General features: G+C 34.4%; 3 protein-coding genes, 1 long non-coding RNA gene and 3 pseudogenes across 8 annotated transcripts in view; 3 read left to right on the top strand and 4 right to left on the bottom strand.

The window, feature by feature from the left end:
- The window catches only part of LOC120216905 (VQ motif-containing protein 9-like), a 1,391-nt gene extending 514 nt beyond the window's left edge, over positions 1-877 (top strand). Inside the window, exon 1 of the mRNA XM_039214189.1 lies at positions 1-877. This exon is cut by the window's left edge and continues 514 nt beyond it. Coding sequence (XP_039070120.1) covers positions 1-679 — 679 coding nt within the window. The 3' untranslated portion in view covers positions 680-877.
- Positions 878-2,851: 1,974 nt separating this feature from the next.
- Positions 2,852-11,322, top strand: LOC120216904 (cytochrome c oxidase subunit 6b-1-like). 3 transcript variants are annotated; one of them, XM_039214186.1, is made up of 5 exons: positions 2,852-3,037; positions 9,016-9,324; positions 9,432-9,532; positions 9,641-9,722; positions 11,018-11,322. In XM_039214186.1, exons 1-5 carry the CDS (start codon positions 2,996-2,998, stop codon positions 11,069-11,071), a joined length of 588 nt encoding a protein of 195 aa, XP_039070117.1. In that variant the 5' UTR covers positions 2,852-2,995; the 3' UTR covers positions 11,072-11,322. The 3 variants fall into 3 exon arrangements, with proteins under 3 accessions (XP_039070117.1, XP_039070118.1, XP_039070119.1); XM_039214187.1 differs by having other exon boundaries at positions 2,855-3,037; positions 9,450-9,532; XM_039214188.1 differs by lacking the exon at positions 2,852-3,037 and adding an exon at positions 3,336-3,368.
- Positions 11,323-30,456: 19,134 nt separating this feature from the next.
- Positions 30,457-33,724, top strand: LOC120216903 (serine--tRNA ligase, chloroplastic/mitochondrial-like). 3 transcript variants are annotated; one of them, XM_039214183.1, is made up of 10 exons: positions 30,457-30,791; positions 30,865-31,013; positions 31,131-31,224; positions 31,329-31,477; positions 31,577-31,669; positions 32,088-32,267; positions 32,581-32,747; positions 32,838-32,972; positions 33,052-33,145; positions 33,348-33,724. In XM_039214183.1, exons 1-10 carry the CDS (start codon positions 30,557-30,559, stop codon positions 33,618-33,620), a joined length of 1,569 nt encoding a protein of 522 aa, XP_039070114.1. In that variant the 5' UTR covers positions 30,457-30,556; the 3' UTR covers positions 33,621-33,724. The 3 variants fall into 3 exon arrangements, with proteins under 3 accessions (XP_039070114.1, XP_039070115.1, XP_039070116.1); XM_039214184.1 differs by lacking the exon at positions 30,457-30,791 and having other exon boundaries at positions 30,872-31,013; positions 31,124-31,224; XM_039214185.1 differs by lacking the exon at positions 30,457-30,791 and having other exon boundaries at positions 30,873-31,013; positions 31,118-31,224.
- A 16,943-nt stretch (positions 33,725-50,667) lies between these two features.
- Positions 50,668-56,449, bottom strand: LOC120216967 (annotated as a pseudogene).
- LOC120216968 lies at positions 53,187-54,073 on the bottom strand. The gene is made up of 3 exons (XR_005525114.1): positions 53,891-54,073; positions 53,367-53,438; positions 53,187-53,242 (listed from the first exon to the last, which is right to left on the bottom strand). It is a non-coding gene; the product is annotated as an uncharacterized LOC120216968 (long non-coding RNA).
- A 1,636-nt stretch (positions 56,450-58,085) lies between the features above and the next one.
- LOC120217003 lies at positions 58,086-59,921 on the bottom strand (annotated as a pseudogene).
- A 138-nt stretch (positions 59,922-60,059) lies between these two features.
- Positions 60,060-62,182, bottom strand: LOC120217002 (annotated as a pseudogene).
- Between the last annotated feature and the right edge of the window lie 9,907 nt (positions 62,183-72,089).

Genomic DNA, 72,089 nt, shown 5'->3' with positions numbered 1-72,089 from the left:
TTCACCGGCTCACGAGCGGTTCTCTGCTCCTCCACCAATCCACCAACCAAAGCCACAAAGCTCTCGGCTCCAGAGGATCCGACCACCTCCATTGGCGCACGTTACCAATCGCCCTGCGCCTCCCATGATTAATTGCGCCGTCCCCAACATGAACCCTCTCGGTTGCTCTCAGCGTACCCTTCCTATCAGTGGTCCCGTTGGTCATAGCTTTGTTCAAAGGCCGCCGGTTGGGGCGCCTCTTTCGCCGCTCCCTCCATTTCCGGCTGTGCACGCGGCTGCCGAATCGCCGGTCTCCGCCTATTTGCGATACTTCCAAAGCTCCGAGTCCTCCACTGTTGATTCCATTCCAAAGCAATTCTCGGGATTCCCACCATTGGCCGAACTCATCTCTCCCCGTTGGAACAACTTAATAGTTCCACAACAGCAACAGCAGCAGCAACCGCCGCCGCCGCCTCAACAGCCACATCATCATCAACAACAACCGCCACAGGTATCATCAACTGGGATAAGCCAGTCACAGCTATCGTCGTCACCACTACCATTCGGGTTCCTGAATTCTCCTCGGTCACCATATCCATTACTTTCCCCAAGTTTTATATTTTCTCCAAATTCGGGTCAATTAGGATTCCCACTGTCACCAACGGTGCCAGTGCCGAGTCCAAAAGGGGGAGGCCTTTGATAAATTTTAAGTTCAGGTATGCCTTCAAAGATGGAAAAATTGCGGCTTTAGGGATTTTTTGTACATGGTTAGGTTGGTGGGGAATTTTATTCAATTACCAGTGGTTGGATGAAGAAAGAAAATTTTCTCGCCCTGGTCAGAATTTAAAAGTTTTTTCCTCTTCATTTACAAAGTTCAAATTATGTTCTTTTGTTTTTGTTAAAATATTGGGTTAAGAACAAAAGTAAAATGTTAGGTATTTATTAAACATTTTAGTAATATGAATTACTTTTATCTGTAAGTTTTTTTTTTAAAAAAATTTATCTGTAAGTTTTGTTGCTATATCTGTGCTGTTCATGATTTTACCTGTTAATCTTAAGTTTAGCCATTTATGGATGTAAAAGTATTCCTTCTTTTTGGCCAATATAACACACAATGTAAGCTGTTGTTTCCGTGTTTAATTGTCAGACATGGATTTATCATAGATTTTAAGTTGGTTTGATTTTTTTTTAAGAATTTCAAGGATTTTTACAATTGCTCATGATCCATCATATGAAATCCTGCATGTTATGTTAAGTGTTTTATTTGATCACCACTAGGTTTTTATTTTATGACATGACATCTATCCAGTCTGATCTTCTTAGGAAGTATAGTAAAACTTAGAAACATTGTCATTAAACAACTAATAAGATCTGTAGCAGGACTTTGGTGTTGTAACCGAAGATTTTTTGCAATGCCTAACATGCCCTCCTCAGAATTCAGCTGTGTAGATCATAGATGTCAGACGGCTGCTGAAAAATTACAATTTGTATAATCTAAAATCTGTTTTATTTTCATTTGACCAGATTGTCCAGTTACTAGTCCTGGAGCAGTAATTGGCTTGTTCCAAACTGACTATTTAATCTGAACGTAATTCAGTTGGCTTATATAGTCGATGGCGCATCCCTTTTAGGAGGGCGTTTCTGTAAAGAAAAAAGGGGGGGGAATTAAGAGTATGAAAAAATAATAGTAATGAGTCCATTAGAGCTAGGTTTATTTTTGGAAATGAATATTTGCAATGTTGAGGAAGTTGTAGGAGAGGAATTAATACTGGTTTTATTGGCGTCGAGTCATAAGAATCTTCAACACGAGTTTGGATTCTTTTGGCTGTGTATTCAAAGACGCATGTGACTTTTAGGATTGATACGTGATAAGTAGTCATGATTCCGTGTATTAATAATGGATGGCTGTACTGTTGGTAGTTTTCTATGACCCAAATGCTTCACATGTATTTTAGAGGATAGCGACTGGCATGTATTATACCTTCAGCATCACAAATTTGGTCTTTGATTTTAACAAGTTGGGAGGTAAAAAAGCCTCCTCTGTATCAACTTTGACCGTATATGAGGGGGTAGAAAAGTTGAGATCTGTATAGGAATATGGAGCAATTGGTATGATTTCCCATCAGGCTGAAGACTTTTCTTGCTACTGTGGGTTACATTGATCACTTCTCACAACCATGGGGTCGGCTCTGGTTTTAACATAGCAACCGCCTTTGTTTGATGGTATGCATTTCGATAGTTTCAACCGTTGTGGAAAGTTCGGCAAAGATTGATCAAACAAAAATGTTGTATTCGGTTAGACAATGAATTGTTGAATAAAAAACAATATGAAACACAAAAAGAAAAATGATGGGTTGTGGGGGAGTGAGTATTGGCAAAATCCTCCCAATGGGATCCATCTAAATACTGTGGTCTACTTATTTTAAAATTTTGATCATCTTCATGCGTATAATTGAAAGCAAAGCAAATACATGCAGGGTAAATCCTATCCTATCCTATCCCACCCATTTCCTCTTTCTTCTTCCATACCGGTAATTGGAATTGTATATCTAATAGATTTTGCTTTATTGATATTCTAATGTTTTTTATTTTATTAAACTTTGATGTTTCAATTTTGAAAAAAAATCAATTCTTTTAAGTAAATTTCAATTTTGAGTTTTCTTCGTATATTTATTATGTAATTGAAGAAGGGAAAGAAAGGAACTTTGTAGGCTAACAAGTTAGAAAAGTCGGGCCAGGAATAGGATAGGATATAGGAGCCAACAGCCCAACGGGTGAATCAGTCAAAAGAGAAATCAGTCAAGTTCTAGTAATTTCCTTCATGCCTGCTAAAAGTTTAGCTCTTTGAAATCGTAAACTATTTATCTATTTTTCTAAAATTTTACTGTTGCACTAAAAGGCTGAAATCCTAACCTACCTGCCAATCTCTCTTTGTATTGCCTTATTATCTTGTATTGGCTGCACCAAACGTAGGACTCCCATCTGAAAGAAAAGCCGATCTCTTCCTCTTCCGGAAATGGCGGATGTTCAAACTGAAAAACCCCCTTCTCTTTCTGAGGTACGTTTATGCTCTCTCTGATTTCATTTTTGTAGAAAATAAATAATTTTAGTAGTTTATTTTTAATCCTTGTGGCTATTGAGAATTTCGATCTATATTGCTTTTCCTTTTCTTGCAATTGTTGCGACTGTTGTTGGATCTTCAATTTTGGTTTCTAGATTTCAGTTTAATTGGATTGGAATGAAATGGATCTGACTGAAGACTGCTGATGGAATTATTATCATTTCATTGATAAAGCATTTCAGCCTTTTTGAAGTTTTTGAGATGATGGCTTTGATTAAACTTTGGTTCTCTATGTTGGAAAAGTCATAAAATGAGGCCATCGAAAGTGGTAAGGGAGGTCACCGAAAGTGGCATTTATTTTTGTTGAAAAAATGGTAAACGGCATAAGTATATTTTAGTCATTGTATTTTAGGGTATATATAAGATTAGTCCTCAAGCTTCAACTATAAATATCCTAGTTCATTTAGTTTCAAAATCATCCCAAAATCATTTCTTTCTCCCAATACTAGAGAGCTTTCTTGTGAGTAGTGAGTGTTGTAAATACCTGTAATTTTTCTCTCTTACTAAAAGATCTGTAGCAGTCCGGAGACGTAGGCACAATTGGCTGAACTCCGTTATCAATTTTCCGAGTATTATTTTTTCGTTTTTATTTCGTATTCTCACTAATCTGATTATAGGGAAATTACTCGTTACTCGGTTTATTTCCTAACAACTGGTAATCAGAGTTTTTGGTTGTGAATTTTGTCAATTTTTTGCATGTTACTATTCATTACTATTCACGTGAATAGTAAATTTCGTGAATAGTAAAAATTTTGTCTGCGATATAAATTTGTCGACGGATGTGTTCTAATACACGGTGGTTCGCAAGAATTGTCGGAAACGATCCAAACGAAGCCAAATTCGAGTGGGAGGGATGCCTGCAGACGAAGGGAAGATGAAAATTGAGAAGTTCGATGGTGCGGACTTTGGCTTTTGGAATATGCAGATTGAAGATTTTCTGTACCAGAAAAATTTATATCAACCTCTCTCAGGAAAGCAATCAGAGGGCATGAAAAATGAAGACTGAGCTCTTCTCGACAGACAAGCTCTCGGAGTTATCCGACTGACATTATCCCGCAATGTTGCTTTCAACATAGCAAAGGAAAAGACCACGGCGGGTCTTATGGCGGCTCTCTCCAGTATGTATGAGAAGCCATCGGCCTCAAACAAAGTTCATTTGATGAGGCGATTATTCAATTTACGGATGGCGGAAGGGGCATCAGTGGCTCAACACCTAAATGAACTCAACACAATCACAACCCAGTTGAGTTCAGTAGAAATTGAATTCGATGATGAAGTTCGACTTTAATTCTCTTATCATCTCTACCAGACAGTTGAAATGTTATTGTTACAGTAGTCAGCAGTTCGTCGGGAAACAACAAATTAAAATTCGACGATGTACAGGATCTGGTATTGAGTGAAGATATTAGACGGAGAGAATCGGGTGAAGCATCAACCTCCTCAGCCTTGCACACGGAGTCCAGAGGGAGAACTTCAGAAAAAAATTCAAATTGTGGCAGATTCAAATCCAGAAAGGGAAAATCAAAAACAGGAAAAAAGATTTTATATGTTATAATTGTGGCAAGAAATGTCACTTTAAAAGAGACTGCCGAGCACTGAAAAAAGATACCGACGCACAGGAATCTTCCAACATGACAGAGGAGATAGGTGATGCCATGATTCTAAGCGTTAACAGTCCGATTGAATCATAGATCTTGGATTCAGGGGTATCTTTTCACTCCACCTCATACCAAGAAATCATAGAGAATTATGTCAGTGGTGATTTTGGGAAAGTTTATCTAGCTGATGATGAAACCTTAAAGATCACTGAAAAAGGAGACATCCGACTAAAAATGCCAAACCAGACCACCTAGAAGCTTAAAGGAATGAGACATCTTCCTGGCCTCAAAAGAAATTTGATTTCTGTAGGACAGTTTGATGGAGAAGGTTATAGTACAACCTTTTCAGGCTGTGAATGGAAAATTACCAAAGGAGCACTCGTCATTGCTCGGGGTAAGAAAACTGGTACTCTCTATGTAACCTCAAATTTAGAGAATATCATTGCAACAACAGATGTTGATGTAAAATCAAACCTATGGCACCAAAGACTTTGTCATATGAGCGAGAAAGGGATGAAAATACTTTTGTCAAAAGGGAAGCTGTCGGATCTAAAAAGTGTAGTTATCGGACTATGTGAGGATTGCATATTTGGCAAACAAAAGAAAGTGAGTTTTGCAAAGATTGGTAAGACACCCAAGGCAGAAAAGTTAGAGTTGGTTTATACTGATGTATGGGAACCATCTCCAGTTCCATCTCTTGCAGGCTCATTATATTATGTCACATTCATCGATGATTCAACAAGGAAGGTGTGAGTTTATTTTCTAAAGAAAAAATCAAAAGTCTTTGATACCTTCAGAAAATGGAAGGCCATGGTGGAAAATGAGACTGATTTGAAAGTCAAGCGGCTGAGGTATGACAATGGAGGAAAGTACAAAAACAGAAGATTCAAAGATTTCTGCGCAAACAATAAGATCAAGATGGAGACAACAGTTCCCATGACTCCGCAGTAGAATGGCGTAGCAGAGCGCATGAACAGAACTCTGAATGAACGTGCCAGAAGCACGAGGATACATGCTGGATTGCCCAAATTTCTATGGGCAGAAGCTATCAACACTGCAGCTTACCTGATCAACCGTGGACCCTCAATTCCTTTGGATGGCAGAATACCAAAGGAAGTTTGGAGCAAGAAAGAAATAAACCTTTCACACTTAAAAGTGTTTAGTTGTATTTCTTATGTACACATAGATTCTGCTGAAAGGAGTAAACTTAATGTTAAGTCCAACAAATGTGCCTTTGTTGGTTATGGCGGTGATGAGTTCGGTTACCGGTTTTGGGATTATGAAAATCAAAAGATCATCAGAAGCAGAGATGTCATTTTCAATGAGAATGTGATGTACAAAGACAGGTCAACCGTAGAATCAAATAGCTCCAATGTCGAAGCTGAAACAAAGGAATTTGCTGAGTTCGAGGAGATTTCTGGAAATGATATTCAGATCAATCCTGAAGCAGTTCAAGAAGAACCAAGCACACCAGAACTGAGACGCTCCTCCAAAATTCCTAAACCAACCCAATGGTATTCTCCTTTTTTTGCACTATTTGTTGCTGACTGACAATGGTGAACCAGAGTGCTATGATGAAGCAATGCAAGTGGAGGATTCAGTCAAGTGGGAGTCTTCCATGAAAGATGAGATGGACTCGCTTATGTCAAATCAGACGTGGAATTAGCTGAATTACCACCAAACAAGAAAGCGCTCCACAACAAGTGGATTTACAGGATCAAAGTAGAGCACGATGGGAGCAAACGCTATAAAGCAAGATTGGTTGTCAAAGGTTTTCAGCAAAAAGAAGGTATTGACTACAATGAAATTTTCTCTCCAGTCGTAAAACTATCTACAATCAGACTGGTGTTGAAAATTGTAGCTGCATAGAATTTACATCTTGAGCAGTTAGATGTAAAGACAACTTTCCTTCATGGTGAGTTGGAGGAAGAAATCTATATGAGGCAGCCAGAAGGCTTCATAGAGGCAAGTAAGAAAAACTTGTTATGCAGGTTGAAGAAGAGCTTGTATGATTTAAAACAAACTCCTAGACAGTGGTACAAGAAGTTCGATAGCTTTATGAGTAGCAGTGGTTTTATCAGATGCCAAACAGATCATTGTTGCTACATCAAGAGGTTCGACAACAGCTTCATTATTTTATTATTGTACGTTGATGACATGCTCGTTGCAGGCTCTGACATGCTCGTTGTAGGCTCTGACATGCAAGAGATTATAAACTTGAAGCAAAAATTGTCGAAGCAGTTTGCTATGAAGGATCTGGGCGCTGCAAAACAGATTCTTGGGATGAGGATCAAGAGAGACACAAAGTCGGGGACTTTGATGTTATCACAGGCTGAGTACATCAACAAAGTATTTTTCAGGTTCAACATGTAAGATGTTAAACCAGTAAGTACACCTTTAGGTGTTCATTTCAGACTCTTCAAAGAACAGTCACCAAAGACGGAGGGAGAACGTGCACACATGGTAAAGGTGTCGTACGCCTCAGCAATTGGAAGTTTGATGTATGCCATGGTTTATAACAGACCATATATTGCTCATGCAGTGAGTGTTGTTAGCAGGTACATGAATAATCCGGGCAAAGTACACTGGGAAACAGTCAAATGGATCATCATATATCTGTAGGGTACTACAAACAAAGCACTTTGTTTCAAAGATGGAGATATGATACGGACAGGCTATGTAGATGCTGACTTAGCTGGAAATGTTGACATCAGAAGAAGTACTACAGGGTATGTCTATACTCTAGGAGGAACTGCAGTGAGTTGGGTTTCTCAACTACAGAAGATAGTTTCTCTCTCCACAACTGAAGCAGAATATGTCGCTATTATAGAAGCCAGCAAGGAGATGGTCTGGCTCCAAAGTTTCTTTGAAGAGTTAGGCAAGAAACAAGAAAACAATGTCTTGTATTGCGACAGTCAAAGTGCTATCCATCTAGCAAAGAATCCGTCTTTTCATTCCAGGACGAAGCACATACAATTGCGATATCATTTTATCCGGTCTCTTCTGGAAGATGGGATTTTGAAACTGAAAAAAATTAGTGGAGCTCAAAATCCGGCAGACATGTTGACAGAGACGGTGACCACGGACAAACTGAAGTTGTGTTCAGCTTCAGTTGGCATGCTAGAATAACAAGACTATAAATACTGCTGCATTGATCGAGGTGTGAAGACAGATTAAAATCAGTCTTTAAGTGGGAGATTGTTGGAAAAGTCATAAAATGAGGCCACCGAAAGTGGCATTTATTTTTGTTGAAAAAAATGGTAAATGGCATAAGTGCATTTTAGTCATTGTACTTTAGGATATTTACAAGATTAGTTCTCAAGCTTCAACTATAAATACCCTAGCTCATTTAGCTTCAAAATCATCCCAAAATCCCAAAATCATTTCTTTTTCCCAATACTAGAGAGTTTTCTTGTGAGTAGTGAGTGTTTTGTAAACACTTGTAATTTTTCTCTCTTAGTAAAAGATCTGCAGCAGTCCGGAGACGTAGACACAATTGATTGAACTTCGTTATCAATTTTCTGGGTATTATTTTTCCGCTTTTATTTCGTATTCTCACTAATCTGGTTATAGGAAAATTACTCGTTACTCGGTTTATTTCCCAACACTCTATGCTCCGTTATCGAATGTAATTAACGTCTGATTTTGTTGAACATCGTCATGAGTGTGATCAACTTCACTTTTCTTTTTGCCAAGTTTTTGACTAAATAAACCCAATGAAGTTTACTCTGTTTTTTCCTCTTAAGATTCTACCAATTTTTACTCCTCAAATGTGTTGGTTTGTTGAGGAGCTTCATACGTGGTGTTCATTGAAATTTAACATTTTGAGCCAAAGCTTATTGGGTCTTTTAATAGTAATGGTGCGTAAGCAAGCAATAACACAATGAAATTTTTGACTAGAAGTTTCGGTGGCTTAAGCATCCGAAGAGGATGTTATAGTTTAAAAATGATCTGCGGTTTATCAATTCTCATGGTAGCACAGCATCCTCAATGTTACCATTTAGGAACTACATGCAAATTCATATATGAGCATGTAGTGTGAACAATAAGGTTTTTAATTGTTTTAGAATAATTGATTAGTGTTTTTATTATCTCTTTCAAGCTTGTTGTGCTTACATTTAAGTTTAGCTAGGATGCAACATTTTTTCCAATTTATTATATTGATAACTTAAATTAAATTCTCATGCTTGTAAAACCTTTTGCGTAGTTGAGCTGATACTAATTTCTCAGATTCTGTGTTTGTGCATGTATGGTGGGGGTAGTTATTTGACCTATTTATGTGTTAAACTTATTTATCTGGAATGTTTGGAAATGCAGCAATATGTACTGGAGGAGAAAGAAGAGAAATCGTCGCATGTGGCACCAAAACCAGTGGAACCAAAAGAGGCTGAAAATCCAGTAAATGCTGCCTCTGGCTCTGGGGATTATGTAACAGAGAAATTGGAAGAGACTCCTGCTCCAGTTGAGGGAAGCACTGAGGCTTCTCCTCCTGCTGCTGAAGAAAGCACTGAAGCCAATCTTGCTGCTGGGGACAGTGCTGAAGGTGCTGCAGCTGATGCAGAGGAAAGTAATGAACCTGCTGCAGAGGAAAACTCGGGTGATGCTGAGGCAACCCCCGAGATAAAGGTTGCCCCGCTGAACATCTTTATTACGGAATAATTATCTTCTGTTTTCAGTTCTTTATGTGTATTGGAAACTCACTTTTCACGTGTTATGTTGCTTCACTAACATAGTGTGGTGGTGCTATCCAGCTTGAGACTGCTCCGGCAGATTTTCGCTTCCCCACTACAAATCAAACAAGGCATTGCTTCACACGATATATTGAGTACCATCGGTGAGTTAAGCTATGCTTATTATTTATTTTGTATCTTATAAAGGTAGAAAGGTTTTGTTTTTTCTAGTAATCCTTCTTGGCATGTCTTTATCTTCTTGTCTTATACAGTTGTGTAGCTGCAAAAGGAGAAGGTGCCCCAGATTGTGATAAGTTTGCCAAGTATTATCGTGCACTGTGTCCTGGAGAATGGGTGTGTATTTTCTCCTAAGAACCATAATACACACTTCATCATAATCAATTGCATAACTGCTTTAACTTTTATTGCATGGTTTCTTCGGTTGCTCTTATTACTTGCATAAATCAAGAAATGCTTTATGAACCCCATCTTTTTGATAGAGGTGGCTAAGTTGGCTAAAATGTGAATATTAGTTACAGATGATCTGATGTTGGACTGTTGAAGACAAGTTGGGTAAATTAGTTCGATTACTTTTACTATGTGAAAGTTAAAAGCTACCACAATCAATGAACTCCAAGTTCAACTTTATTTAAACCAAAAATAGACCAAAGTTGTATATTGTAGTAATTGGTGGGTTTCTCCATGCATCCACAATTTCCTAGATTTCAAAGTTTAGGCGACATGGGAAAAGAGAAGTATGCTCTTTCATGGCTTCAATTAGTCTTAAAATATGACCAATCTTTTAGCTCGTTTTTGAACTAAATATTAAGGTTGACTTCGGGTACTAAAATTAATAAACTAGAGAAGACTGAATCAACTGTTCCAATATTAGTACTAGGGTCTAAATGACTCATCTACTCAAGCTACCTGTGAGTTACATGTGCTCAATTTGGTGAATGCTTGAGTTTGACTTCTTCAGTATCCAGCCGTGTTCAAACATTTCATCTACTTGAGTAACGAGACAAGCTGAGTTCAAGTATTTTAATACCTGATTGCAGTATCTCATGTGCATGGTTAAGCCTTTTTTTAATATATTTTGTTATATATCTGTTTAGTTAAGCTCCAGCTGCTGAGTAAATTATGAGCTGAGCCCTATTGTGAAAATCAATCTTCATTCAAGTTTAAGTTGAGCAGCTTGAGCTTTGAGCCTCAAGTTCTTTAATCTGGCGCAAACTTGTCTCTAGCATTAGATCAACTCGATTGTTCTCAATTACAAAGTAGGTCACTGTCCATGGACTGTCCATGGACAATTGGTCCAGATATTTTTGTTAGAACCTAACTAGAAGAATAAAAATATAACCTAACACTGGAGATTGTGACCGTGCAAGATTCAGTAATGAGATATTCGCTTTGCTACTGCCAATTTATTTTGCGGAAAAGGTATATTCTAGCATGGGGAAAAGAGATTATGATCTGATTAATCCATTCTTCTAGCCCCTGTTTAAAATTTTTGAACGAGTATAATATGCTCCAGATTCTGAGGTTTGTGTAAGTATATTCTGTCTTCATATGTGCAATGTTGTTTGATTGGTTTATTTACCATTTGTGGACTCTTTTAAGCTAACTACTATTTTTGTTTGGTTCCTCAGATAGATCGATGGAACGAGCAAAGGGAGAATGGTACTTTTCCAGGTCCTCTGTAGGTGCTAACGAATGGCCATCAGAAAAACCTTGTGGTGGCTTTTCTTCTGCAGTATCAACTGCTCACCAAAGATGGATATCTTGGTTGAAGACATAATTTTTTCTAAAAATATCTCATCTAAAAGGATATGAGTTGATAAGAAAATTTGGCGTGTATCCTAGCTAGACTAGATCAACGGATGATACAATTGTGTTGCTCATAAAAGGAATTTACCGCAGACGTTTTCCCATGCTGGAACCCTGTTCTATTTCATTTTATATTACTGGTGCTGCTATCATCAGTTTCAGGTTATTGGGGTAAAACCGTACTGATATAAAGAAATTAAACTGGGAGTGTGACGGTTTAGATTTCTACTATCCTTCAATGGTTATGAACTCTTCACTGATTTGGCTCTGGTTCAAAACCTGTTACTCGTGTCCTTGGTTTGATCACACCAACGTTTCAGCAGTAGAAAGAGTTGGGTATTCAATTGAACAATTATTGCTTTATATTTATTTTTCCCAAAGAAAAGAAAAAGAAAATCTCCCTAGAGAGTGTCTTCCAGGTACCGGTTATTCGAGAGGTGGGACTGTTGTTTATATAAAAGTTACTGTAACAGCTGGGCGGCATCGATTAACTAATAGATGAACAACTTTTCTGGAGTCTCGAACAGTGCCCGTGATGTAGATCAAACCAAAGGGAGAGTTGAAGATAAAAATAAGATACAAAGAGAGCAGAAGGAAATCAAGAGTAATAAAGCAGATTTAGGGGAGGACAACGAACAATACTTGTTTCATATATTCCGGCGATTTTATCGAAAAATCACCTAAAAATTTTTAAAAAAACACATTACACAGATGTTTTCCCAAATTTTACAGGACTAGCATCCTTTCTGACTGGGAAGAGGGGGGCGCGTTTCATGAAACACACTATGTATATTTGGAGGGAAGGCTCGTTACAGAGAACACACCTATTGCTGAATTGGCGGCCGCGCTTCGTAGGGGACGACATGCCTTTCCCGCCTAACTTCCCCCCCCCCCCTTCCCGCTCCCTCTTCCTGCCATTCCCCCAACCCCTCTGTATAAATCCCTCTCCACCCCTTAACAAATCACACCTAAAACCTCATTTTCTCATCTTACTTATTCTTCTTAAGGTATAATTTATTATATATTTATTATTTTTTAGTCATTGAATTCTTATTATTTTATTATTTGTAAAAAATTATTTTTTATATTATTATCTATGGTTAAAAAAATGAAAGGCGAGATGTTGCCATTGGATGTTAAGTATATTTCGAGTCATTTTGCCAATATGGTAAGAATATGAAATTATATTATTTTTTATTTTTTGAATATTTTATTTATTTAAATAATTTTTGAAATTTTATTTTAAATTTTAATTGTTAGAATTTATTTATTAGGAAATTGATCGTATATTAGAAGTTTTTATTCGTAACAACAAGATGAACACACCGCTTCGTATTTGGAGTTATTTATCTATGGCTGGATTTGGTACGTAGCCAAAATTGTTGGAGGTTATAAACTTGAACCTACCCTTATTTCTACACTAATCCAGAGGTAGAGGCCAGAGACACGCATGCTTCATCTGTCATGTGGGGAGTGCACCATTGTCTTGGAGGATGTTTCAATGCAATGGGGGCTCCCGATATATGTAACTGTTATTTGTGGTGTGGAAAATGATAATTGGCATACGTTGTACACGGATTATCTTGGAACTTTTTCGACGGATTTCAACGGTGGTCAAATATAATTAACGTGGCAGTAAACTAATTTTAAAGAGTTGAATGAATTATTCTAAGAACGAGGTAAAAGCATTTTCCCGGGCATACATATTACAAAATCATTAGAGGGACATTGATGCCTCACAAATCTTACAACCAAGTTTATTGTATGTGGATGTGGCATCTCATTGATTTTGAAGTAATCGACATGTTGAGTTAAGAGTCTACAGTTTTGAGATTTTGTTTAGAGGAATGTGTTGGGCAACGAGATATAGTAAAACTGCTACTGGAGGTTGTCTCCTTCTTTTCCAATCGTGGGCATGGTATGGTATACCTTTTTTATGTTCGATTGTGAATCAACCATTTGTCTTTCCGTTACTATTAATGTAATTTTTGATAAAAAAAAATATTTTTATTTTATTGAATTTATATTTAAATAATTTTTTGATTATTATAGAATGAAATATATTTTTAAATTAAATAGGTTGTCATCAAATAGAAAAAAATAGCATGATATCCCTGATGAATTACAAGTTATCCGATTGCCAACATCATATCTTCACATAATTGACTAAGACATGTAGAAAAAAACCTGACAAAAAGGAAAGGCTTGTTTTACAAGAAATATTTCCCCCCTTTTTTAGAGAATCTATGTCATGTCATAGTGTATCATCCCATCAAACATAATTAGGGATTTAAAAAGCTAACCAGACCTGCAAAACTGAATGAAATCGACTTGAGTCAAAACTTTTTGTGACCCGAGGTGGTGGTGATCCAAAACCGATTTGAGTTTGAACTGGTGTTGACCTAAACCCGAGTTGGACCTGGAAATTGTGGACCTGAACTTGACCTGCACCCGATCCGGGAATAACCAGAACCCAAATTGAATCGATAATATGATAATCCAACCTGACCTGCATTCAACTGAAATGAACCCAACCTGAGATTAACTTGGTAAATAACTGGTATTACCCGACCTGTTATCGACCTAATTTAATATGAACATGACCTATAATTGACTTAACTTGTAAATAATCCGACTTGTTATTGAATTGGTTTGATATTTACCTGACTTGATACTTACCTTACTTATAAGTTACAATTGATGAAGTTGTGAGATTCTGAATTTATAATAAACTATATTACTTATAAGTTACAATTGATATAGTTGTAAAATATTGACGAAGTTGTGAGATTTTGAATTTATAATAAATTATGATAATTAGTATGATTACTTTTTAAAATTTAAAACAAGTAGTTAGTTATGATAATGTTTTGACAATTAAATAAACTATGATAATAATATGATTACTCTTTAAAAATTATAACAAATTATTAGTAATGATAATTAATTTAATAAATTTACTTTCTATATTAATTATAATCCTTGTATTACAAATCTTAATTATAATAATTAAATTAATTTCATTAAATAATTTATTTATTGAACTATATTTTATTAGATTATGTAAAATTAATTTGAATATTTATAAGTTTAATTTATTTTTATATAAATAATAAATTAATAATTTAAATATAATTTAATTTAAAATTTTAAAAAATATGTAAAAGATAAATTTATTTGAGATTAAAAATTAAAAAAAATTCCAAAAATTTAGAAGAGGAAAAATTGATTTTTTTAGAATTTGGAAGAGGGAAAAAATTGAACTTTTGCAAATGTTGGAGCTTGTCGGGCTTGTTTTAACGTCCAATAGCTTTCTTTGGGTTAATTAGGGCTTCACTCCTATAATAATTAGTTTTTTTAATTTAGTTTTTAATTTCTTTCATTTCAGTCATGGTTTAATTATACATCTCTTCTTGAATTTTCAATTCAATGCAATTTAGTACTGTATACATTCTAATTACTTTTAATTTTCCCTTCTTTCTTTAATGTTCACAATTATTAAATGTAAATATTAATTTTGGAATATTTTATTTTAGTCACTTATGTTTAATGCTATACTTTCATATATGTGTGTGTGCGCGCGCATACATTATACATATATATTTATATACATATACTTATATATTATACTTTATACTTATAAAGTTTTTAAATTCGTTCAATTTAGTCCAAATGTATAATAATTTAAGCTTTACATTTTAATTCTTTCAATTTGATCCCTATATATATTCTAATTTATTTCAAATCAGGTTTAAAAATTCATATGTATTTAATTTAGTCCTAAATTATATTATTTTTATAAAATAAATTATTGCATTGACATATATATATATACACACACATACATACATCATACACATGTACATACATCATTGATCGATGAAAAGTATATTATATATATATATATATATTAAACTTATATTCATACTTATATACATACATCATACATCATACATATGTACATACATCATATATATTTTTTTATTATAATGATTTCAATTTGATCTCTTTGAGTTGTTTATTTTTTTTTAATTTTAATTTTTTTCATATTTATTCAATTTAGTCCTTAAATTTATATTTATATATGAAATTGACTCATACTTATTTATATTTTTGTAATTTACTTCAAACCCTATAAATCACATAATAAACTTCATTTCAAATTTTATAAATTATATTATAATCTCCAAACTCTATAAACTTTTGTTCACCGAATTTTTAAATGGATGCAATTTAGTCCATTTTTATATTAATTTTAACTTCACATTTTAAAATTATTTCAATTTGATCCCTCATGAATCTGTGTTGTTCAATTTATTTAGATTTTTGTTTGTAATTTCATGTTTGTTCAGTCTAGTCCTTAAAATTATATTTTTATCAAAATTGATCCGTAATTATTTATACTTTTTGTAATAAGTCAATCCGTATCCGGTAAGATCCAACTTGAATTTTGTCTGTTAATGATGTGACCTGATCTGAACGCGATCCGACTAAATTCCATTCGAACATGAATTAACCTGATATTTAACTACTTCAGACTTGAACCGTTTTAACTTGAATTGACATCGATCCGAACTGAAATTAACATGATTTGAACCAAAACCGAACCATATGTCAAATTAACTTGAAAATGACCTGAATTGATTTGACCCGAAACCGACCTGATCCGAGTTGAACCATCGAATTAACCTAACATGACATGTATTCGATTTGACCTGACATGACAAGATCCGATTGAAATCTGAACAATTACCTGATTTCACATCCTTAAACATAATTGACGAGAATAGTTCCCCGACTGTGAACATCATATATTCTTTTTAATTCTTAACACTAAAATTATCAAACTCTGCATCTCTTAAACTCTCAAATTCTCAAACTTTCAAACTCTCAATATCTGAAACTCTCAAACTCTCAATATCTCAAAGTGGCTCGTATTTCGGTTGTTGTTTATTTAGATGGAGAAATTCAGTAAGATGAAGACGAAGTTATTTTTCAATCAGATCATTATATCCTCTTAACCTTCAAGAGAAATATCACTCTTGAGGAGTTAATCACAAAAATTTCAAAGAAAGCTCGTGTTGGAAGTACTAGAAGATTGTCTTCACTTCAGTACAAATTTTCGACTGAAATTTTTCCTTTAACATATACAATGTTCAATCTCTCTAACGATAACGATGTTGCTATGATGTTTGATGATCAAAATCAAAATTCAGAATCTATTACAGAAACGTATGCCACATCTATTGAAGTGTTTTTTGTTCGCAGTATGTGTTGAAAACATTTCGATATTTCGATATAACAAATTAAGTTAAATGAATTTTAAGATTTTCCAAATGATTTTCTAAGTATATTCGATATAACTATTCGAATATCAAAACATTACTACAAATCTTTCAAAAATCATTTTTAATCCTTACTCAAGTGTAAAATTAAGTTTAATCTTAAAACAATTTCAAAATAATTTTACAAAGTATTTCGAACTATTTCAAAGCCAAAAATTCCAGATTGCTCAGAGGGAACCGATTCCCCCCTGAATGGTTTGGCTCTGAGAATTCCAGTATGCTTGGAGGGAACCGATTCCCCCCAAGGGGGTACCGATTCCCTCCTTGTATAACGGTCGAAATATTTGAATTTTACACTTAGGGAACCGATTCCCTATAAGGGGTACCGATTCCCCCCACGCTCCAAGCTGCTTTATTAATTGTTTTCACACTAAAACGGCTATATGATCTTCACTAATCATCCCCAACGTTCAGAAGTGATTCAAGGTGTATTTAAACAAGTTCTGAAGCCTTTGATCAATAAGAAATCATATAGAAACAAGAGAGAAAGCATCAAACACCAAGTTTGTGCAAATCAAGCCAATTTTTCTTTCAATATTCATTTTGCTTTCAAAGAACACCATTTGTTCTCATTTGTAATTATTTGTGAGTGTTCTTTTCTTGTTCTAGAATTGTGCAAACATCTTACCTTGTGAGGTTTTCCTTGTAAGTTTGCAAATTTGTGTATTTCTCTTTGAAAAAGAGTGTGCTCAAGAATTTGGGGTATAATTCTTGAGGGAGCTGTAAGGTTACTCTTTGTCCTCAAAAGAAAGAACAAATTAGTGAATTTGTTGGAAAATCCTTAGTGTGGATAGCTAAGGTAGTGGACGTAGACTTTGGTTGATAAAGTCGAACCACTCTAAATCGCTGTGCAATTACTTTCAATTTTCTGCAAAAGCTTCCACCAAAATTTTAATTGCCAATTCACTCCCTCTTGGCTGATTCCGTCAATCGATTAACTCAACAATTGGCATCAGAGCCTAACTCATTTGAAGGTTTAATCGCCTCTTGAGGCGATTCGGGAATAGTTATATCTATAATCAAAGTCATCAATGGCCTCCGCTTCAAACTTCGACTCCGGTCTCGATTCGATGCCCGTCAACAAGCCTTCTTTCTTCAATGGAGCTAACTATGCCTATTGAAAGAATAGAATGATGTACTTCATTCAAGCAAGTGACATGGGAGCATGAAATGTCGTAGTAGAAGGATACATCAAGCCTCTCACTCATCCAAGATTGTGGAGTGAAGGAGAGACAAAAATGTTCCAACTCAACTCCAAAGCCATCCATATCATTTTTTGTGCTCTTGGACCAGATGAATACGGAAGAGTTTCATCGTGTACAACCGCCAAAGAAATATGGGATAAACTTCAAGTCACTCATGAAGGTACCGATGAGGTAAAGAAATCTAAAATTAGTATTCTAACGCATAGCTATGAAAATTTCAGGATGAAACCAAATGAAGATATCAAAGCTATGACAGATAGATTTTCAACGATTGTCAATGGTCTCAAGTCATATGGAGAGATCATTTCAAATGAAAAACTTGTGAGGAAGTTAGTCTACTCCCTCCCAAAATCGTGGTAATCAAAGAAGATGGCAATCATCGAGTCTAAGGACTTAACGTCCTTAACTCTTGAAGAGCTAATTGGGTCACTCCTCACTCATGAAATGATGCTTGAAGATGAGGTGGACCTTGATAAGATTGAAGAGACACCAAAGGAGAAGGAGAAGGAGAAGGAAGAAAAACATTGGAGTTGCTCTCAAATCCACAAAAGATGAGAGTGATTCAGATGAAGATGACGATGACGAGGAAATGGCATTGTTTTCCAAACGGTTCAGAAAAATGATGAGATCTTACCGAGGAAGAAAATTCAAACGAAATGAAGGCCTAAAAAATGAACCAAAAGAGAAGGACCCAATCATTTGCTATGAATGCAAAAAACCGGGGCATGTCAAATATGATTGCCCACAATTGAAGAGAAAGGGTCAATCAAAGAATAAACACAAGGCTCATGTGGCTACATGGAGCGACGAAGAAGGTTCCGATGAAGAGGAACAAGAAGTAGCAAACTTGAGCTTGATGGCATTCGGGGAATATTCTAAGGTAACCTCTAACTTATCTGATTTTGATGATTTATCCTATGATGAGCTATTAAAGGAATATAATGGGTTGGCTTCAGATTATGAGAAATTGTTTTTAAAATATAAAAATGATGTTTCAAAATTGAAAAATGAAAATAAACTCATATCCAAAACCAACAACGATCTTGAAAGTAAGATCAAAGATTTGCAAATCAAACTAGAAGAGTTTGAAAAGAAAAATTTAGATTTGCAAAATTTACTTTTAAAGGTCAATGATGATCATCAAAAGAAAATTGATGATCTTAAAGCTTCTTTTGATAAGGTTGGAACAAAATGTTTTGAAAGTGGAGAAAATTCTAAATCCAACTTTGTTAGAAAAAGTTTTTAAAAACTACAATCATAGAGGTCCCCAAAAAACCTCTAATGGAAAAATCGTTAGAAGTATATGGGTTTCTAAAGAGCTCATTACTACTAAAGATAAGGATATCCTACACAAATGGATACCTAAGGGGACTAGAATTTTGGAAACTAATGAATATGGACCCAAAAGAATTTGGGTACCAAAAATTAGAAATTAATCTTTGTTTGTAGGAAAAGGAGCATTGCTACAAGACACGGGAAACAAATTCAAACTCATGGTACCTTGATAGTGGATGCTCAAGACACTGACCGGAGAAAAAGCCGGTTCATTAAGCTTAACGCCAAAAATGGAGGAGAAGTGACTTTTGGTGATTATTCAAAAGGTCACATTGAAGGTATTGGTACTATTGGTAATACCTCTTCATACAAATTAAGAATGTTTTATATGTGAATGGATTAAAGCATAATCTATTAAGTATTAGTCAATTTTGTGATAAGGGATTCAATGTCATGTTTGATATTAATGGTTGTAAAGTCATTGACATTGCATCTAATCAGATTATGCTTGTTGGTCATAGAATAGGAAACATATACATGGTGCATTTAGATTCTATTGATATGACTAATTTGTGCCTAGTTTCTAAGGATGAACATGATAGTTGGTTATGGCATAGGAGACTAGGACATGCTAGTATGAGTGTTTTGCAACGACTAATTCAAGGTGATTTAGTTCGAGGGTTGCCTAAGCTTAAATTTGATAATGATAAAATATGATGCTTGTGCTAAAAAAACAAAAGCGAATTTCTTTTAAATCCATTAATGACGTATCAACTAGTAGATATTACAATTGATCCATATAGATCTTTTTGGGCCAACTAGGACTACTAGCTTGGGTGGAAAACAATATGCATTTGTCTTGGTAGATGACTATTCTAGATATACTTGAGTTCTATTTTTAAGTACTAAAAATGAAGCATTAGAACAATTCATCACGTTTTCAAAAGTAATCCAAAATGAAAAAGGTTACTCTATAACTAGTGTTAGGAGTGATCATGGAACTGAATTTGAAAATCTTGGATTTACTGAATTTTGTAACTCTAACGGTATTAGCCATAATTTTTCAGCACCTAGAACCCCTCAACAAAATGGAGTTGTTGAGAGGAAAAATCGAACTTTAGAAGAAATGGCTAGAACCATGCTTTGTGAAAATAATTTGCCAAAATATTTTTAGGCGGAAGCCACAAATACCACTTGTTATGTTATAAATCGAGTAATGATTAGGCCAATTTTAAAGAAAACTCCATATGAAATTTTCAAAAATAAAAAGCCTAACATTAGCTATTTTCATCCTTTTGGATGTAAATGTTTTGTTTTAAACAACGGTAAAGAGAACCTTGGCAATTTTGATGCTAAAAGTGATGAAGGAATTTTTTTGGGTTATTCCTTAAATTCTAAAGCTTATCGAGTATTTAATAAAAGAACTTTAGTTGTAGAAGAGTCTATACATGTTATTTTCGATGATAATCCCATTCTGAGAAAGGATTCTTGTGTGAATGATGATGTAGGTGTTATAAATACAAATGACGTTAGACATGACGTTGGAGAACCATCATCAAAGGAAGAAACAAAAAATGAGGAAACTCATGATCCTTTTGAGAATCCAACCATTGAAGAAAGGGAAGTATCTTATCCAAGAGAGTACAACTATGTCAATGATGGTGAAATTATAGGTGATTCATCCAAAGGGATAACAACTCGATCTTCTCTTAGAAATATTTGTAATTATGTTGCATTTATCTCATGCATAGAGCCTAAGAATATTAAAGAAGCATTAAATGATGAACATTGTATTATGGCTATGCAAGAAGAGTTAAATCAATTTGAGAGAAGTAAAGTATGGACATTAGTTGAAAGGCCTAGTAATAAATCTATTGTAGGTACTAGATGGGTATTTAGGAATAAGCTTGATGAGAGTGGTAATATAGTGAGAAACAAGGCTAGACTTGTTGCTCAAGGGTATACTCAAGAAGAGGGCATAGACTATGATGAAATATACGCTCCCGTAGCTAGGATGGAAGCAATTAGAATATTATTAGCATTGCATGTTTTCATGAATTTAAATTATATCAAATGGATGTTAAAAGTGCATTTTTAAATGGTTTTATAAAGGAAGAAGTGTATGTGGAACAACCTCCAGGTTTTGAAGATTCAAAATTTTCGGACCATGTTCTTAAATTGACAAAAGCTCTTTATGGTTTAAAACAAGCTCCTAGAGCTTGGTATGAAAGATTGTCAAATTTTTTAATTGAAAAAGGTTTTTCAAAATGGAAGGTTGACACTACATTGTTTTTAAAGCATAAAGGTAAAGATTTATTAGTAGTTCAAATTTATGTTGATGATATAATATTTGGTTATACTAATGATGTTCTTTGCCAAGAATTTTCTAAGCTAATGCAAAGTGAGTTTGAGATGAGCATGATGGGGGAGCTCTCATTTTTCTTGGGACTCCAAATCAAGCAAAGAAAAGATGGCATCTTCATCAATCAAGCTAAGTACGTCAAAGATATACTCAAGAAGTTTGGATTGGAAAATGGGAAACCTCATGACACTCCAATGAGCTCTTCAACAAAGATTGACTTAGATGAAGAAGGTAAATGTGTATATATTAAATTATATAGGTCAATGATTGGATCTCTACTTTATCTAACTGCAAGTTGACCGGACATTATGTTTAGTGTTTGCTTATGTGCTAGATTTCAATCATGCCCTAAGGAATTACATTTACTAGCTGTTAAGAGAATCTTTAGATAACTTAAAGACACTCATAGTTTAGGACTTTGGTATCCTAGAGACTCTAGCTTTATCTTCCATGCTTTTTCTGATGCGGATTATGGAGGATGCAAATTAGATAGAAAAAGCACCTCCAGTACTTGCCAATTCCTTGGAAATATGCTGATTTCTTGGTTTTCAAAGAAACAAAATTGTGTTGCATTATCTACTACTGAAGCAAAATACATTTCAGCTGGTAGTTGTTGTGCACAAGTTTTATGGATGAAACAACAACGTTTTGATTATGGAATTGAAGTTGGTACCATTCCTATCAAGTGTGACAATACTAGTTCTATTTGTCTCACTAAAAATCCCATCCAACACTCTAGAACTAAGCACATTGAAATAAGACATCACTTCATTAGAGACCATGTCACTAAGGAAGATGTAGTTCTAGAATTTGTTGATATTTTGCACCAATTAGCGGATATCTTTACAAAACCTTTAGACAAGGAAAGATTTTGGACACTTAGGAGAGAATTAGGTTTGACCAACCTATCTTCACTTAGTGTTTAAAATAATTTTAGCACTTTTAAGAATAAATGAAAAATGATTATAATAGTAATTTTTGATTGCATTCATTGCTATTAGTTTGGGGGAGTTTATGATTCTTGATGAAAAATTAATTTTATGTTCAAATATCGTTTAAAGATTAATTTAATTGTTTGAACATGATTAATTTTCAATATATGAGTTGCCAATACCACCAGAGGAAATTAATTTAGCATTTTGGGTGTTTAAAATTAGATTTTAACATTTTGGTGCAGAGGGAATTGATCCCCCCATGAGGGAACCGATTCCCCCTTTGAAGGGGAACCGATTCCCCCCACAGGGGAATCAATACCCCCCATGGGGTACTGGTTATAACACGGGCAAAACCTCAAAAATCCTCAAAACCCTCTTCTTTTCTCTTTGCCTCCTATCACCCTCTACACTCTCAAATCTCCATCTTTGCCTCAAATCAATGTTTTTAATCAGAATTCACTTCAAATATCATCTTCTAAACCTGTTGGAATCATCAAAAACGTGCAAACTTCTTCTAATCTCACTCAAATCCGAAATCATTCAAGGTATTTTTCAAAAACTTCTATTTCATCAATTTATGAACATATAACTAGTTTTAATTAGTTCTAGGATGAGCTTTAGATCGGACATTGATTTTTTAGTGATTAGAAACTAGATATTACAACTAATTTAATCAAAAACACAAGAATTTTCCACAAAAAAAAAATTAAATTTTCGAAATAATTTTTTTTTTGATTTTCAAATTATTGTGTTTTGATTGAATTATGTTGTTGTTATGAAAACTATACATATATTGTTTCTCAAAACCATATTTTTCAAAAACAATTGAAAACACTTTGCCCATTAGGATTGATTTAGAGAACCTTGAAATATTAAGGACTCAATTGAGTTTTGGGATTGATTGATTTGCATACATGTGTTTTCTAAATTGCAGGTTATTCATTCTATTTCGATTTCCTAAACCATGTCCAATCCTAAACGTGCTAGGTCATCATCTAGTCGCTCACACCGTCAACCAAATCTACCTCAAAATCCTCAAAATCCAATTCCTAATCCTAATCCCATTGATCTTAATTTGACTATCCAAAATTCGTGCTTCAATCATCCTGGTCCTAGTCGTTTTTTGCTATTATCAATATTTCGACTCTTACAAAATCCGGGAAGAACGTATTCCTTCTCGTCAAGCTATGTTAGATATTAATTTTAAATATCTTCCTCTTTTACAAGAGTGGAAATTTGATAAACTTTTTGATCTTGAACCCATTGTCTACCATCAACTTGTTCGTATTTTCTATTCTAATGCCGTTTGTGTTAAAAACCAAACTGAAACCGAAACCATAGGAATTCGTTCCTACCTCCTAGGACAATTCTTATATATTGACTCGGCTTACATAGCCAATACATTCGGATTAGATAACGATGGTATTTCAAATGAAAAACAAATCTTAGGATCTCGTTATAAAAGAAGGGATAGTGCAAGTGTCTTAGACCTTCATGAACGTTTTCTTCATCTAATGATTTCTTGGTGGTTTCGACCATCCGGAGGTCGTTATTCTACTCTTAGAGCCTTAGATCTTTGGTGGTTACATTGTTTCGAAAACAATATTAAAATAAACCTACCTCAGATTATTTTTGCTGAAATTGTTGAAACCGTAAATCTTGTTCCTAACAAGAAACTATGTTCATATCTAGTTTACGGTTGCATTTTGAGTAATCTGTTTTCCAAAGCTGGGCTTAGAGTCGGTCTAGATGCCGTTTTTCCACTTAAGAAACAAATTAATCTTCTTTCCTTAACGAGAGCGGGATGGATAAAGGATAAAGAAACCGGTGAATGGGTTCGATCTTCTGCGAATACTCTGGGAGCTAGTTCTTCACGAACTCCCCAGAAGCTGATGACGATCCCGAGCTTGAGCAATTAATGCGAGACATCGATGAAGCCGAAGATGAGCCTGAGCAGCCCGAGGAGCAAGCACAACAAACGCATCAAATGCCTCCATATTTTCAATCCTTTATGGAGACATTCGATTTTCGATATGCTACCATGGATTCGCGCTTTACTTCTATAGAGTCTCATTTATCCACAATGGGAGCTCAACAATTAGAAATTCTTTGGGAGATGCGTGCAAACAACGAAGCAACCAACGAGCGTATTAATGAACTCACTCACGAGATGGCCGCTATGCGAGCTCGTTTTCCTCCTCCTGATCCGGATATGTGATTCTGTGCTTAGCTTTAAAACTTTGAACTAAACGATTATTGCTTCAACTTTTTGGATTGTTTGATTTTGTGACTTTCGATTTGTTTGGATGTTTGAATTTGTGGATTGATTGATTTTGAATTTGTTTGGATTTATGGATGATGTGAACTTATATATATTTGGTGTGATTTATTCATTATTGCATCATTTACATAATTTTAGCAATATGCCCAATTTTGCCATGTCACATTAATTATGAATATTGATTATGGAACTAATGGCTAACGTTTCTCTTGCTTGTGATCTTAGCAGCTTAAACTATATATAATTAATTGGCTAAATAATTTCAAAACCTTGTTTAAATTCTTTAAAATGTCTTTTTGATTTAACAAAAAGGGGGAGAAGTGTTAAATGTGTTTTAAATGATAAATGGGAGAAGTGTTAGAGTAAGGGGGAGTAATTTCAAAACTTGATTTCAAAATCTTAAAATTACTAAAATGTTTTGTTATATCAAAAAGGGGGATATTGTTGAAAACATTTTGATATTTCGATATAATAAATTAAGTTAAATGAATTTTAAGATTTTCCAAATGATTTTCTAAGTATATTCGATATAACTATTCGAATATCAAAACATTACTCCAAATCTTTCAAAAATCATTTTTAATCCTTACTCAAGTGTAAAATTAAGTTTTAATCTTAAAACAATTTCAAAATAATTTTACAAAGTATTTCGAACTATTTCAAAGCAAAAAAATCCAGATTGCTCAGAGGGAACCGATTCCCCCCAAGGGGGTACTGATTCCCCCCTGAATGGTTTGGCTCCGAGAATTCCAGTATGCTCGGAGTGAACCGATTCCCCCCAGGGGGTACCGATTCCCCCTTGTATATATAACGGTCGAAATATTTTAATTTTACACTTAGGGAACCGATTCCCCATAGGGGGTACCGATTCCCCCCACGCTCCAAGCTGTTTTATTAATTTTTTTCACACGAAAACGGCTATATGATCTTCACTAATCATCCCCAACTTTCAGAAGTGATTCAAGGTGTATTTAAACAAGTTCTGAAGCCTTTGATCAATAAGAAATCATAGAGAAACAAGAGAGAAAGCATCAAACACCAAGTTTGTGCAAATCAAGCCAATTTTCCTTTCAATATTCATTTTCCTTTCAAAGAACACCATTTGTTCTCATTTGTAATTATTTGTGAGTGTTCTTTTCTTGTTCTAGAATTGTGCAAACATCTTACCTTGTGAGGTTTTCCTTGTAAGTTTGCAAATTTGTGTATTTCTCTTTGAAAAAGAGTGTGCTCAAGAATTTGGGGTATAATTCTTGAGGGAGCTGTAAGGTTACTCTTTGTCCTCAAAAGAAAGAACAAATTAGTGAATTTGTTGGAAAATCCTTAGTGTGGATAGCTAAGGTAGTGGACGTAGACTTTGGTTGATAAAGTCGAACCACTTTAAATCGCTGTGCAATTACTTTCAATTTTCTGCAAAAGCTTCCACCAAAATTTTAATTGCCAATTCACCCCCTCTTGGCCGATTCCGTCAATCGATTAACTCAACAGTATGTCATTATACTCTCACTACGGGTTGACTAATCTAGTTGATCAAGTTGACATCCCAACTCAAACAATATGTAATGATTTCACATCATTAATAATAAAAATCTACCTCATAGTAGCATTCCATCAAGTTCAATAGAGAGATATTCATTAGCAACTAGTTATGATCTCTGGCGATGTAGCTCTACGAACAATCCATCTAGTGACATCCCTTCAAGTTCTAGGGGAAGACATTCATCTATTAACTTTTTTGACCATAATATGGAGATGCATTCGATATTGTAATATGTTCAATATTCATATCACATTATGCTTTCGATTTCAAGGGAGAGGCATTCATTTTCCAACTTCTTCGACCTTAATATAGAGATGCCTTCGATACAATAGTCATCTGCGAACTTGTTTGACCTGAACATCGGAATCACATAAGATCCCTTATAACCACCAGATGAACCTCTTCGTGAGCCAGGAGAAAATAGTGTTGAGACTGGATTATTCGTTGAACCCAAATCACCGCAATTCAACATGGATCCTGATGATGATGTAGAAGAATTTCCCATTAATATTATACAATATGAACCTCCAGCACACATGTATGAAGTTAACTATGACACAATGTACGAGCCAGAATTTCCAGATATATCTAATGTTGGGGACTACGAATTTAACTCATCAGTCAATGACGGTGAGTTATATATCGGAATGAAGTTCCCATCCAAAGTAAAAGCAATGTTTGTAATTAAGAATTACTATATTCATAATTCAGTTCACTCTAAAGTTAATCGATCCACCACCCAAAAGTATATATGCCACCGTGTCCAACGTGATAACAGATGAAACTAGATGGTTTGTTTTAAGAGGAAAATGAAGAACAACATATATGAACTAACAAGATACAATGGTCCTCATACATGTTGTTCAAGAGGGATCAACCAGGATCATCCAAACTTGAACAACAATATTATTTTCCAAGCAATCATGCCCATAGCCAAAACAAGCTCTCACATAGCTATTGTAGTGCTCATTTTTTCTATACAATCTCAATTTGGGTACACCATGTTCTACAGAAAAGCAAGTAAGGCAAAACATAATGTCATTATAAAACTACATAACGAGTGGGATTTATGTTACAACTATACAATGAGTGGGATTTATCTTACAACGAGCTACACAGTTGGTTTAAAGTAATAAAAAGACTTAATCCTGATTGAGTTCGAAACTTGTCATGCATACCAGAATGATCGAGTGCTTAAGATTGATGCCAACTCTATCGTGTTTTTTTGGACTTAGCCACAATGTATTAATACAGTGAAATACTAGAAACCCGTTGTCCAAATTGATGGTACATTCTTGTATGAAAATACAAGAAAATTTTATTATTAGCAATTGTCTAAGACAGTAATCGTAACATTCTACTTGTTGATTTTCTCCTTGATGAATGAGATACAAAGTCGAGTTTTTTCCAAAAAATTCTACGATTACATGTTATCACCAAGGAACACATTTGCATTATTTCAGACCGAGGAGTTGGGATCAAAGCAACAATGGACTCTTTGGGTCTAATATGAAAACCCCCACATGTCCAATATCGTCTATGTATCTGACATATTGTTGTAAATTATCATGAAAAATATAAGAAGAATGATGAACTCCAATTAATTATACGCATGGTTATATTATTTTTTTCAATTTCGTTTCTCAATCATTTTTATTTTATATATTTCTAGATCACACTAACTAGTACATATGACTTAGGTTACGAACTCTTGCCTCAAAGGTTTGAGTTTATGCTTCAAGAGTTGCAAGAAAAAAATGAGGATGAATACAATTATGTCAGATCCATCAACAAAGAAATGTTGACAAATATATACGATGGTGGATATCAATATTGGCATATAACAACCAACTTAGTTGAGGCTATAAATTTAACCTTAACGGGGGCGCGTCATTTACCAGTAACTACTTTTGTTAAAACGACATATTTTTGTTTGGGTAAGCTTTTTGCCAAGCTCGTTGGACAAACTCTTACTTGGATGCAAAACGACCATGTTTATTACCCAAGATTAGTAGTAGATCTACAGGAAAAAGTTACAGCATCAAATAGAATGTTGGTAACAAGTTTTTCTTGCAATCGTGAATTATTTTGTGTAACAGAAATACAACGACTTCTTCAAGGGATTGAATCTAACTCTTTCAAAGTTAATCTACAAGAAAGGCGGTGTGACTGTGGGCTTTTTCAAGCTCTGAAGTATCCATACTCCCATATCATAACAGCTTGCTCACATTCCCATTTGGACTATAAACGTTATGTGGATCTTGTAGACCAACTTTCACAAGTATTCAAGATATATGAATTTGAGTTTCCCCCATAAGTAATGAAAAAGACCTAAATGAGATTCATACTTGGCTTACAATTATACTAAATATGTTCTTATTAATGGAGCCAGGTCATCAAAAATCCACTCGAATTCATTGTGATATGGATATTCGAGATATGTCAAAAGAAAACAAAAGATGTGGGCATTGCAGAAATCTAGGCCACAATAGGAAAAATGTCAATATCTTTTTTATCATCACTTAATCGTTGACCACCACTCATGCAATTATATTTTCTAATATTTCAATTTATGTAATTTCATTTCCTTTTAATTTCAATTAATGTGATTTGAGCTTGTTTATTTTACAGGATGTCGTTTTCTTTTATATATATATATATATATTGCAATCTAATGTTTAAGATTCATTATTTTTAGTTTAAAGTTTTACAATCAATAATTTAATTTTAATCTAACTCTAAACCATTTAAACAAATAACCTTAAACCACTTTAAGACCCCTAAACCTTTATAACATAAAAACCATAACCCTAAACTATTCTAACATAAAAATCCTAACCCTAAATCACTCTAACCCAAAAAACCCTAAACGAGAAATCTTAAACTTGTTTCTGGAATTAAAAGTCGTGTGCCACGAAATGCGCCTTCAAAGGCGTGTTTTCTGCTTCCACTGTGGTGTCAACGGAGCAAAAACCCATGGAAGGCTCATTCTGCAACACATAATCTCGACAAGTATGGATGGTGCGTTTCATAAAAAGCACCTCTCCCCCTCTCCTTGTTAGAAAGGTGTTAGTTTGGTAAAATTTGAGAAAACGATACATGTTTGATATTTTTTTATTTTTTGGGTGATTTTATTCGCCATTCCATTTTTAATTTGTCACGATACTCAGAACCTAGTTACAATGGGTTTCCTTTCAACAATAAATCAGAGTAGTTTCGTTAAGTGCACTTATCAGCGCACAAGTTCAGTTCATTGTTAACCAAACAAATCCGAAACAAGTTAATCCCTGAGACCAATGCTTTTCTCCAAACATTGTGCCTAACAATAACTAAAGACTTGAATCTCATTTCCTTCGCGAGAAAAACTATTATTTTCACTATTTTCTCCTTTCACAATGTCATAAACAAAGAAACCATATTTCTTATAAACATGTAGTTTTCTATGGATTTACTCATAAAAATAAAAAGAAAAAGAAGAAGAAGAAAGGATCCTCACGGGATAAGATTGAACCCCAATTCCTTCACTTTCTCCACGTCATTTTAACACCGGTCCAAGGATGTTGTAGACAGTGAATGTAGGGGTTTGACCATGTTGGATTCAGGCACTCCATAATTCAGCAGTAGATCAATATTGGGTATGTGATCTTCATATGTCATGACCCACGGGGTGTGTTTCTTAAACGGGAAAGAAATTGAAATTGTAGACTTATGTTTAAATGTATCATTGTCTCTTAAAATATGTTCGAGTTATCTCTTAAATTACTTTTTGATATGTTTTGCTATCTAAAATAAAATCATAAAGATAATTGAATTATTAAATATATAATTTACCTTTGATATTTTTAATGGAATTGAATATTTAAACAAATACGATAATATTTTAAATTTTTAGAATAAATCATCTCAAAAAACATTTTAGAGAACAAATCGGTACAAACAAAGTACTTTAAAAAACAATAATATATTTAAGCCTTATTTATACGAAATGGATGCGAAAAAAAACATGACAAACTCGAAATCTGACGGTTAAAAGTTATATGTGCTGTTTCTTTGAGTCTCCTTGAACGGCCTACATCCCCATCTAAGGATCAGCGAGGAGAGATACTCGTTTCCTTTTCGTCCAACCTGCCGGCTTTTCTCTACAACTTCCGCTTGGCCGCGCCGACATCCTCCTTGGCACGACGCCGTTTTGCGCCGCTAACTGGAAAGACAAAAGGAAAAATGGCAAGTGGAAACTGCGCAGTTGATCTCTGTTTATTAGGATGCATTCTCGCGGGACAGCTGAACACGTGTTCAGATCTGACTGGTTAGTTTATTTTTTTCTATTTTTTCCGCGAGTAAAGATGATAACTTTCACTGATAAAAAAAATAAAAATCGGCCGTCTCATATTATAGAAGCTTGAGGGACTGAGGCGAAAGGTATGGCGTTACAGTGTCGTTTAAGCGGGGCGACAATCCAATCCCTAAAAATGGCGACGATTCCAATCTCACCTTCGTCCTCACGCTTTATCTTCCGAACAACTCCACAAACCCTAAACCTCGCTTTATTTTCCCGCCACACCCCTCCTAAAGCACCTCCCTTTTCTGTTCTCATTAGAGCCCTTTCAGCTCAGGCCGTGGCTGCTGCTCCAGCGGCTGAAATCTCTGATAATAAAGGTATTTATGTTACATTACAATTATTATTTTTAAAATGTTACTACTGTTGATATTTTCATATTTTTCTTTGTAGTTGTAAAGCCGCAATGGAAGGCGGCGATAGATTTCAAGTGGATAAGGGATAATAAGGAAGCGGTTGCTAATAATATTAAGAATAGGAATTCAAATGCAAAGTTGGAGCTTGTGCTTGAACTTTATGATAAAATGTTGAATATCCAAAAGGTTATTTCCTTTTTCGTTTTCTGCTTCACGAATATTCAAAATTAGTCCTATAAATTGAAAGGGAGGTCCTTTCTTTAAATTCAAATCGGTTAGTTAATTGGCAGTGACAGATTGCAGGAAGTTGAGCGGCTTCGAGGGGAAAGGAATAATGTTGCGAACAAGATGAAAGGCAAATTGGAACCTTCTGAGCGTCAAAAGCTCGTTGAAGAAGGTATTTACTCAAATGTTTTGCTGTTACTTGCTGTCATTTTTGTGGTCTCGTTGCCTTTTTCTTTTATGTTGATTTTCTTTTTCTTTTGTGGTTTTGTGAGTCAGGAAAGAATCTGAAGGAAGGACTAACGACTTTGGAAGAAGATCTTATCAATTTAAGAGATGAGCTTCAGCTTGAAGCGCAATGTATACCAAATATGACTCACCCGGATGTTCCAATTGGAGGGGAAGATAGTTCAAAGTTGAGGAATGTGGTATATATTGATTTGATAGGTTTCTTGTGTTTTTAGTCATTATATGTTATTTTTCTAGTGTTTGCATTGAACTTTGATGTTCAGTTAGTATTATTCTAGGTTGGAAGCCCCCTTAGCTTCGACTTCCCTGTCAAGGATCACCTTCAAATTGGAAAGGAACTGGATCTCTTTGATTTTGATGCTGCTGCTGAGGTATTCCTGTTTGGTCCAGGGAATTAAAGCATCTCTAATTTATTTGTGTTTTATTAAGGATTTTTATCGGTGATTTAAGTTACATTTGGTTCTTTAACTGTGTTCTTTAGTTGATTCATTACCTTTCAGTAATTCAGCCAATATGATCCTTGTGCAGTTTATGACTGCACTATTATCAAGTAGATAATCTTGATACTTAAATGAGTTGCCGCTTGAAATTTGTGTCTTGCATTGAAATATTAAATATAATGTGTTACTGGAGTTTCTAAACTGTACAACTTATATGGAACCTTGCTATATTAAAAAGTTTTTGTTACTTTTTATCAAATGGAATCATATATTAAATTGCATGCTTCAAGCATCTTTGACTTCCAAATGACGAAGGTACTAAGGTTTATTTATACTTCCTGTTGCATAGGTAAGTGGTTCAAAATTTTATTACCTCAAGAATGAAGCAGTGATGCTGGAAATCGCCCTTGTCAACTGGACACTGACAGAAGTCATGAAAAAGAGCTTTACACCACTAACAACACCTGAAATTGTCAGGTCATCTGTTGTTGAAAAATGTGGCTTCCAGCCTCGTGGAGAAAATACGCAGGTTTGGATTACTTTGGATGTAGTCCCTTTTCCAGAAAAATAAGTGGTGCTTTCTGTATCAAATATCAAGTGCCTATCATTTTGGCACAAATCACTATCAAAACTGATGACAAACATAATGAACCACTTTGATCATGAACTGGACAAATTGCTCGGATTCAGCTTGAATTGGGGCTACTAAACTTTTTATTGAACTTTCCAAATCTTCCCTTTCATATGTTCTAATATTAGAATACTTAATTTCTCCGAAGTAACTCTTTCAAAATTGTGAATTTCACAGCACTTTCTTGATACTTATTTCAAATGCTAAACAGGTTTATTCCATTGAGGATAGTGACCAGTGCCTAATTGGCACTGCAGAGATTCCTGTAGGGGGTATTCATATGGACTCAATTGTTTCGGAGTCCTCTTTACCATTAAAATATGTGGCATTTTCTCATTGTTTTCGTACCGAGGCTGGTGCTGCTGGTACAGCAACGAGGTGATTAGCTATCTTGTGTTCCATTTGTATTTTACCATCACTGACTATGTAGTCCCTGTATTTGACTAATGGTGAAGAAATGTTTTCCAGGGGTCTTTATAGGGTACACCAATTCAGCAAGGTGGAAATGTTTATTTTGTGCAAACAAGAAGAAAGTGATATGTACCACGATGAGCTTATTAAAATTGAAGAAGACCTCTTTTCATCTCTAGGATTGCATTATAAGTATGGATTCTCATTAGCCTTTTACTAATTCTACTGGTTTTGTTCTGCCATTAGTGACACTATTTTGCTTTCTTGGCAGAACTTTGGATATGGCCACAGGGGACCTGGGTGCTCCTGCTTATCGAAAATTTGATGTGGAGGCATGGATGCCAGGTTTAGGACGCTATGGCGAGGTATTAAAATATCCTTTTGCTTCCCTATGACAAGTTAAATTTCCATGGTGACTTCTTTCGCTTTTGAAATAATATCCCTTGAAATATGAAACAATTCTGTTTGCTGAGTATTTTGAAATATATTTGAATCTTTTTTTTTTCTTTTGGGATAGGAAATATTCTTTTAATCTTAGGTATAAGTGTAACACATTTCTGCTAACAGATATCAAGTGCATCGAATTGCACCGACTATCAAAGCCGCAGACTTGGCATTCGTTATCGTCCATCGGAATCACCCACAACTTCCAAAAAGGGCAAAACAAACCAGGCTACTCCCAAGTTTGTTCATACATTAAACGCAACAGCGTGTGCAGTTCCGAGGATGCTTGTATGTTTGCTGGAGAATTTTCAGCAAGAAGATGGGTCGGTTATTATTCCAAAGCCATTAAGGCCATTCATGGGTGGAATTGAAGCTATATATCCTAAATCTAGATGAGGAAGACAGAGTTAATGTAGGTGTAAAGAAACACAGATACATCCACAATTCAAGCAGTTAAATTTCAATGTTTCATGAGACACTGGATCTGGAAAGTTCGTGCGGAACTTGTATTTGCCATTTTCCATCGCATGGTGATAGTCTAATCACTTGGGCACACGAGGTTCTGGATTTACTGAACTTGCAATCATACGCTTAAAACCTATTAACTTTTTGCTACTTCTGGTATTACAATTTAGCAATGGGCTTTGAATCGGGTATTCGGAGGACACAACCCAACACCTAAGCTTACATTTGCTATACTTTTCCATGGCCATAAGATAAGATCAACAACTTTAAGTTCGTGATTGAGATGTTGGAATATAGTCTGCATTGTTCAGTTGGTGATTCACAAGGAAATTTGCTATCCACAATAACTAAATCCAACTACGTACATCATCTTAAGATTAAGAATGTCTGTTATATCGTAGGATACATCGCTCAAAACCATTTAATGTTCGAAACTTAATTCCTCCTTAATGCTTGAAACTATAATTTCTTCTAAGCTGCACTTGTCACTGTCTATCATTAACAAAACAAACTGAAAGCAGAAAAGCCTTAACTTATATCATGTGATGGAAGGTGTAATGTCATTGCTATATCATCTTTTGTAACAAGAACATGAATGTAAGCCTTAACATAAATTATGTTTTCATGATTTCAAAGTGAAAATGGTGTGTATATTGAAATGAGATCTTATTTTATGTGTTTTTTAGCTTTTAGTTTGGGTAATTTATTGACCTACAATATTGATTCCTTAGATTGAAGTGGAGTAGAATTGCATTGAGTGGGCAACGACTTTCAAGTAAGGCATGTCTATGCTCATACTGGTGCGATAAACTTTCCAATTTTACTATTGCATTTCAAAGAAAAAGGGCAACATGACTGAGGTTTTGGTTATATTGCAAGGCAAGGAGCCGTGTCAAGCATAAGACATAAAACATTTATGGTTGTTCTATGTTGAATATTATGTACTGTGCACGTGACCTTTTCAGCTAAGGTAAGTTGTTGAGCTTGCAGCTAAGAAGTTGTTAGATTTCTGTTATGCCTAACTGTGCAGCAGTAGAGTTATAAAAACTGTACTCTTGTGTAATCAAATACTCGACTTGAATTCAATAATTCATTTATTTCTTGTATTCTGTTAAAATCCAATATGGTATCTTTCGCTTCAAGATCTTGAGGGTTTTCGCTTTTGTTGCTTGGTTCTTGTTCGTGCTGTTTTGCAATGGAGTTTTCGGTCAACACTGGCAAGTCCTTCACAAACAAAAAGGTTAATATTGTGCTTGACGACATGAATTTCCTGCTATAGAAGTAGTACATGTTACTTAAAGTTTGCGGTCATCGTCTGGAACACATGCCGACAGGCAGGGTCTGACTATTTCTAGGCTCGGGCGAAAATAAAAAATGCCCCAATATAAAAAAATTTAAAAAATATGTAATATAAAAATTTTATTAATTCTTTTATTAAATTAAAAAATAATTATTCATTATAATATAAAAGATGTCAAAAATATATTTAAGAATATAAATACTTATAAAAATAATACATTCGATCATTTTTTGATGCAAAACCATTTATGATAGTATCAACATTAATACTTTCCAACATATTTTTCTCAATACATAACATAACATTTGAAAATGAAAGAACTATCTTATATAAAATTTGAAAATATATAAAAATTAAAAGAAAGAATTTGAAAACATGATCTACCTAGAATTTTAAGAACAATCTTCAATATGATTCAAGCACCACAATTGATGATAAACAAATGTGACTTTACGTGTGAGAGAAATATGATAAATTAAAAATGAGAATAATAATTTTCAGAAGAATCGTGAAACATGAAAGAAAAGAAACAAGCTAATTATACTTATTTTTTCCCTCTCATTAAGTTTTGAAGAAAAAAATAACGTTAATAAATTTGTTCATTGATATGAAAAATCGGGAAAGATATTTGGTGAATTGATGGTGGGAATTTAGAAGGACCAAAATTAAAGAGATTCATTTTTTTTAAATTTTGGGGAAGAAATATTGAATTAGAATTTTATAGAAGAATATATTATTAACATTAATATAAAATTCAATAATGACAATTGACACCTTAATAAATTCATGGGCCTCATTATTTTATTGGGTAAATTACGTATTTAGTGCATAAACTATTAGTTTTAGTACCTAAACTTTCAATTTGTTTTCAAAATCATTCCTAAGGTTTAGTTTTTTTATTTTATTTTATTACCCATTCAAAATTTAACATTAAGTTTTAATTTTTTTGAAATTTTAGGTACTAAAACAAACTAAATTTGATAGTTAAGGTACTAAACACATTAAGTTTTTAATGGCGAGGCACTAAAATAAAATGAAAACTAAATATTAGATATGATTTTGAAAAAATTAAAAGTTTAGGTACTAAAACATATCAAAACTAATAGTTTAGGCGCTAAATGCATAGATTACCTTATTTTGTTTTATAATTTTTTAATTTATTATCAGAAAATAAAAAATATTATACTTAAAAAAAATTAATTTGTGGGCTCTAGGCAAGAGCCACTCCTGCCCTGGCCCAGGGTTGGCCCTACTGACAGGGCAGTTGCAACCTCCGCTTGAAACCGTAGTTGATGAAAGTGTTGCTTCGATTCACAATGAGTTGTATGAAGAATATGTAACTCAGGACAATGCTCTTGCGTCTTAGCTAGTATCAACAATCAACTCTCATCTTTTGTCTCAGTTTGTTGGAGCCGAAACTGTTGCGGATGTGTGGAGTACTATGCAACAGTTCTTTGTGAATATTTCTGCAACTGTAGTCATGAACCTGCACTACAAACTATAGTCTCTTAAAAAAGCTAATGATAGCATGAGAGTTTATCTTACTCGTATAAAGGAAGTTTGCGATGCTTTAACTTCATGTGGTAGTGCAATTCCTCAAGCTGAACATGTTGTTACTATTTTGAAGGGTATGCCTAGGTAATATCAATCTTTCATGACAGTTATAATCACAATGAGATATTCTTTATCTCTTGACAGTGTTTATTGTATACTAATTGATACTGAGACCCAGTTAGCTGGCTTTGATGCTCAAGAAGAATTGTTGCCTATGAGTGCTCATCTTGCTCATGGGAATCTTAGACATAAATGGACTAGAGCTCAATCTGGATATCATGATCTACAATATTCTCGTCAAGATTCTGGTGACTGAGTCAGTGGGCAAGGTCGTGGATGCCCTCGTATTCAGTGCCATCTTTGTGGCAAGAACGAGTATCTTGTTACTAGTTACTGGTACAGGTTTGATAAGACTTATCAGCCAACACACATCTGAACATAATGAGATTGTGGAAAAGGAAACACATGCATATTATAGAATTGTCTCTTGTATTTCTTGCTCAAGCGTCGATGCCTGCTTGATTTTGGGCCTATACGGTGGTTATGGCAGTCTATCTCACTAAGAGGCTACTAACAAAGGTCCTGTAGGGTAGCTCGTCGTTTGAAAGGTTGTTTGAGAATAAGCCTAATTACAATATGTTCAAGGTCTTTGGTTGTAAGTGCTGTCCTCATTTGCGGTCATATAATAGCCATAAGTTGGATTTTATGTCTTAACCATGCACATTCCTAAGGGTTAGTCCGCAGCATAGGGTTTTTAATGTCTCAGTACTGTTGGACCTGTGTTCTTTTCCAGGCATGATGTGTTCGATGAGTGAAATTTTCTGTTTCCTGATAAGGCCAATGTTACATAGGGATTTGCATCAAAGATGCCGTGTAGGTCACTTGAGGTTGTTTGATAATGATACAATTAGGGACGAATCTATATAGGATGTGGGAGGGGCAAACCCTTCCCGAAATTTTTGGCTTAATAACATTTTAGGTCTTTATCAGTTCAAATTTAAGTAAAATTAAACTTTTGCCCCAACCAATTTTTAGATTAAATAGATAAGTCTTTATTATTTTGAAATTAAATACTTTGTCCCTCTCAATATTTGAACCGGGTTCTATTCCTACATGTAGATTGTACCCATATATCCACAATTATTCTAGTTAATGCCTGTAAAAGTGGGAGTCCTATTCTTACTTCAGCTAGTTCATCTACTGTGCGGACATGTAGTGAAATAGGTGTAGGCTGTACAACTAATCAAGGTTCAACTCGATGTGATGAGGCAATTACTAGGGTTGGTGGGGCTGATAGTACGAGCGCATTGCCTATTGAATAGTCAGTTGATCTAGTGATCAATTTTTATCTTATGTTGACTCGAAGCAAATGTGGGATGTTTCGACCTAAGGTGTACACGAGTTTCTTAGATACTCTAGTTCCTGCTACGATTGGAGAAGTTTTTCAATCTGTGAAGTGGGTAGGAGCAGTTAATGAGAAGTTTACTGTGTTACAACAAAATAACACTTGGAATCTGGTTGAACTACCTAAAGGGCGGAGTATGGTTGTCTGCAGATGGTTGTTTAAGTTAAAAAAAAGAACATGTGAATCCATTCATCTCTATAAAGCTAGGCTTGTAGCCAAAGGCTACTCCTAGGTGCCTCGACAAGATTTCATGCATACCTTCAGCTCGGTCGTGAAGTTTTCCATAATGAGTGTAATCTTAGTGTAGGTTACTCGATAGATAAGGATAATTAATTAGTATTTTAATATAACACTAACTCTTAGAAAGTTAGATAAAGATAACTACTAAGTAGTTTAGTTTAAATTAACTCTTAGAAAGTTAGATAAGGATAACTACTAAGTAGTTTAGTTTAAATTAAATACTTGTTCTCACCTGCTATATATACATATTAAACTTGTAATCTATTGTTACTTGAATATACGACAGTGAAGTTTTTCACTTTTTCTTACCTTTGTCATTTAATTTATTTCATCACCCAATTCCTTTTACTTCACTTTACATTAGCCTTATTTTCAACATGGTATCAGAGCTAGGTGACCGATCCTTCACCTAAATCTAGTCGATTTTTTTTTCTTTTTTTACCCTAAATCTAGCCGTTGATCATGAATTCCACCACTTCTTCATCGGAGGTCACTTCAGAATTCCTCATTAATTCACCCCATTCTGATGTTTCTTCAGCCTCTATCATCTGTCACCAATTGAATGGTGACAATTATATCCTTCACTCTCAAACTACTACTCGGCCAAAGAAGGGGAGACCTTGGTGTGACTCTTGTAAGAAGGTTGGCCATCTACGGGATTCCTGTTGTAAATTACATGGCAAGCCTACTGATGAGAAGTCTTCAAAACAACATCAACAATGTGATACTCAAGAAAACTGTGTTGTGAATATTGATTTACAAGGAAGTTCGTTTACTAAAAAACAAATGGAAGAGTTGCAGCAGTTTTTAGTCAGTTAAACACTCATTCTCAATCAGTACCTGCAGGTAGAATTCCTTCTGCTACTTTGGCTAATACATCCACCACTCCTACTTGGGTTGTGGATTCTGGTGCAAGTGATCATATGATAGGTGATCTTCGGCTCTTTCACACTTTTCATGTCGACTCGTGTATCTCTCATATTCGAACAGCTGATGGTTCTCTATCCGGTGTTTCCGGTCATAGGTCTATTCGAATAAATCAGGAAATTTTGTTATCTCATGTTCTTTATATTCCCAATCTCACTTGCAATCTTATCTCCATTAGCAAGTTGTCTGTCGATTTATGCTGTATCACAAAATTTAACTGATTTTTGTGAATTTCAGGATTCTAGCTCGGGGAAAGTGATTGGTAGTGCTAGGCTTTGTGGGGGTCTTTACCTACTTCTAGCAACTTTATTTTCCCACCCATCTACTTCCTACAATGTTATACAACAATTTCCTTTACTTGAACCTTCAACCGATGTTATGTTATTGCATTTTCGTTTAGGACATCTCAGTTTCTTTTATCTTGCAAAATTGTTTCCACATTTGTTTGTCAATAAGAGTCCAAAATATTTTTCTTGTCATATTTGTCCACTTGCTAAACAAACTAGGAGTGTTTATCTACCATCTCCATATAAACCGTCCAAACCATTTACCATGATCCATAGTGATATTTGGGGACCATCTCAGGTCACATCTTTACATGGGTTTCGGTGGTTTATTTCATTTATTGATGATCACACTCGTACTACCTGGACCTTTCTCATGAAAACCAAATCTGAAGCTTGTGAAATATTTAAATGGTTCCATAAGATGGTTGAAACCCAATTTCAGTGTTCAATCCAAATGTTTCATTCTTACAATGGTAGTGAGTTTTTGCCAATGTTTTGGGTTCTTTCTTTCTGGAAACCGGGATTGTTCATCTTACTTCGTATGTCAATTCTCCTCAACAAAATGAGATTGTTGAGCAAAAAAACGTACATCTTCTTGAGGTTACTCGGTCTCTACTTTTTTCCACAAATGTTCCTAACTATTTTTGGAGGGAAGCCCTTTTAACTGTCACTTATTTGATTAACCGTCTCCCTAGTAAACCGTTACAATTTAAGTGTCCGAGAGATGTTTTTCTTCAGTTTTTTCCCAATTTTAAATCGATGACTTCATTGTTACCCCTTAGAGTTTTTAGTTGTACTGTGTTCGTTCATAACAATATTCATTTCAGGTCCAAATTAGATCCTCGAGCATTTCGATGTGTGTTTCTGGGTTATTCATCGACTCAAAAGGGCTTTCGGTGTTATTATCCTAGTACAAAGAAATTCTTTATTACTATGGACGTTACTTTCCTTGAAAAAAACACATTTTTTCCTTAAAATTGCTATTCAGGGGGAGTTACATAATGAATATCAGTTTGTTGACTCACAACAATTGTCACCTGATTTGCAGCCAGCTCTTTTTGATCAACCAACACCGTCAAACCAGTTAAACCAGTCAAATAAGCCTACAAAATCGCTACAGCCAGACCAAACAACACTATCAAACCCATAAAACATATCCTTGCCAAACCATTCCACCGAAACACATTTACCTCGGCATGATCAGTATATCACTTCGCCTCAAATACCTCAATCCGAGTAGCAGATTTACAAGAGATGACAAAAGCCAATTTCTAAATCAATCCTTGAACCTAATTCTGAGTCTCCCACAGAGCATGGACACTGTCATGAGCTAGAACCGAATGAGAATCCTTTGGAGAATGAAGAAGGTAATCAGAGTTCTTCCACTGAATTAAATGCTTTAATTGATGATAATGACTTGCCGATTACTCAAAGGAAAGGAGTAAGAAAATGCAGAAATTATCCAATTGAGAGATTTGTTGCATACAAAAAGCTAATGCCTTGTTTTAAGAAGTTTACAGGAAGTGTAGATAGCATTACTATTCCAGATATGGTGGAAGAAACATTGAAAGATCCCAAGTGGAAAAAGGCAGTAGAAGAGGAATTAAAAACATTGAAAAATAAATAATACTTGGATTATAGTTGATCTTCCGAAAGATAAAAAATCAGTCGGCTACAAATGGGTATTCACGGTAAAATACAAAGTTGATGGCAGCATTGAAAGATATAAGGCGAGATTAGTGGCGAAAGGATTCACTCAATCTTTTGGAGTTGATTATCATGTAACGTTTGCTCCGGTAGCAAAACTAAACACTGTGAGAGTGTTACTGTCATTAGCAGTTAATGAGAATTGGGTGCCTCATCAGTTAGACATCAAAAACGTATTTCTAAACGGAAACTTGGAGGAGGAAGTATATATGCGAATTCCACCGGGTGTGAAGAGAAATAAAGGAAAATCATGTAGATTACTAAAGTCCTTGTATGGACTTAAGCAATCTCCAAGTGCCTGGTTTGACAGATTTACAAAGGTGATTATTCAGGATGGTTACAAGCAATGTCAGTCGGATCACACTTTATTTGTCAAAACAGCTTCAAACAACAAAAAGGCAATTTTGATTGTCTATGTGGATGATATCATTCTAACAGGTGATGATTGTATGGAGATAGAAAGATTAAAAAAGCTATTGGCGAAGGAGTTCGAAACCAAAGACTTGGGAACTTTACGATATTTTTTAGGCATGGAGGTTGCAAGGTCAAAAGAAGGAATAGTGATCAATCAAAGGAAATATATCCTTGATCTACTATCAGAAACTAGAATGAAGGGATGTAAGCCGGCAAAAACACCCATGGAAGCAAATCTTAAGCTAAGGAGAGAAGAATTGGGAAGTCATGTGAACAAAGAACAGTACCAAAGGCTAGTAGGTAAACTAATTTATTTATCACTTACTAGACCTGATATTGCGTTCCCTGTCAGTATAGTGAGTCAATATATATGAATGATCCAAGAGAAGAACATTTAGAGACAGTAAATAGAATTCTAAGATACTTGAAAATGACACCAGGACATGGGTTAATTTTTAGAAAAAGTGATGATAGAACAGTAAGAATTTTTTCGGATTCAAGCTGGGCAGGTGAATTAACATATAGAAGATCTACAACTGGTTATTGTTCATTTGTTTGGGCAAATCTGGTTACTTGGAGAAGTAAAAAGCAGGCGGTGGTGTCTCGAAGTAGTGCAGAAGCAGAATTTAGAGCAATGACACTTGGAATTTGTGAAGGAATTTGGCTTCAAAGAATGTTAACTGAGTTGGGGTTATGTGCCAAAAAATGGTTTGAACTTCAAAGTGACAGTAAATCTACAATAAGTATTGTAAAAAATCCAGTTCATCATGACCGAACGAAGCATGTGGAGATTGACAGACATTTCATCTCTGAAAAGGTAAATGGTGGAACGGTGAAACTCAATTATATTTCAACGAAGAATCAGTTAGCAGATATTCTTACCAAAGCACTTCCAAGAATTACCTTTGATGAGATTATATTCAAGTTGGGTCTTTTCAACATTTACTCCCCAACTTGAGGGGGAGTGTAGGTTATACGATAGATAAGGATAATTAATTAGTATTTTAATATAACACCAACTCTTAGAAAGTTAGATAAAGATAACTACTAAGTAGTTTAGTTTAAATTAACTCTTAGAAAGTTATATAAGGATAACTACTAAGTCGTTTAGTTTAAATTAAATACTTGTTCTCACCTACTATATATACATATTAAACTTGTAATCTATTATTACTTGAATATACGACAGTGAAGTTTTTCACTTTTTCTTACCTTTGTCATTTAATTTATTTCATCTCCCAATTCCTTTTACTTCACTTTACATTAGCCTTATTTTCAACATTTAGCCATTTCTATCACCAAAGGTTGGACCCTGAGGCAAATAGATGTTAATAACGACTTTTTGCATAGAGAGTTGATTGAAGATGAGTACATGTAACAGTCTTTAAGCTTTGAGAAGCATACTTCAGATAGAACCTTGCTCGTGTGTAAACTCTAAAAGATGATATATGGCATATATCAAGCTCCACGAAATAGGCACGATAAGATCAAAAGTATTTTGTTAGACCCAAGGTTTATAGAATCGAGAGATGATGAGTCATTGTTTATTCAAAATAGGAACGGTTGTTATCTATACATCTTGGTGTATGTGGACAATATCATACTTATTGGTCAATTGGATGATGAAATAAATAAGGTTGTAAAAACTCTCAATGATAAGTCGACGCTCAAAGAGCTTGGTTCACTTACCTATTTTTTAGTTGTCGAGGTCAAGAGAAATGGGGACAAATTGGCTTTTACCTAGAGAGAGTATATCTTGAAGCTTTTGGAAAGAAAAAATATGAGCAATGCTACTCCTACCTCAACTCCAATGGTGGTTGCGTCGAAGCTATTTGAGCAGGGTTGGTGCCTTGCTCTCTGATGTTTGAGAATACCATAGTATTGTCGATGCTATACTGTACGTTTGTCACACCAGGCCAGATGTGGTGTTTGGCATGAACAAGGTGGCATATTTTATGCATGCCCCATGCGAAGCTTATTTTTTGGTTGTTAAGCGAATCCTTTGCTATATGGCTGAGACTCTAAACTATGATTTGGTATTCTCTTCTGGTAGCTTGGATGTTACTGCGTTTGCAGATGCAAATTGGGGTGGTGATGTTGGTAATCGAAAGTTGATGTTTGGCCACAGTGTCCTTATGGGTGAGAGTCTCATGGTCTGAAGTTCAAAGAAGCAAAAAAACGGTCTCTCGTTCAACCATGGAATTTGAATAGAGAAGCGTTGCAGACGTGGCTGCTAAGGTGACGTGGGTTGAAGCACTTCTAACTGATCTGGGAATAGAGAGACAGGAAAAACTGGTCATTTGGTGCGACAACACAAGTGTTGTTACCGTGAGTGCAAATCTAATTTATCATGCTCGCTCAAAACATGTAGACTTGGATATTGACTTTGTTCGAGAGAAAATTACAGTAAATCAGTTACATGTCAGTTATGTTCCAGCTAATTTCCAGGTTGCAGATGGCCTGACTAAAACCTTTATCCAAGGTAGGATTTGAAAAGTTCAGGAAGAAGGTTCGTGTTTTCTGTTTTACCGTGTTGAAGAGGGAAGAGTAGAAGAAGTAGAGAGAATGTTGAATATTATGTACTATGAACGTGACCTTTTTAGCTAAGGAAGTTGTTGAGCTTGAAGTTAAGAAGTTGATAGCTTTCTGTTATGCCTACTTGTGCAGCAGTAAGGTTATGAAAATTGTACTCTTGTGTAATCAAATTGAATTTAATAATTCATTTACTACTTCTTGCATTCCCTTAAAATCCAATATTCTGCAATATTGAATTATGTAAGTTATCTGGGACATATATGTTGTTGGCCTTACTCTTCTGTTTCTATTGCTCATGTATGAGAAGCAAACTTATATTGGTGGTATCTGGTGTGTATTCAAATGACATATTGATAGTAAATTGCAAAAACCCTTACTTGATCCATGCAACTGTTTGTATTAGCACTCTTGATTTTAGTTATGCTCACTATTCTATTTAAGATGAAGTATATTAATCTTAACAATATTTGATTGATCCAAACCATTGTATATTCATTCTCTGTGTTGAATGATGAAGTTGTTAGTGAATGATGAAACTGTTAGATGATATGTACGGTTAGTTTTATAGTTAGGGAAGCTATTAAGAACAGTTGTTAGATGTTAGTTGTTAACTGTTGAGCAGTTATAAGGGCTATTGTAAAATCTAGTATATAAGGAGTGTTATAGTTCATTAAGTGATATACATTCTGGTTATATTCCTTGTTGTTGTAGTTACTTCCTCATATGGTATCAATCGACATAAGTTCCTGGAGTCTCGTGTTTCTTGCTGCATAACTCAGAGTGTGCTTGTTAAGCGTGAAAGGTGGTTGTTCAATAGTTTAGTATGGTGTTCTTGGTTCATTAACGAATCTCTTATTTGTTTCTTGTTCTTTTTCTACTGAATGTTGTGATTCCATGTTCACTAACAAGAAAATCAATGTGGTACTGGATGAAACAAATTTCTTGTTGTGGAAACAACAAGTTTTACTTACTGTTCTCAATCATAGACTTGAGCGCATTCTCACCGGTGTTATACAATCTCCACCGGAGATGATTGTTGATGAAGATGACAGTCTGGTTCCCAATGAAGCTTATGATGATTTTGTAGCCCAGACAGTGTGTTAGCGCCATGGTTACTGTCTACTATTAGTCCACTTCTTTTATCTCAGTTTGTAAGAGCTGAGACAGCTGCATCGATATGGGCTACGGTGTTGCAATACTTTGCAACTAGGTCTTCAACCTCGGTGATCAGTTTACACTGTAAACTTCAGTCTCTCAAGAAAGGAGAAGACAATATGCGGGTTTACATTGCTAAAGTCAAAGAAATTTATGATGCTTTGGCTTCATGTGGCAACCTGATTCCTTTTGTAGGGTATATTGCCAGCATTTTGAAAAGGTTACCGTGTGAATATTAGCCATTTATGGCTGTTATTATATCGAGCGGAGACATGTTACCCTTAGATAAGGTTTGTACCATGTTGATAGATTGAGAGACACAAATCGCTGGTTTGCAGCTCAATAAGAAACGGTGATGGTTGCGGCTCATGTTGCTCTTGGGGCTGGTTCAGGCGATTACTCTAAACGGTCTTATTCAAGATATGATAGAGATCATATGACTACTGCTTGGTCAGGTGGTCGAGAACGAGGTAGACCGCATGTTCAATGCCAACTTTGTGGTAAAATTGGGCACTTAGTTGATCGGTGTTGGAACCGTTATGATGAATCTTTTCAGATTGTTAGTAACAATCAATCGAAATATGATGAAGAACCTCCTCATGCTTACATTGTCGTGTATGATAAGTGCGCATATATATATGCATCAATAGCTAAGCAGGATCAGTGGGTCATTGACTCTGGAGCCACCCACCATGTTATCCCAGATGCATATATTGTAACTCGCAAAACTGGTTGCAGTGGTCCAGGTAAGCTAGTTGTGGGTGATAGTGCTTTATTACCTGTCAATTTGGTTGGCAGTACAGTCATGAAGTCTGCTTCTAGAGTACTGTAAATTAATGATTTACTTCATGTACCTGGTATAACATACAATTTATTATCTGTGTCCAAGTTTGCTAGGGACAACAATATGGTGTTTGAGTTCTATGCACAAGGTTGTTGTGTTCGTGATGCATTTAATGGAGAGGTGCTTCTTCGAGGTAGAATGCAAGAGGGAATTTATGTGTTTCCTAGTACTACTAAGTTGAGTACTACTAAGTTGAGTACTTGTAAAAATGTCTGTGTAAATATGGCTACAACTAGTGATGTTTACAGTCTGTTGCATAGAAGGTTAGGACATGCAACATATGATACAATTGCTAGTGTATGCAAAGCTATTGATGTACAAGTTAATAAAGATGTGAATAAAATTTGTGCAGTATGATGCATTGGCAAAAGCCATAAGTTGCCCTTCTGCCATTCCAAAACTTTTTATACTGAACCCTTTCAACTTGTGTACACTGACATATGGGGACTAACTCATATAGCTTCAAATGGTTATCACTATTACTTCTCGTTTGTTGATGCTCACTCAAGACACACTTGGGTCTATTTCTTGAAAGATCGGTCGTAGGTAGTAAACACGTTTAAGGTGTTTTAGAAAATGGTTGCAACTCAGTTTGGGCTAGCTGTGAAGGTTATGCAAAGTGACTGGGGTGGAGAGTATCACAGTCTATCAGTTGTGTTATTAAGAGAAGGAATTGTACATCGTGTTGCTTGCCCCCATATGTCTGAACAAAATGGTGTGATTGAAAGGAAACATCGACACATCATTGAGCTTGCCTTGGTTTTGTTAGCACAAGCTGTTATGCCTTTGCGTTATTAGTATTATGCAGTTGTTACAACAATATTTCTTATCAATCGACTTCCTACTAGGGTTTTGGATGAGCTGTCACCTTATGAGAAGTTGTCTGAGAAAAAGCCAGATTATGATTTCATGAAAGTCTTTGGGTGCAAATGTTTTCCTCACTTGAGGTTGTTTCAGTAGCATAAACTTGAATTTCGTTCTCAGCCTTGTACATTCCTTGGTTACAGCCCTCAACATAAAGGTTATATGTGTTTAGCAGCTAGTGACATAATATATGTTTCCAGACATGTTATTTTTTATGAGTTTACCTTTCCATTTGTAGGGGTTGAAGAATCAAGTAATACATCTCTATTTAATAAACAAAGGTCTGCAAAACTTGAAGTCGTTGCTGACATGAAGCAATTTCGAGTCAACACAACTGGTGCAGATTAATGAATAACTTTTGATGACATGACTCTGGCTGGCTTGACTGAAGCAGTTCCACAGGAAGCAGTTAGTGCAGGTGATATGGGTGAAACCTCCCTAGAAGTTGTTGCTCGAAAAGATGTAGATGAAGAATGTGGTGAAGTTGGTATAACTGAAGCTGTTGAATCAACAAATCAATGGCAGCCTGTGGCAATGACTGATTCATTTAACAATGTTGCCTCTTTAAGAGATGATAATGTTGTAGTTCGTTGAACCAACATTCGATGCTGACAAGGAGTAAGTGTTGGATATTTAAGCCTAAATTGTATATGCTAGCTATGATGACATGAAACCTCTTAATGTTCATGAAGAAATTCAGTCACCTCATTGGAGAGCAGCATGCATGCAGAAGTTGAAGCCTTAAGGAAGAATAGTACGTGGACTCTATTGAAACTACTTGAAGGACGACCATTGGTGGGGTGTATATGGCTGTTCAAATTGAAAAAGAACTCTGATGGTTCTATTAGCAGGTATAAAGCTAGATTAGTAGCTAAAGGTTTTTCTCAAATGCCAGGACATGATTTTGGTGAAACAATAAATCCAGTTGTCAGATTTGCAACGTTGAATGTAGTTCTTTTACTAGCTGTTACAAATGGCTGGCAGTTACGCCAAGTGGATGTGAATAATGCATTTATGTATGGTGATCTGTATAAAGAGGTGTTCATGCAGTAGCCACATGGGTTCGAGCAAGTACCTGCTGATAGTAGTCCCTTGGTGTGTAGATTAGAAAAGGCATTGTATGGTTTACGCCAAGCCCCTAGAAATTGGCATGAAAAACTGAAGAACTGCCTAGTTAAGATTGGGTTTAAAGAGTTTTCAGCAGATACATCTCTATTTATTCGCTGAGAAGATAGTTAATGTGTTTACATACTCGTGTATGTTGATGATATAGTGTTGATTGGAAGTTCCAACAAGCAGATTGAAGAAGTAGTGAAATTGCTTGGAAGTGAATTTACCCTGAATGATCTTGGTGATCTACATTAATTTTTTGGGCATAGAAGCTAAGAGTTGTGGTAGCTCATTAATTCTTAGCCAAAGGAAGTTTATTCTAGAGTTGTTGATGAAGATAAAAAAGAGCACTACCAATCCTGCATCTACACCAATGCTTGTGTCTGCTAAGTTAAGTCAAGATGCGGGGGTGTTGCTTCAGGATGCTTATGAGTATCGAAGCATTGTAGGTGCATTATTATATGCTCGTCACACTCGTCCAGACATAACCTTCAGTGTTAATAAGGCAACACAGTACATGCATGCTCCAAGACAAGAACATCTCGTTGCTGTTAAGAGGATTTTGAGGTATTTGGTGGGAACAATTAATCATGGCTTGGTCATAGCACCTGCAGTAGCAGGATTCAATGTAGTAGCCTTTGCTGATGCAGATTGGGTTGCAAGCACTGATGATCGCCAGTCTGTCTCAGGCTATTATGTGTTTGTAGGTGATAATCTTGTGATGTGGAACTCGAAGAAACAAAAGTCAGTTTCCAGATCGACTATGGAAGCTGAGTATAGAAGTGTAGCAGAGTTACTACTGAAACAACATGGGGTGAGTGCTCTCCTAAATGATTTGGGTGTTGCAAAGCAGAAAATTCCAATAGTTTGGTGTGATAACAGCAGTGCTGTTGCAATGATAGCTAATCATGTCTATTATGCAAAGAGTAAACATGTTGAGCTTGATGTTCACTTCGTTAGTGAGAATGTGGTGTTGAAGCAAGTGTTGGTGAACTATGTTCCAGGAAGTTATCAGGTTTCTGATGGATTCACAAAGCCGTTAGCTGCTGCTCGATTTAAAGTGTTTAAAGCCAGGGTGAATGTGCAGTCTTTTCTTTGGGAGAAAGAATAAGAAGTAGGGAGAATGTTGAATGATGAAGCTTTTAGTGAATGATGAAGTTGCTAGCTGATGTGTACGGTTAGTTGTATAGTTAGGAAAACTGTTAAAAACAGTAGTTAGATGTTAGTTGTTAGCTGTTGAACAGTTATAAGGGCTGTTGTAAACTCTTGTATATAAGGAGTGTTATAGTTCATTAAGTGATATGCATTCTGGTTATATTTCTTGTTGTTGTAGTTACTTCCTCACACTTTGCAATTTCAAGAAGAAGCCCCTGAACCCAATCCATCCCAGCTAAGGCTTTTCCATTAGGTGCATCAGAGGATGATAACAAAGGGCATCAATTTGACTGCAACAGTATTCTTATAGATCCTTATGCAAATCTAGTAGAATGTCATTCAACTTTTGGAGATCCAGAGCATAAATTATCAAAAGTTCTTGCAACTTACGATTTTGATAGCTTGCCTTTTGACTGGGGAGATGACTACAAGCTCCCAAATATATGAGATGAATGTATTTGCTTGAATCAAAATATATGTGGCACTTATGCCGGTCTGATTGAGAAGGTATTGGTTTATGGCTTTATGCTCAATCACATTCTAAGAAATTGGTACCTGAAAAATGTGTTATTATTCGTGATTTCAGTTTGCATTTTATCATATTTAATGCATTTTTATGTAATTTAATCTTAACTTTGAGCTATAACCGAGAGTTGAACAATGATACTTATGATTGATACAAATAGGGGTTTTGGTGTAAGACATGGGCATTCTAGAATTATGGGTTTGAAAGGATTGGAACATCTGATATTTGCTTTCCCTAATGAAAATCAACTTTTTTTGCAAACAAATTAAGTAGTCCGTAATAGTCCCCAGCAATGTTAGCAAAGATTATGGAAATAGTTGAGGAGAGTGAAGTCATGGTATTATGTCGTTATATTTGGAAAACCTGCATGTTCTAGATGGAAATCAACATGCTAAAGTAAATTTTGTTAAACTAGTTTTATTCCGGAGCATTGATTAAATGGACTGGATGTAATTTTGTTAAATTACTTGAATATGAGGTTAGGAATATTGGATATTGAGATTGCAGGTGGACACCAATCTTGCATCCCCCGATGATTTTGTTGGCATCACCACCTACAATGTGGCTCCCTACCCTTCCATTATTTTTCAAGCTAAATAACTATGAAGTGGCCTTACCCCAGATGGATCCTCCTTTGGACTTTGGATCCGAAGGACCGAGAAAAGAGTATGATCAAATTTGTTATGGTATTTGCATTATTGTATTGTATCCAATGCTTTGTTGATTTTTAAGTTCTCAAAACATTTGAAAAAAAATAAACTCTCATACAAAATGAAAATACCATTAATCATAAACTATTTAGGTTTAGGTAACGATCCATATTATTAAAAAAATTCCAATCAATCAACACGATACAAACAAAGATAAAAATGGATTTTTTTTGTAGAAGAAAAATGAGTTCAACAGCACAGCCACTATCCTGATCATGGCCATTACTCTTTGCCCACAAGATTAATTATGAAACAACCATAAGAAACAATGCAACCCACGTTGTGACAATAGCCACAAATGGGGAGAGACTCCATGATGAAGAATCTGGGGCTATGGTTGTTTTTGTGGTAGATGGTGTGGTTGTCGATGGTTTATCGCTGGAAGCCAGTGAGGAAGCGGTGGAAGAAGATGGTGACTTAGCTAAAGACTTGAACTTGGACGGTGCCGGTGCTGAGCCTGACTCCACTTTAACAACAAGCTTCATGTCATTCCCACAATGGCCCACTACACCACAAATGAAGTAATGAGTCTCAACCTTTTTGAGAGCAACGACGGTGGTTCCCATGTTATATATTGTGATGGCATTGCCCACTGTGCACGTATTGTAGTCACTTGAACTCTATTGGTAAAAAAAGAATAAGAAATGAATATGAAGAACATGATAAAATCACACATTTATTCAACAACTAAAATAAGTTATTTATTCAGCAAGAGTTTGAGATAAAATCCAAAAATATTTCAGAGATTATATTAATCTAAACAAACTTTTGATTGTTTTATTTTCCTAAAAAACATAAATTCTATTTGCCTAAAGACTAGGAGTAATCATAACTAATACAACTTCAAATCATAAAAGATCATAAAAGTTAACACTCCTCGTTGATGTTGGAGCTACAAACACCAAGATTTTGTCTTAAAAATTCAAATATGGCTTTAGGCAAAGCCTTTGTAAAGATGTCATCATATTGATTTTTGATACTGTAATAAACCAGCTGCACCTCTCCTTATTTTTTAACATCACGAATGAAGTATAATTTTATTTTGAAGTGTTTTGTCCTGCCATGGAACATTGAGTTATTAGCTATTGATATATCAACTTGATTGTCCATAAATATCTATGTATTTTCCTCTTTCTCCATATGTAAATCTGTCAACAGTTTTCTGATCCAGAGTGTCTGATTTGTAGCAGCAATAGCAACCACATAGTCTGCTTCTGCTGTAGATTGAGCAACGATTTCTTGTTTCTTCAAACTCTAAGAAAAAATTCCAAAACAAAGACTAAAACAGTTACTTGAGGTGCTACGCATATAATCAACACATCCAACCCAATCATTATCCGAATAACCATGGAGGCTGAAATTTTCAACTTGACTGAACTTTACGCCATAATCCATTGTGCCTTTTACGTACCTCGTAATTCTTTTTGTTGTTTGAAAATGAATTTCACAAGCACAATTCATGTACCTTGATAACAAACTCACAACTTGCATGATGTCCGACCTGGTTATTGTCAAGTCCATCAAACATCTAATTAAACTTCTATACAATTTATCACCAACTTTTTAGCTTCATTATTTTTTGAAAATTTCTCCTTTTGATTCATTAGAGTTGCAGTTGGCTTGCATGCTTCCATGTTAAATTTGTTGAGGACTTCTTTTGCATATTTTTGTTGGCACAAAAAAATTTCGTTTGGCTTTTGTCGTACCTGCATACCAAGAAAAAATATCATTTCTCCAAGGTCTGTCATTTCAAAGACCTCTTTCATCTCATATTTGAACTTCTCAATCAACTGCAACCCACTGCCTGTTACAAGCAAGTCATCAACATAAAGAGACACCACAAGTATTTCATCACCACTCTTCTTGATATATAAAGTAGATTCACTTAGGCATTTTTCAAAGCCTAAGTTAAGCAAGTATGAATCAATTTTGTTGTACCATGATCATGGCGCCTGTTTTAAGCCATACAGTGCCTTTTTGAGTCGATACACCTTCTCTTCTTCTCCTTGAACAACAAAACCTTGTGGTTGTTCAATAAATATTTCCTCCTTCAAGTGACCATTCAAAAATACTGATTTGACATCCATTTGATGTACAAGCCAACCTTTTTGTGCAGCAAGGGCCAATAACAATCGTACAATATCCATCCTCGCAACCGGAGCAAAGGTCTCTAAAAAATCTACCCCAAACATTTGAGCATACCCTTTGATGACGAGCCTCACCTTGTATTTGTTTACAGAACCATCAAAATTATGTTTGGTTCTATAAGCCTATTTCACTCCAATAGCTTTCTTGTAAGTTGGTCTGTCCACCAGTTCCCATGTTTGATATTTTTCAATCATGTTGAGCTCTTCCTTCATTGCAGCCATCCATTTTTTTATCAGATGTTGCTTCTTCGTACTCTGCAGGCTCTATCATAGCAACATTACACCTTTGATAGATAGCAAAAAGCGATCGAGTTCCTCTAACAGGTTTATCATCTATGTTATCGTCTTCATCTTGAAACTCAATCTTTTTGTCAATATCCCAACTCCAGCTATCTGACTTATGGAACTGGACATCTATGCTAATTATGACTTTATTTTGTTCATGCAAATAAATTCTATAGGCATTTGAGGATATATTATAGCCTACAAAAATTCTAGCCTCTGTTTTATTGTCTAATTTGTCTCTCAACCTGATGAATGCAAGAGAAACACAAGCAACCAAATATTTTTCAAATTAACACGTTCTGGTTTATAGCCATACAATGCTTCAAATGGAATCCTTTTTGCAAAACTTTGGTTGGAAGTCTGTTGAGTAGATAAACTAACGTGTTTGCTACTTTAGACCAAATTTTTTCGGCAATTTTTTATCATGAAGTAAGCACCTTACCATATCCATAATTGTTCTATTTTTCCTTTCCACCACGTCATTTTATTGTGGAGTGCAAGGTGCAGTCAACTGATGCTCGATGCCTGCATCTTGACAAAATTTGTTAAACTTTTCAGAAGTATATTCAGTTCCATTATCAAACCTAGGGATGGACATAGGACTCAAACCCAATGGGTTCTGACCCGATTGAGTTGGGTTTTTTTTTAAAAAAAATCAGGTTCAGGTCGGGTCGGGTCGGGTCGAATTTTTTAAATGTGATGTTCGGGTTGGGTCGAATTTGGGTTTATGGTGAAAAATACCCGATCCGACCCGACCCGAAAAATATATATAATTTTACCTTATATATGTAGAAATAATTACAATAATACACATCTATATATTATTTTTTCAATTAAGTCACTGTTTTTATTAAATAAAAATGATATTTATTATTATTTGGGGTAGGGTCGAGTTTTTAAGTTATATATCGGGTCGATGAAATTTTGTTTTGGTTGGGTCGGGTTGGATCTCGGGTGGAGGATTCCTTGTTCTCGAGTCGGGTCGGGTGGACGAAAAATCTAACCCAAACCGACCCATGCCCATCCCTAATAAGACCTGATCACCTGCATCTTGCAACCACTTTGAGTTTCCACATAAGCTTTAAACTTCCAAAAAATGTCAGCAACTTCATATTTAAACTTCATGAAATAAATCCAACAAAATCTTGTGAAATCATCATTGAAAGCAATGTACTACTTACTGCCATTCAATAAAGGTATTTTGATGGGCCTTACTATGTCTGTGTGAACAAGTTGTAATTTTTTAATAGCTTGGAAGTGTGAACAAGTTGTAATTTTTTAATAGCTCTCCAAGCTATATTTTGCAGAAAAGTGAGCCTTGTTAGTTTCTCGTATCGACAAATCTCACATGCAGGTAACTCATTCTCTAATTGAGGCAAGCCTTTTGCAAGACTATTTTTCTTCATAAAAAATATAGCAGCATGGTGAAAATGGCCCAACCTTCTGTGCCAAAACATGGTATAATTTTCTTTTTTGTGTACAATAGCATGCTCTTCTAGCATAAAGTTCAAGGAAAAACTTTTGTATTTCATATGAATGTTGAACACATCTATGTTTTTTGCATATTTGATTATGCAATTTTTGTCTTCAAATAACACATTATACCCTTTTTCCAATAGTTAAGCAACACTCAAAAGTTTCTGATTAATTTCAAGCACATATAACACATCAAAAATAAATTTCAAACCTGTATGACCTTCAATCGCCACTGTTTCTTTGCCTTCCACATTGATATATGCTCCATTTCAAATTTTGACTATAGATACAACAGTTTGATGAAGCTCTTTGAAGAGATCACGATCATAATATATATGATTTGTACAACCACTGTCTATAAGCCAACTTTCAGTGGAGTTGCTAGTGGTGAAACAGGATGCCACAAATATTTGCTCATCATCTTATGGATTCTAAGTAGCATTATCTTCTTCTTGTTGTGAATACTTGCAAAATTTTCCCATATGTCCTACCTGTCCACACTTATTGTATTTCACATCCGACCTCCACCAACATGTTTTTTTGTGGATGGTTGCTCTTTTTACATTAAGGACATGATGGAAAAGTTTGAGTGTTAATTTTTTTCCATTTGTGAAACCTCCAATCTATTTGCTTTTACTATGCATCTTTTTCTTGATTTTGTAACCGCTGTAGTTGTGCGATTTGGCTTGGAGAGCTCCCTCTATTGTTCCTCCTTACCGTATACGTCTCATTTGTTTCTGAGCTTGCAAAACATTTAACAACTCTGCCAAGGTGATGATTGACAAGTCTTTCATGTTTTCCAAAGATGAAATTGTAGTTTCAAATCTTTCAGGAATTGTAACAAGAAGTTTTTGTACAATCCTTGAATCAGAAAAATCATTGCCAAGGAGTCTTACGTTGTTAACAATGCTAAGCAACCTATCATAATATTCCTTGATTGTCTCCGATTTTTTTCAACTCGAATTCTCTGCACAAGTTCAATGCTCTCACACCTCTGATTCTTTCGTCTTCTTTATACTCTTTCTTTAAGAAATCCAGATTTCTTTAGCAGTTTTATTGGTCATAATCCTATTAAAAATAGAATTCAAAACTGCTGCAAACAGGCTAGCTTTGGCTTTGGATTTTTGCTGCTTGCGATCCTTGTGCTTCTTGATTTGAGCCACAGTTGGCTTGTTTGGTAAGGGAGGAGTTTCATATTCTTGTTCAACAGCTTCCCACACATCAATAGCATCAAGATAGGCCTCCATTCTAACAACCACCCTTGATAATTGGTGCCGTAAAAAATCAGAGGAGCAAGTGCAGTGAACGAAGCTTCCACATTCATGTTTTTATTAGATATGGTTTTGTATTTTGTTGGTTCTTTGAATTCAAAGATCCCTTAGGATATAGCTCTGATGCCAATTTTTTGGTATAAAAAAGAACAAGAAAGGAATATGAATAACCTGTTGAAATCACACATTTATTCAATAGCTAAAACAAGTTATTTATACGACAAAAGTTTGAGATAAAATCCAAAAAAATATTCTGGAGATTATGATAATCTAAACAAACTTTTGATTGTTTTATTTTTCTGAAAAACATGAATTCTATTTGCCTAAAGATTAGGAGTAATCATAACTAATGCAACTTCAAATCATAAAAAAAATCATAAAAATTAACAAACTCACTTCATCCACTGAATGGCTAGTTGGGTAGTTGAAAACTAGGTTAACCAAACAAAATTCAACCGTGTCAGTTAATGATGGACCAATCTAAATATGCTCTGATCAAATGTGAAATTCATTTGAAAATTAGGGTTTAGATTTTACAACTCACCAAGGCTATCACCAACTTTGAAGGTCTTACCACTAGTCCATGTGCTATAATCTACCCCAGTTGTCCAGCCAGAGGCGTCACCAACAGTTTAAACTTTGGCCAAGCTCGGCACCACCATACATGAGACCAGCAAAAGACAAGCCATTCCCACACTTGAGATCGCCATTCTTTTTGCAGAGTAATTAAGGACGTAAAACAGGGACATAAAAGAGAGGCTTGTGTGATGGTAACTTTCCGAAGTGGGATTCTTTTTATAATGCCATGAAACGGGGGGATGGTGTCTTGGGCGGGGGTCCTATACCTAATGCAATGGGCCCCGAACTTTATCTCTCTCTCTCTTTTTATATTGACCTACACTTAAAAACAATGGTTGTTAAGTAGGGACCCCAACGGCTAATGGTGGTTAACTGGTCATGATGCTAAAGCCGTTTCGAAAGACATCAATTATGCATTCAAGCTATGTGAACTCCACCAATATTGCTACATTTTTAATGATGGATTGTGAATAAAGAGAAGCAAGGAAAAGGCTTATTGTTTTTTTTTTCCTCCTAGATTCTTTCGTAAAAAAAAAGGTTCATTTGTTGTCATCATGTCAAACTGATAACAAGGTCATTATCATCATTAATGCAAAAAGATGGGTTACAGTGATGCAAACAGGGTGGAACGTAGTATTTGAACACTGCTTGAACTCTACTCAAATATAATGTGATCCACATTAAGGAGACTAAACCCTTGTTTGAAACACCAATCTTCCTTCCAACAACCCCGTAAATGGCCATTTCTCATTGCGTATGTGCAAAAGATGTGATAACTTGGAGATTCAACTAACGAGGAGTTCAAAAAAATTACAACAAAATCCAAACAGACGAAGAAAAGTTTCAGTCTCTTTTTTCTAATTATTATTTAAAATAATATTTAATTTTAATTTATTAAAAAATAGATCTTATACATTAAAAAATAATATATTTGTCCACTTGAGATTACAACATTATTTTTCATATTATATTATATTTTATATAAATAAATATGATACTAATGAAAATTATTTAAAATTATAAGTTTGATATACTAATTATATTAATTATATGTTAAATGTATTTTTTCTTTAAACTTAGTGTAATAATTAAAATATTTATAATTTAATATTAAAGTTTTACTTGTTAATATATATATATATATCACAAGGATAATTTAGTAAAATATACATTCAAATAATTTTATATTCCTTCAATTAAATATTGTAATCGTACATTCCTATTAAGTAAACCAAACAGGGTAATAAAACATTCTTAAAATAATATTATATTCCAGTAATCTAATTCCAAAGATAATTTTAAATTCTGTGAACCAAACGCACTTTAAATTATTTGCGGACATGAACAGAAATACCATGAAAAAAGAGAGAGAAAAAAGTATATTGAAGCTTAATTATTATGTTTACTTGCATCCTCTGCGTTTATTATTATTATTATTATTATTATACATTTTGTATATTCATCAATAAATGTTTTATTAGTAGTAATACAAGTTACGTTCTTAAGGAGAACTAAATTCAAACTTAAAGTTTGGTTGGACAACTACAGCTTCGAACATGGACATAAATACGAACAATATTAGTTTTATCTTTTATATATTCTAAAGATTCAATTATATAATGTAAAGTTTTTTAGTTTTCTACAATAAAAAACGAGAATATATTCAATGCAAAAAAGAACAATGAATTAATCTCAACAACTAATTTTCACTCATCCAATAGATTTATATCCGTGTAAAATTAAAATTATTTTACATTGCGTAAATAATTCCTTACTCATTCGCATATTTGTTTTGTATTTTAATTATTAATCATATTTGAGCTTCCAATTGGTTTACGCTAACTGTCCTTTGTATCGGAGTCCAGCTAACTAGGCTAGTCATCTTGTTCTGCTCGATCATCCCTTTCACCAACCGCAATACCATCCCAACTTTTCTTGACAAACTAAATAATTCCTTGGCTCTTCAACCAGAAGGCGGCCAACCACCACCGGAACCGGCGAAGCCGATAAAAATGAAACATACCAGGCAACATATACTAATGAAGTAATGACTTGAATGATTGCTAGTTTCTAGTAAAAGAAGAATATGATATAATGAAGTGGATGAGTTAATTATTAAATAAAACCCTATTCTTTTCTAAACCTGAAAAAAAGTTTACAAAGGTCTAGAAGCCAGACTTTCCTTGTTAGGTAATTGTCCCTTCACTCTGATAAAAGATTTGAGTAAGATTTAGAAGATGCATCTGCATGCTGTACCTAAGTGTTTGTTGCACTTTCAAAATCAGTTGGATTTCCTTCTGTTAAATTCCTCTTGGTTCGAAGTTTTGAGATCATAGGGAGTCTTTCATTATCAACAGGTGTGATAAACCTAATCTACTTCATTCTAAGCAATAGGCGTAAAAGAGCAGAAATAATAATAGACAAATGAAATGAAAACTTTACTCGGTGGCTGCTTGTTCCAAAGTAGTGTTCAACTCAGTTTAATTATCTTCATAGACTGAACTCTGTTCTGACACATACCGTCTACTCCGTTTAATTCGTATTGGCCTCCCCATAAACATCTACAGAATAAAGAAATTCTGATCGTCAAAAACTCTTTCAGATGTTCAGCTCTTGCTTGATATGAAAGATTAGCCAAAAACATGTTGAATACTGGAGCTGGCTTGCTTTCTCAGGTTTTGGAAATTTCTTCTTCTTAGCTTTAGCATAATTGAGCCATAAGGCACGACCCTCTAATGCATACATTAGTTAATCAGGATAATTAACCAAAGCCCTCGTAAAATTAATTACATCATTACTTGGCCAGGGGAAATTAGCTTTAAGTACAAACTTTATAAAGGATTTTGCTAACAAATGTCATCAAAGCACTGGTTAAATAAGTATTCAAAGAAATATCTTTGTTCAATTGCTGGTTAATTACATGATTCACGTAAACATTAGGGGACTTATTAGCAAAATAATGCATAAAAAATATAAACCTGTGCTGATAGGCTTACTTATGATTCGCGATTAGTGAGAGCCGCCAGAGCCTCCTCAGTTGAAGCCACAGAAACAAATGCCAAGTTGCCAACACCCTATTTCTGGTTTAGCCATGCATAGAAAGCTAAAGCAAATACCAAACAAAACAAAACAAAACAAAAAAAAAAAAGGAAATCGCATATCAGTTCTTGAAACAAAGAGAATCCCAAGAGAGAGAAAAGTCTAAAAAACCTCGACATCTAGGACTGTGTTGTGTTTCTCGAACAAAGAATGAATGTCTTACGTTACAATTCAAGGCACGTTCTAGGCAAGCAATCTAGTGTTAGACAACTTGTCTTGTTCTTCTTCTTTTACATATAGAGCTGCGTGTTGGGTAGTGGGAGAAAATTGGAAGACGAAACTGTTAAATATTGTAGCTCTCAAGCAAATTGTATTAGCGTGAGGAGGCGATGGATGGAAAAAACAAGTTGAAGAGACGTTTTGCACGGAGATGAAGTTGGATTGATTTTAAGGTTTATGTCAGAGGGAAAAGAGAGAAGTTTGGGGGGGAAGGCGAGGCGTAGCCAAGAGAAGAAAGCAAATTTGCTTAGTTTGAGTTTGGTGTTCGGATTGTTTGAAGCCAATAATATATCTATTTTACGGACAATCACAACATAAATGATTGGTTTCAGAAGAAATATATGATTAGAACTCTCGTTGCTGCATTCATTTGCACATCACATCAGTCAGGAAAATGCTTAAGAAAAAGCAGAAAATTAACATTACTTATAAAAGCAAAAGGACTTTCATTTCAGTGTTTGAAACTATATCACTAACAAACTAAACAGATTGTAGCTTCAGCAAAGCTATATGTAAAACACCACCATTGATACAAAGAATAATCAATGGACAAGTTAGGTCCTATCTTGCAAAGGTGACAGGTTTTCTTGCTGAATCTGGATCGGCAAAGTTAATCTTCTTTTCAATCGGGCTGCATATCTTGGGATTCAATTTTCTTTTGTTTGTCTGTGAGAAAATCAAGCAAATTATAGCATTAAATCAATGGACTTGTGACTAATAACCAGACACATGTAGGGCCAGCACTTGTTTTTACAGGTGAAAGCAAGCACACACGTGCAGACCAACAAAATACAGAGAATCCAACATTCTCACCTTTGCAGATGCACTGCCAGTATGCTTCCCACCAGAATCATGGAGGTTCTTTCCTTCAATGGATTGCCTCAATAATTTTCGGTTCGCCTCATCCAATATGCTGTTTTCTTCGAACAGAACTTTCACCTGTATAGATAAAATACCCTGTTAAGTTCGGACAAAGGGAATATAAGTTTCAACAAGCACCCAGCATTCAAATTATTTGGCTCTCACCTTTTCTTCAGCTTTGCTAAGGTTTAGCCAAAGATGTTCCTTGTCAAGGGTCTTTACTTCAGCAGCTAGTGACAATTTTTTGAGTTGAAGGCCTTAACCTGCAAAGCACCACACAGGCCATTAGAATTAATTCAGAGATATGGAAGTAGCCCTTAGCAGTGAAGAAATAACAATGCCTCTTAAATTGCGTGCACCAAAACATCACCATTAACCGACAAAGATGCAGAGGCAACATAAAAGTAAGAGAACAAAACCATCACCTATTCCACATTTTAAGCAATCTTTGGCATGATTCAAGGGAAGTATTTGCCTCCAAGAATGCACGTCCGGATGCAACTTCATCTTTACAAACCAATGTTGCTAAAACTGAATCAAGTAAATTCTCTTCCACTGTTGTGCCCTCACAGGATGAATCAATCTTCAAGTACGATATATGATTGTCAGTTTGGAGATATAATAGTTCTTAGCAAAAGTATATATGATGGCATGTTAGCTAATCAATCCTAGGCAATGAAAAGCTGAGATTAATCTACTGAAAGCAGCTTTACAATGTTCAACTTACTATGACTCTATCAGCAACAAAGAACAATAGTTTTATAATCCATGCTCAACTACGTTCACATGGTCAACGGGTCATTCATGGGCCAAAAATCCAAAATGTAGCAATAAAATCCAACAAAATCGTATTCTTTACTGCAAGAAAAGACAACTAACCAAAGTTGTCCCTAGAAAACCAAAAAAATTCAGAACTCAGTAACTAAAATTAGAGTTTTTTTTTTTAATTACCCCTGGGCTCTCATAACGGTTTATGTAGAACCTTTATTCTTCATTTAACTTTTCCAAGTCCTCTTCCAATTCATGAACCCTAACCTCAGCTTTCTTTGCTCTCTCATGAGCCTCATTTCCAAAATCCATCAACGCCTCCCTATCACGGTCATAAAGCAAACACTCTCTTTCCCATTTGTTACACTCTCTTTCCCATTTGTTACACTGGGTCAACAAATTCGCACACTCTGCTGCTAGCTTCTGATTCTCTTGCACGAATCTCTTTAACGCCATTGCATTCATATTCGCTTCCGCCTTGAAAAGAAAAAAAATCATTAAAAATGTCAACATCTCACATTTTGAAGATAAATATATTACTTATTTTTTTGTTATTTTTTTCTGTTCTGTTTTAAAGTTGACCTACCTTTGATTGCTCGATGACTTAATCTTTCTCTTTTAGTTTTGAGAGGAGGAACAGATACTTCTCGCGGAGGCGGCGCTGAGTTTCTTCGGAGGTACGGAGTTTCAATTGCAAAGATTCTGTGGAGACTTGAAGACCTAAGGAATCATCGATTGTTACTTTTATGTAATCGTCGACTTCTTGAGGAGTATCCATGTTTTCAATCTACTCAAAATTTTGATTGACGAAGAACCCCAGATCGTGCAAACTGCAAAAAAAATAATCTTTTTTAGAGAAACTGTGGGTTCAAAAGAAGAAGAGGTGAATACTAACAAGTAATTCGGAATTGGATCTGGGGTTTTTGAAATACAAAGCAGGGAGGGATTTTGGGGCCTTTGGAGAAAGGGTTTTTTTTTCTTGCAATTTTCTTTCACTTTCTTGGACTGTTTTCCCTTTACGATTAGTTTCAAAACGAAGAAAAGGGGTTTTTTTTTATCTGGGCTAGTATTAATTTTGTCAAATTTTCAGCTTTATTATTTTACATATATATATTTTTTAAAATATTTATGAAAATAATATCCTTTGAGACGGTGACATTTTTAATGTTTTTTTTCTTTTTATACATGTTACTCGAGTTTAGATAATTATATTTAGGGTAAAATATACAAATGGTCAATAAACTTTTCATATACTTACATTTTGGTCTCTCAACTTTTAAAACTTGCAATACAGTCACCAAACATTTAGTTCGTTTGCAATATGGTCCCCGACGTAACGGCTGTTTCACTGCTGTTAGGGTAAATTATATAAATGGTCACTGAACTTTTCAGGTACTTGCATTTAGGTCCCCCAACTTTTTAAACTTGCAACACGATCATCAATTACATTCTAAATCCCAAATTCCAAAATGCTTCAATTACATTCTAAATCTCAAATTCTAAAATACTTTAATTATATGCCCAACCCCAAATTCATAATTCATTCTCAAAATATGTCATAACAAACTGAACTTGAAGTAGTAACTCTAAACCCTCAAAAACATAACTATAAATGCTAAATTTCCCCACCAATTAACCCAACATAATCAACAACATTTAGTTCATTTTGGGTCCATAACAATAAGTGATTATGTTGGGTTTAGGATTTAAAAGTTAGATTTAACCAACTACAAGTAAACAATACTCAATTCAATTCGATTTTTTTTACTTGAATTGATTCAAAAAACTTGATACAAATTGACTTTGAGTTGTAATTTCATAAACTCAACTTAAAAAATCTAGTTAAAATCGAGTTGTAAATTACAACTCGAATATCTAAAAAAAATTTAGTAATTAGTGAATTAATTTTTAAGTTTAAGTCAAGTCCCTTTACTTTATATGATATATGTATACCACATATGGAAAAATTATGAAGAAATATATGTATTGTATATGGTTAAAAAACTATTTAAATTAGAATCAAATAATATTATATTATAAATATTTATAATTAAATTTAAAAACAAACTAAAAAATTCAATTCAATTCGACTTGATTTAAGTTTTATAAACTCAAATCGAAAAAATTTCGAGTCAACTATTTTATAAACTAAACTGAATTAAAATCAAATAATATTATAATATGATAAATATTTATAATTAAATTTAAACATAAACTCGAAAATTCAATTCAATTCGACTTGATTTAAATTTGAGTCAACTATTTAAATTCAAATCAAAAAAAATTTGAGTCAACTATTTTATAAACTTAATTGATTATTTAGGTCCAACATAACCCTAAACCCTAACCCAACATAATCAATTATTGTTCACTTATAGTTGGTTAATTTTTTTTGAAATGGTTATGTTTTGAGGGTTTAGGGTTGCTACTTCAAGTTCAATTTGTTATGGCAAATTTTGAGAATGGATTATGAATTTGGGGTTGGGCATGTAATTAAAGTATCTTGGAATTTGAGGTTTAGAATATAATTGAAGCATTTTGGAATTTGGGGTTTAGAATGTAAATTGATGAATATGTTGTAAGTTTTAAAAGGTGGGGGACCTAAATGCAAGTGCTTGAAAAGTTCAGTGACCATTTATATAATTTACCCTAAATGCAGTGAAACGACCATTACGTCGGGGACTATATTGCAAACGAAATAAATGTCAGGTGACTGTATTGCAAGTTTTAAAAGTTAAGGGGACCTAAATGCAAGTATTTGAAAAGTCATTGACCAATTGTATACTTTACCCTTATATTTATAGAAATGTATTATTTTAGATTAAAAAGTCTTAAATTACTATTATATTATAAGAAAGAGTTTACAGTGCACATCGCATATCGTAATGTATCATTAAAACAACGTATTAAAACGTACTATAAATAAATTTTTCATTTTTATATAAATATTAAAAATATAAGAATTTATTTAAAATTAATCATTAATTAAAATTTAATTTTTATTTTAATAAAATTATAATTAAATTACAATTCTTTTATTAAATTTGTCGAAAAACTCATTGAAAAATTTGTCGGAAAGTATAATATTATAAATCTAATGATGTCTATTTACAGTAGTCCAACAATCATCCAGCAGTCACCCAAAGGTCGTCCAACAGGAAGTCTAAGGTGCGTCAACCTAATATATAGTTAAAAAAATACATTATTAATTTTATTACTATTTTTAATAAAATCGATAAAAAATTAACGGAAATATTATTATTTCTACCATAAATGTTATTATTAAGTGCTTTACAGGATTTGATAATATATCCGGTAGAAAAAAAATAATATTTTAAGTAGCGCTTTATTAGATATATTATCAATCTCGGTAAAACGTTCAAAAGTGTTTTTGATAGAAATAATAATGTTTCTAATAACTTTTTACCGATTTTATTAAAAAAATAAAAAATCGATAATACATTTCTTTAACCGTATATTAAAGCTGCCATACGGTAGAACTTCCGTCGCCCAACAGTCTACCATCGGCCACGAGAAAGTCTGCATAAAAGTTGGTCGGCGCTAGTCTCTCTTTCGATTGATTTGCACGAAGAAGGTAGAGTTTTAATTCACAATGGTAAAATTACAATCCAACCCTCTCTAGTTGTGGTTTATTTTCAATGGTTAAATTGCATGAAAACTCCCAATAGTTTGGTTTTGTTTATACTTTAGACAAACAATGGACATGCCTAAATTACCATAACCCCATACTTTTGTTTTAATTTAAATGGTCATATTGCATGCAAACCCCCTCGCTTTCCTACTTTATTTTATTCATTATTTTTTATTAGCATTAATTTATATCATTTTATATTATTTTTTATCATTAATCTTAACAATTTGATACTTAATTTTACTTGATAGTAATTGTGATTATTTGAATCATGATAATATTAATTTTGATAAGTACAAATTATAGAAGATTTAAAACCTAGAAATGTGAAATCTAAACGGGGAAAAGTAAAGGGGTTTGCATGCAATTTGACCACTTAAATTAAAACAAAAGTATGGGGTTTATTGTAATTTAGCCATGTCCACTGTTTGTTTAAAATATAAATAAAAGAAACTATTGGAGTTTTCATGAAATTTAACCATTGAAAATAAACAACAAATAGAGAGGATTGGAATGTAATTTTACCATTGAAAATTAAAACTTTACCTTCTTCGTGCAAATCAATTGAAAGTGAGATTGGCGCCGACCAACTTTTATGCAGACTTTCTCGTGGCGATGGTAGACGGTAAATCGGGATTGTCTCAGGAAAGGTGGGTTAATATACGGTTAATATACGGTATTACCGGATATATTAAAATGTATTTAATAAATTCGGTTTAGCGGTACCTATTATGTTGACAACTAATAATGTTTTAGGTAGAAAATATGAAAAACTATTAAAAAATTTGGTAACCGGTAAACTTTGGTTATCGGTAAGTATCTATCATTTTTATAAAAGTGTTCATACTTTTAACATATCAAGTAAATATTACCGGTTTTGTCATAGTGAATCTGGTTTTGTCATATTTTTACCTGTTATATTGTAAAGTATCTATCATTTTTATAAAAGTGTCCATACTTATTTCACTGTGAAAATATATTTATTATTATCTTTGGATAATATTGTTAAATTTAAATTCTAAATAATATTTTATAAAATATCAAAACAATCAAATAATTTTTTGTGTAAATGAAATTATTAAATTAATATTGTAGGTGGAAAACATGAAACACTATTAAAAAAAATTGAAACATAAATTACATAACTTTAAAAAAAATATATATCATTTTTATAAAAGTGTCCATACTTATTTCACTGTGGAAAACATATTTATTATTATATTTAGTTAATATTGTTAAATTTAAATTCTAAATAATATTTTATAAAATATCAAATAATCAAATAATTTTTTGTGTAAATGAAATTATTAAATTAATATTGTAGGTGGAAAACATGAAACACTATTAAAAAAATTGAAACATAAATTACATAACTTTAAAAAAAGTATATATCATTTTTATAAAAGTGTCCATACTTATAAAAGTAGGTCTAAGTAATGAAGAAATATTAAAAAATTGTGTTACCGGTTCGTGTCGATCCAAATTAAAAATGTGTCGATCCAAAACAATATAACAGGTAAAACTATGACAAAACCGGTATAGAAATGATAAAATCGGTAAAGCGCTACCAGATACATTTAAAGTGTCGGTACTTTAATATAAGGATCGACACTTCGTGAATTTAAAAGAGAAGCAGTTTTAAATCCTATAAAGTGTCGATACTTTTAAAAAATGTATCGATCCAAAACGATATACCATGTAAAAATATAATAAAACCGGTAACAAAATGATAAAACCGGTAAAATGTTACCGGATATATTGAAAGTGTCGATACTTTATATAAGGATCGACACTTTGTGAATTTAAAAGAGAAGCAGTTTTAGCGCTTATAATGTGTCGATACTTTAAAAATATATATCGATCCACAACGATATAACAGGTAAAAATATGATAAAACCGGTATCAAAATGATAAAACCGGTAAAATGATACCGGATATATTGAAAGTGTCGATACTTTCGTAAGTACGTGTAATAAATTATCGACACTTTCAAAGAAATAGGTAATTATCCTTTCGAAAGTATCAACACCTGACATAAAAGTATCGACACTTTTGTATTTGTATCGATTAAATATAAATAACATATCCGATGCAAATATAAGCTAAATATCCTCTGAAAATAGATAGAACGGACGAGTTTGTGAAATCGAAGCGTAATTGTTGCTGCATTTCAGAAGGCGTTTCTAAAGCGAAGTTTGTTTGTTTGTTGCTGTAGTCGAATCGAAAAGTATGTTGTCGAAACCCTAATTTTTTATTATTACAGTAATCGCGATAGGGTTTTTATGTGTTGTTTGGGGTTTTGGAGTAAAGAAGCATTTGGGAACGATTGCAGGTAGAAAGTGATATTCAAGGAAAAATATAAATGTCGATACTTTTATTAAATATTATAGGTAGAAAATGATATTATAGGTTGTATAAATGTGCCGACACATTTGGTGTGGCCATTCAAATTCTTTTGAAGAAAACCGTTTACCACAAGAGTAGTTATCTATATTTGTATATTGAATAAAGTGTATGTAACAAAATAATTTGATTTGCGTAAACTGATATATGAAGGAAAAATGGAGTCAATGGGTTGGAAATTGTTGGTGGAGCATATGACTTTGAAATTGAGGCCGAGACTCGAAAGCAACCCAAGGGTGGATATATGTACTTCTAGTAAGTATCAATGTCTTTTTGTTATTATTGTTGAAATGATAATTGGATTAAAGTATCGATAAACTTTAAATTGATTACAAATTTTAAATGTTGACAGTATGGCCGAATGCAAAAGGATGAAGGAAGATGGCACACAGAGCGGTTCGGTATGTAAAATGAAATTGACATTGAGTAGTATTTGTTAATGTATTGATTAAAAAACGTTTATGTTTTATATTAGGTGACAAAAGATGTGAGGTCCAAATGGAATTCAATGAGTGATGCTGAAAAGGAACCTTACATCACACAGTCAAGGAATGATAGTAAAGAATACAAAGAACGGAGGAAAGCACATGAAAATAAGGTATTCATTAACTTGTAAATACGTTGATACAAAATATAAGAACTATAACATTATATATTGTTAAAAAATGTAAGAAGTGTCGACAAGATGCAGCATTAAAAGGGTGAATTTATTAATTAAACACATTAAGGAGAAGGGTCAGTTGAATGTGCTGGGAGAAATAGGTTTTGGATCGTTGGTAGGAGTAAGGGATCGACCTATTCGGAGGGAATTGTGTCGATCCTTGATGGCGCAATTTGATGTCAGACAATGTATTGCTAAATATGGTGATTTTTCATTTCCTCTCGGGATCTCATGTGCTGCAGCCGTATTGGGGGTAGAAAATGAAGGCAAAAGTGTTGTAGAAGTCTGTAAGAGTAAGGACTGGAAAACACTTGCCTCCAAATATGGTTTGAAGCATAAGGTGACATATGCTGAAATTGAAGAGGAAATAAAAAGTGGATCTTACGTTGGGGATGAGCTGAAGGCCAGAGTTCTATTATACCTTGTCGGTATCTTTCTTTGTCCAACGGGTAATACGTCAACGAACAAAGAACATATGAAGCTCATTTGTGATGAAGGTTTGAAGGGTGAATTCAATTGGGCTGAATATATCCATTCGAGATTGATTGAATCAATAATCACCTTTAAAAAGGGCAGCCAGAGATACCTCAAAGGGTGCATAGCAATCTTAGAGGTAAATGAGTTAAAGAACTTTTTTTGTGTTTTTATATAAAAATATAAATTTTATTATAAATGCAGGTTGCACTGTTCGATTTTTGGTCGGGCTGTGAGGCAGTGCCGGCTTATGAAAGAACCGGAGTGGCACACATCCGTGCATGGGGGAAGGAAGAGGTGGTTAGAGTGATGGTGAAGTTGAAGTTGGATAGAGTGAAGAAGCAAGAAAGGGTAATAAATGTAATTAAATAATATTAAGAATATAATCAATGTCTTAATATTGTAATTTAATTTTGAAGGTTATTGGCAAGGATGTAGAGGAGGCAGTGGAGGTAGAAGAGAAGAAAGGAGGGATGGATATGGTAGATCGTGTTGCAACAATATATGATAGTATGTTTACAACTGAAGCAGCTAAACAGAGAGTGGAGGATGCTAAGAGATTGGTATGTATGTATGTATGAAAGGACATTATGTAAATTATAATGCATAATTTTTTTGGTGCATAACTTCTTCTATTTTAATGCAGATTAAAATATTAGATTCTTATAATAAGAAACGTATTTGGGTTGAATCCTGTGGATCTCTAGGAAAGTATCCCTTGAAAAATTTCAAATTTGTGGAGCATAAGAAGAATAAGCAATTGAATGGGTATGAGATGTTATCACAAATAGAAAGCTTAATTTATGCAGTATTCATCATAATTGACATGTGTGTTTTCAAATTTTGTAACAGACATGATTGCGGCATATATGTGATGATGTGGATGGAATCGATCGGTTCTACAGGGGTAACTGGTGATTTTGTAAGTGGATAGAAAAATTCGTTTGTGGTAAAATTGTTAAAAGTCGTATATTGAATGATGTAGTTGACAATACTTAACGTTCTGACAATTTGAATATAGGTTGTTGGAGACTGGGATCGATCGCGAATATTAAACGATCTCGTAAGCCACAATCAAAATGAACGAAGACAGGAGATAACAAAAGCTGCCATATTACATAAGAATAACAAAAGGATGCAATGATGTAAATGTAGGGTTAATTTTGTATAAGATTTATAATTTTGTATACGATTTATATTTTTGTATGTGAATATAATTATGAATGAGATGAGAAAAGTTAGCAGTATGTTGTTGTACATGTTTCTTATACACATTAAGGGTCATGTTGATACTTTGAAGTAAAAGGCAAATTTACAATATGGCCAACAGGGTGCAACCATAAAGTGTCGAACCATATATAAAAAGTGTCGATCCCAAAAACATCGAAACCCAAAAGTATAATGTAATATGTAATTTTTCAATCTAACCGGTACAAGTATACCGGTTTTATGAGAGAATATGTCTAAATAATGTGTCGACACTTTTTTAGTTTGTGTCGATATTTTTGTTCCAGAATGAATGGAAAACATAGTGCAACCATAAAGTGTCGATCCATATATAAAAAGTGTCGATTCCAAAAACATCGAAACCCAAAAGTATAATGTAATATGTAATTTTTCAATCTAACCGGTACAAGTATACCGATTTTATGAGAGAAAATGTCTAAATAATGTGTCGACACTTTTTTAGTTTGTGTCGATATTTTTGGTCCAAAATGAATGGAAAACAGGGTGCAACCATAAAGTGTCGATCCATATATAAAAAGTGTCGATCCCAAAAACATCGAACCCAAAAGTATAATGTAATATGTAATTTTTCATCTAACCGGTACAAGTATACCGGTTTTATGAGAGAATATGTCTAAATAATGTGTCGACACTTTTTAGTTTGTGTCGATATTTTTGGTCCAGAATGAATGGAAAACAGGGTGCAACCATAAAGTGTCGATCCATATATAAAAAGTGTCGATCCCTAAAACATCGAACCCAAAAGTATAATGTAATATGTAATTTTTCAATCTAACCGGTACAAGTATACCGGTTTTATGAGAGAATATGTCTAAATAATGTGTCGACACTTTTTTAGTTTGTGTCGGTATTTTTGGTCCTGAATGAATGGAAAACAGGTTGCAACCATAAAGTTTCGATCCATATATAAAAAGTGTCGATCCCAATAACATCGAAAACCAAAAGTATAATGTAATATGTAATTTTTCAATCTAACCGGTACAAGTATACCGGTTTTATGAGAGAATATGTCTAAATAATGTGTCGACACTTTTTTAGTTTGTGTCGATATTTTTGGTCCAGAATGAATGGAAAACAGGGTGCAACCATAAGTGTCGATCCATATAAAAAGTGTCGATCCCAAAAACATCGAACCCAAAAGTATAATGTAATATGTAATTTTTCAATCTAACCGGTACAAGTATACCGGTTTTATGATAGAATATGTCTAAATAATGTGTCGACACTTTTTTAGTTTGTGTCGGTATTTTTGGTCCTGAATGAATGGAAAACAGGGTGCAACCATAAAATTTCGATCCATATATAAAAAGTGTCGATCCCAATAACATCGAAAACCAAAAGTATAATGTAATATGTAATTTTTCAATCTAACCGGTACAAGTATACCGGTTTTATGAGAGAATATGTCTAAATAATGTGTCGACACTTTTTTAGTTTGTGTCGATATTTTTGGTCCAGAATGAATGGAAAACAGGGTGCAACCATAAAGTGTCGATCCATATATAAAAAGTGTCGATCCCAAAAACATCGAACCCAAAAGTATAATGTAATATGTAATTTTTCAATCTAACCTGTACAAGTATACCAGTTTTATGAGAGAATATGTCTAAATAATGTGTCGACACTTTTTAGTTTGTGTCGATACTAATTTAAATATCAAGTGTTTTTCCACCGTTCACTATATATAGTACTCTTAATCGAGAAACCCTAAACATAAAGGCAAGCAGGCAGAAGATAACTCTTCCTCTTTCTTCTAGCGTTATCATAAGTGACGATCAGATATTCAGGTAATTTATCGATATTTATGGGTTTGATTGATTTCTATATTGGAGTTTTTTTCCTGAATGTGTTTGTGTTCCATTGTAATAGCATCCAACCAAAATGGCTCCAAAACGTCAGCGTCAGAAGCGAGGTCTTTCTCAAAGCTCTTCTCAACCCAGTTCTTCTCAACCATAACCTCCTTCTGTAACAAACGATTCTTCTGAGGAAATCAGGTCCTTCGAAACTCTGAACTTTAGATCCGATATGGAGAAACAAAGATGGCAGACGAGTTTTAAAGTAAGAAGATTCGTCCCGAACGTGTCATTGACCTGGGTTTCTTGTTTGATGATAAATATGCATTTAGTTTTAAATCCACATTTACATCTTGGGGTTGGCTTGAATTCCTTGGTGTAGAACCAAGATATTATCCAAACCTAGTTAGAGTCTTCTACAACAATGCTTCCTTACAGCACGAGCCTAATAAGACTAATATAATAGGAATTAATACACATGTCATGGGGAAGGATATATATATATCTCCAGAAACTATTGGGGAGGGTTTAGGTGTAGCGAATACAGGGGATTCGGATGAAAATGGTGTAGATTGGTCTACAATTAAATGGGTTGCTAGAAATAGCCTAATTCACCTCGATGTAGAGTCGAGAGTGTTTCACAAAATGCTCACATGGTATATCCGGCCTAGTGGGGGAAAACATTCAACGCTTCGAGACAGCGATTATTGGTGGATAGCAAAGTATAAATC

This window comes from Hibiscus syriacus, unplaced genomic scaffold, assembly GCF_006381635.1.
Source record: "Hibiscus syriacus cultivar Baekdansim isolate YM2019G1 unplaced genomic scaffold, ASM638163v2 tig00110174_pilon, whole genome shotgun sequence".
In the NCBI taxonomy this organism is placed as follows: domain Eukaryota; kingdom Viridiplantae; phylum Streptophyta; class Magnoliopsida; order Malvales; family Malvaceae; genus Hibiscus; species Hibiscus syriacus.
This window is presented reverse-complemented; position numbering and strand designations above follow the sequence as displayed.

What these genes read in the sequence shown, in the direction of transcription:
- LOC120216904 (XM_039214186.1), top strand. Translation starts at nt 2,996, where the DNA reads ATGGCGGATGTTCAAACTGAAAAACCCCCTTCTCTTTCTGAG. An exon ending in AGGCAACCCCCGAGATAAAG is followed by an intron (nt 9,325 to 9,431) that starts GTTGCCCCGCTG and finishes TCACTAACATAG; the next exon opens with TGTGGTGGTGCTATCCAGCT. An exon ending in CGATATATTGAGTACCATCG is followed by an intron (nt 9,533 to 9,640) that starts GTGAGTTAAGCT and finishes TGTCTTATACAG; the next exon opens with TTGTGTAGCTGCAAAAGGAG.
- LOC120216903 (XM_039214183.1), top strand. Translation starts at nt 30,557, where the DNA reads ATGGCGTTACAGTGTCGTTTAAGCGGGGCGACAATCCAATCCCTAAAA. An exon ending in AAATGTTGAATATCCAAAAG is followed by an intron (nt 31,014 to 31,130) that starts GTTATTTCCTTT and finishes GACAGATTGCAG; the next exon opens with GAAGTTGAGCGGCTTCGAGG. An exon ending in TCAAAAGCTCGTTGAAGAAG is followed by an intron (nt 31,225 to 31,328) that starts GTATTTACTCAA and finishes TTTGTGAGTCAG; the next exon opens with GAAAGAATCTGAAGGAAGGA.